Source organism: Silene latifolia, chromosome 1, assembly GCF_048544455.1.
Source record: "Silene latifolia isolate original U9 population chromosome 1, ASM4854445v1, whole genome shotgun sequence".
Classification (NCBI taxonomy): domain Eukaryota; kingdom Viridiplantae; phylum Streptophyta; class Magnoliopsida; order Caryophyllales; family Caryophyllaceae; genus Silene; species Silene latifolia.
Window position 1 is genome coordinate 145,396,277 of NC_133526.1, and position 72,089 is coordinate 145,468,365.

Sequence of the window (72,089 nt, forward strand, 5' to 3'; positions counted from 1 at the left end):
ATCTTAGTTAATATATTTGTTTATGGTAAAAGATATTCTTGTTTTAGGAAATCTTATCATAATCTTAGAATTTATAGTAAAGATAATATTTGGAAATATTATATTCTATCTTTTAGAATATTCTTTATTATCTTTTATGGCTTTTAGGTAAGAGATAATAAGAAGAGATAATTTGTAATTATATCTTATTTCGGCTATTAGGGTTCTTATAGAAACCGTGTAGCCTTCCTCTTCCTTGTCTATAAATACTTTGTTATTTACAACATCTAAAATAGAGACCTTAAGCATAAAAAAAATTGTTTTCATATTTTAGAGAGTAAACCGTGTGTTTTTAACGAAAACCGATTTGCATATTTTGAAAGGTCGCGTATCACAAAACTCGCATACTTGTTCTTCATTTATCGTTATAAGATAATAGTGCTTAGTTGATTTCTTAACTTGTTCATTAACGTGAACCTTTGTTACAATCATTAGTGCTTTCTTATTAGCGTAAGTTAGTCACTCGAGTATTTAACGGTACTCATTGAGTTACAGCTAGAGTTAGTTGTACGAGTTGGGTTAGTAAATTTGTAATTCGTAGAAAGGTACTAAATTTATTAATCGAGAATAGTGGACGTAGGTTTCGACTTGTGAAACTGAACCACTTCAAAAATCCGTGTGTCTCTTCTTGTTTCGTTTTTTCATTTACTTTGCTTACAATCGTTAGTTGATTAGTTAAAGTTTAATCAATAAACTTTAAATAATCAATTGCACACACACAATCGAAAAAGTTTTAAAAAGTTTTAAATCCTCAATTCACCCCCCCCCCTCCTCTTGAGTATTTTGGATCAATAGACTCTTCAGTTACTCTTTGGATGATATTAAGGGCATCAGCCCTGATATTTGTATGCACAGGATAGAGCTGGAGGAAGGTCACAAGCCTTACAGACAGGGTCAACGCAAGTTGAACCCGAAGATGCAGGAAGTTGTTATGGCCGAGATGATGAAACTACTCGATGCAGGTATTATTTATACAGTTGGCAACTCCGAGTGGGTTAGCCCAGTTCAGGTAGTTCCGAAGAAAGGAGGGACTACCGTCGTTAAAAATGAGAAAAATGAATTAATACCAACGCGAGTTGTGACAGGGTGGCGGATGTGCCTTGATTATAGACAGTTGAATGCCGCCACCAAGAAAGACCATTTCCCCCTCCCTTTTGTTGACCAAATGACTGAAAGACTTGCTTCTAACAAATTTTTCTGTTTTCTAGACGGATATTCGTGGTTCTTTCGTATCCCTATTCATCCTGGATGATCGAGTAAGACCACTTTTACCTCGTCCACGGGTGTTTTTGCATACCGCAGAATGCCTTTCGGATTGTGTAACGCCCCAGCTACCTTTCAAAGGTGCATGATGGGGATTTTTTCTGATTATATAGAGAACATTATGGAGGTATTTATGGATGATTTCTCAGTTTATGGTAATGACTTTGATCGTTGTTTAGCTAATCTTGATAAAGTCATGCAGCGTTGTATTGATGTTAATCTTGTTTTAAACTGGGAAAAATGTCAGTTTATGGTCAATGAGGGAGTTGTGTTAGGGCTTCTGATTTCTAATAAGGGTATACATGTTGATAAAGCAAAAGTTCAGGTGATTGAGCAATTGCCTCCTCCCGTGAATGTTAAAGGAGTGAGGAGTTTCCTTGGTCACGCTGGTTTTTATCGGCGTTTCATTAAGGATTTTTCAAAAATTGCTAAACCACTTACACAATTACTCCTTAAGGATGTTGTCTTTGAGTTTACTGATGAGTGCCTTTTAGCTTTTAACAGGTTAAAGGAGGCTCTAGTTTCGCGCAATCATTCAAATTACGCTTTGATTGGGATCTCCCATTCGAGATTATGTGTGATGCTAGCGATTATGCGATTGGTGCAGTTTTGGGACAGCGGAAAAATAAAGTTTTGAATGCCATATATTATGCGAGCCAAACTCTGGATGAGGCTCAAGTCAATTATTACACCACTGAGAAGGATTTTCTAGCTGTAGTTTTTGCCTTAGATAAATTTCGGTCTTATTTGTTAGGTTCTAAGGTTATTGTTTATACTGACCATGCAGCGCTGAAGACTCTCTTTCTTAAGAAGGATGCGAAGCCGAGGCTTTTGAGGTGGATACTCCTTTTGCAGGAGTTTGATTTGGAGATCAAAGATAAGAAAGGTGCGAGAAATGTGGTGGTGACCATTTATCTCGTCTGCGGTGACGAAAGGGAGGATTCGTTACCCATTAATGATTCTTTTCCCGATGAGAGTCTGTTAGCTATTACTAATTCGAGGTCTTATCCACCTCCGTGGTTTGCTTGATTATGCTAATTTTGTTTGTGACAGGTAAGATACCACCCGAGCTTTCATGGCGTTGAAGAAGAAGCGGTTCGCTTATGATGCTAGACAATACTTTTGGGATGATCCTTATGTTTTCAAGGAATGCGCAGACGGTCTTATCCGGAGATGTGTGCCTCAATGGGAGGTGAAGGATATCCTAGAAGCTTGCCACTCTTCGCGCCTATGGTGGTCACCATGGTCCGTCCCGACCGTGGCTAAGGTACTCCAATCTGGTTTCTATTGGCCAACTTTGCATACAGATAGTCGCAATTTTGTTGCTGAGTGCGATGCTTGTCAAAGATCGGGGAATATTTCGAAGAGACATGAGATGCCACAGGTAGGCATTTTAGAGGTTGAGATTTTTGATGTCTGGGGCATTGATTATCAAGGACCTTTTCCGAGCAGTCAAGGTAATAAATATATCCTCGTAGCTGTAGATTTTGTGTCCAAATGGGTAGAAGCTATCGCTACTCCCCATTGCGATGCAAAAGCCGTGATTAAGCTATTTAAAAAGATTATTTTCCCTCGTTTTGGTGTCCCTAGGGTTGTCATTAGCGATGGTGGAATGCATTTTAAAGAGAAACAACTTAGTGCTTTATTGACTAAATTCGGTGTCCAATATCGTAGAGGTTTGGGGTATCATCCCCAAACTAGTGGTCAGGTTGAGATTTCTAACCGAGAATTGAAAGAAGTTTTAGCTAAAGTTGTTTCTAAATCACGGAAAGATTGGAGTCTTAAGTTAGATGATGTCTTATGGGCTTATAGGACCACGTTTAAAACGCCAATTGGGATGTCACCATACCGATTGATTTACGGTAAGACATGTCATTTACCTGTTGAGTTGGAGCGTAAGTGTAATACTCCGTATTTATGAGTCTTTGGGTACTCTATCGAGTAAGGGTGAGTTGCGTTTTAAAATAGTTTCTGACCTGTTGGGTACTCGATCGAGTAACTAGGATACTCGATCGAGTAAGGGGGTACTCGATCGAGTACCTTAGGTACTCGATCGAGTAGCCGGTTTACGGGGAGTTTTTCTCGGGTTTTGTTAATTATGCGATTAAGATATATAACCTTTTCCGTCATCATTCTAAACACTTTTGCAAAACCTAATTTACTGTCAAAGAGAGAAAGCAAGTACGTTCATCATCTTAATCGCATTGTTAGCAAATCCCGGAGTTTGGAAGGTCGGTTTTCATCGTTGGTTATACCGTTGAGATCCTTGCGTCGAGGGTAAGATCTATGTACCCTTTTTACTGTTTTTCCTTTAAGTTGGTTAAACCCTAATATGGGGATTTGGGGGTTTTGTGTAGATTGTGATTTGGTAGTGTTTATGTGTTTGTATGATAGGAGGAGGTTTTGTAGAAGAGGCTTTTTTGATACAGCTGTTGATACCGTCTGACTGTTGTGCTTTCCAGGTAGGATTTCCTACTCAGTATTAGTCCCATAATGGGATGATTGTTGATGTGTTGAGATTGATTGTTTGCTATAGTAATTGTATTATGACGGCTGTGATTGTGATTGTGATTGGTTGTCTATGTTTCTCGAGGCGTGTCCTCGGCTGAGTGGGGTCACTTGCGGGAGTGGCTTCACGCCCTAGTTTCTCCTTCTGTGAAACCCGCCACAGAAGGGATGTGCACATTAATGGACAGGGTTATCGCTCATTATGAGGAGCGGGGATTTGGTGGGTACGGCTGCGGTCCCTCATCGCGGCCGGTCCAAAGGGACGATCGGTGATTGAGATTGTTGGGATTGGCGTGATTGTGTGTGTGTGGCGGTTAAGCTGTATGTTTATCTTATTGTTGATATATTGAGTTGTGTGATTAGTACTGACCCCGTTTAAATGTTTTAAAAACTGTGGTGAGCAGTTATTGAGCAGGTATGATATGACGCGTATGGGATAGCTGGGATGAGTCATCACGTGGCAGTTAGAAGTCTTCCTCTGTGTCAGACGATGTTTTGTAGCTTTGATAGTTTTAGCAGTAGACCGTCTGAGAATCTTGTATCTCTTTTTATCAGTTTGGAATTGCTATGTAATCACTTTAAACTTTATTTACTTTTAAAGTTGTTTCATTATTGTCTTATGAATATCATGCCTCGGGTAACCGAGATGGTGGCATCCTTATACCTGAGTGGTCCTGGTAAGGCACTTGGAGTATGGGGGTGTTACAAATGGTATCAGAGCGACGATCCTGAAACCTGTAACCAATGAATCTAATGAATATAGGGAGTCAATTAAAATGAAACTGGGGTAAAGGTTGTAGGAGCTAATGCAAAGGCTTGGGAGACGTCCTAAAGTCGCGAACTTGCCCAACAATTTTGAACCGGTCACCATGGGATATGAGTCGGGATCGCTATGTGTTTATCTTGTGAATTGTGCACCTATATGGTGATGTGTGGCATGAATCAGTGGATGTATGTATGTGGAGAATGGGAATGTGTAGAAAAGATGGTAATGATTGAAGGAAATGTAGATTCATATACATACTAACATACTCATATATGTCGAAATTAATTTGTCATAAAATTAAATGTGGATTTTATGCATGCAAACAATATGAAAAATAGAGGAGAAATCATGTCCTTACATTGATGATTTCGGTTTAATGGGCACAAGAGAGATCACCTTTCTCTCTTGTTCTTGAGCTTTCCCTTATGGATGAACCAAGATCCAAGTGTAGGATCTCTCCCTAAGCTTTATACCCAAGGCTTTCGCTTAATTCAAATTAATATTATAAGTACTAGTATAATATTAATCTAGTAGAAAATTGAACCAAAATATTTATAAAACACTTAAATATTTTCGGTTTTGATGAGAGAAGAAGAGGAGGATTTTATTCTCTCTAGAATTGTATTTTTGGATGATAGAATGAATAATGAATACACTAAAAATTAATGTAGTGTATTAGGAGAATATATGGAAAAACCCTTTTGTTTTTCCTTTGTGAAAAACCGGGCAAGGAAGAGGAGGGAAGAAAAATTAGAGCCAATGCATGCATTAGTTTGCCTTCACAAGGTTTATATGGTTGCATGGCTACTCTTCCTTTTCAATCATTATGTTTACCACTTAATTATAAACACAATATTAAGCCTAATACTCCTCCAATTTTTCGGCACATTGTGTAATATGGATTCCATATTATTTTTGTCAATTGTCAATATGTCACATGTCACATGTCACATAAATTTGCTATGTATTTTTAACATATTAAAAATCAACGTATTATCAAAAATACGTCACATACAAAATCGACTTAGTAATATCATAATTACTTGTACCAAAAATTTTACCAATTTATAAATCACAACAGTTTGTATTTATAACAATTCATTCAAATTTAATTGTTACATTAAACAATTATTTCATCCGAGTAATGATACAATTCAATTACTCAGACCGTATCACATTTAATCATATTTCAATTTGATACGTAAATTTTACTTCCAAAAATCGTCCGTCAATTTTCAAGTAATTTAATTAACTCGTAACATTATACGATTAATTAAATAATCAATTAAGAGTGTTGCCCTATAGGTATGACCTAGGGGGTCAACTGATCACCACCGTCGCACGACAGTAATGTCAAACTCTAGTCAGCCAATCATTACCGATATATGTTGACCAGTTGACAGTAACAATATTACTTCCCAATTGTATTCTTTAAAATGAGATTTAAACATGTGATCATCATGATCAATAGTCGTGATCGCATTATTGTCGGAGGACACATATTCCAACAATCTCCCACTTGTCCTCGACAAGTGTGCGTCACCAATTCTCTTGTCCTATTACTATCTCCCACTCAATCCAAGGTGTCTTTCAGGTCGTACTTGCAAGTGATCATATCGAGAGTGGTTTCCTCGATCTGGAGAATAACTGATTGACCGGACTTATCTATCATAGATACTTTCCGAGCGTGGCCACGCATTTCTAGTTCATTACTCCTCGAGTGGCCCTGAGATATTGGTATAACCCTGACTAGGGGTGGACAATTCCTATCGCACTCATTCCCTTCGACTAGCCACAGCCATCATAACCCAAAATATGCCCATTTGACCCCATTTACGAAGGTCGTAGTAACACAAATCAAAGTTAATCTGAAACTGTGCCATCTTAGGCGAATAGTCTTTAGTCAAAAGAATCGACTCATTAGAATACTATAGTAGCTCTCGCCACGACCAGGCTATATAAATTTGCCAGAACTCTATAAGCGGTCATTAGGCCCGACAAAATGTTCCTAACAGTCTGCCTATGTGATCGACTAGTCATCTCACATGACTTTATGGCACTTGAACTTGCCATCAATCGCATCACACTCTAGTCACTTCGAGACGTCACCTCATACAAGTAACTATGGGCAAAAACAATGTTAATCCATGTTCACTTTAACGGGGTTCAATTGTCTCTACAACCCGTTTGGATATAACAATGTACAAGGTGAGTTAATAATAACTCAAACGACAAATGTCGACATCACACTCGGGTAGTCAATATCATATTACAACCTTGTGATGTACATCATAAGTGTAAACACTTATTGATTGCAATAGAAGTTTTAACATGCCATGTGTCCATGTGTTCAAACCTCTTACACTTGCAATTTCCTTTATATTCATGTTCTCTCTCATAGCATGAATCTTACCAAGTACACATCAAGGTTCCCAACCTTGGTTTTGGTTCTTTAACTTGAAAGAACTTTCTTATCGATTATCACATAACGAACGAATTTGTGATGAATGATATAACTTGTACTGATCAAGTATTCCATCCACACACAATGCACTAGGTATATGTTTTGTAGATTCTTGTAACAATTTGTCAAGATTATTAGCCTAGCACTTCTCATAAGTCCTAGCTTAACTGGAAAGATTAGTTTTGAATAATCTCTTATTCAACTAAGCATCTTTCCAAAACTTCTTATTTCTCTTTCTAGGCTTGAAAGATCTGGGATTCTCATAAATCCTCATATGTGCTCGGATTTTCTACAATATGTGCAACCTCTTAACACACAATGGAACATTCCGTCAAATACCGAAATCGCTCATCGGATTCTACTTGAGAATTCATGACGTTTCTATTATGGCTCACCAATCAATCATCATGCTCTTATGCATATGATTCATAATTGGACATGTGCATGATTATTCTAATGGCGGAAACATTAGTAACTAATAATCATGAGATCAACCGTTCATAGATTCAATGAACGACCATGACTACTAATGGCAATTTCATTTTCATCTATATGAATAACCTATGTGAATGTTGATACGATGTGTATCTCTTAATACTAATCCAACATCTCTTGATGTAATTGGATTCATCATGGTCCATTTTCATCCAGAATTGAAAAACTCAAATGCTTCTTTATGAAGGAAGGCATTAGCTCGTCATTCTTTAATGAGTGATGAGTCATAAATATTCAAAGGATGATAGCTCCCACTAAATTCCATGTCTTCACATGAGAATTTCCTAACTCCCACTCAATTTTACATATTTCGAAATTGACTTCTCAATCGAAATTTATTCAAGAATTGAAATATAAATTGCATTTGCCAAGTTATTAGGATAAAACCATATATGTTCCCATCATATCCTTTCAAAATACCTATTTTGAAGTGGTCTCATCTTAACCTTACGTAAAGAGATTTTAAATCTCCAATACACTTATGTCATAATGATGTGTAGCAATGTCATTATTCAAATATAAATAATATTTAGAATACGTCCTTCGCAAATACCCTTTTGGAAGGAGGTTTAACCATTTCATAGTGAGGTTAAGCAATGACATTTGCGTGGTTAAAACTTTGGCCATTGAAGATATCGATAAATCAATCTTTGCAACTCGATCATAACTAGTATGTTACTATGATTCATTTAGGCTCTTAAGTAAATCTCAAGGTTGAAACTATTGGTCAAATGTTTCATAAACTTAGTCAAAAACTTGTTAAGACTTTACATTAGTCATTTTTCTTCCAAAACTTTCTTTTAGTCTCCTCGTGTAGTTATGTTGAGAATATTCTCTTATGTTTACTACACTTGGTCTCTTTAGTCATATAGAACTAACTTGAGACCATAGATCTCATCTATTCGGCATACTATGTAAATAAATATACCTTCATTCAAATCATTCTCTCTTGCGTAGATCTTCATATACACAAGTACACAATTTTATCTTGCCTTGTGTGTTGTGTCCTCATATTTCTCCCACTCTATCTTTAGAATAAATACACTATAGATTCAAAGATAGCACATGAGACACAAATTAATGATGTTGAAGTATAAGGAGAACTATCTCATAGATAGACTAATAGTTATTGATTTCTTATGTGTACTTGGTGATTGACATTCCTTTATGAGAGTTCATAGACTCAAAATCGCTTTATAAATGATCATACACAAGCCTTAAGCATGTGGACATATAATGAAACCCGTCATTATATTTGTCTATTAGATCACTTTAAGTGACTAATCTTATGTTTCAAAGTGCAAGCATTTAAAGATGAATTTTAGAACATAAAAGGATAAATGATAAAACGGGTGACTTGGGTTGCAAACCAAGTCACCATCATCCAAAATACAAACCATTATCCAAAATACCTTTCCATGTCGAACACGGAAACTTAAAGTTCTAAAGATTCAAAACATAAATTAAAGTAAGACAATGAAAAGCAAAGCTCCATAAAAGCTATCCTTAGCTTCTCCATGGTTTCTTATGCTTGCTTTTCCTTTCCCTTGTCTTTGCTTGGTGGAGGCCCTATTTACAATAAAAGGGAGATACATTATCACAACTTTGCATCATAATACCATAGTTGAATTAGAAACATAAAAGAAGGATAGTCATTTACCTACTGGAGTAATCTTTCCAGCTTTGATATCACCAAGTTATTTGGAACAATTTCTTTTCCAATGTCCCATGCCATTACAATAATGGCATTTATCAAGAGGACACTTCTTGACTTTTGAGGTGCTAGCTTCACAAGACTTAGCTTTGGTGAATGTGGGAGCTTGCTTCTTGCCCTTTCTCCCATTCTTCTTGAACTTCCCCTTACTTTTAGTGCTTATGTTAAGCACATCCTTGGGAGGGTTCACATTTAACCCCATGTCCCTCTCGGCTTGCACAAGTAACTTGTGCAACTCCTCAAGAGACACATCCTTGTCTTGCATGTTGAAATTCACCCGGAATTGCACATATGCCTTGACTTTGGACAAGGAGTGTAGAATCCTATCTACGATGAGTTCTTTGGGGATTTCAACCTTTTGAATTTTCAAGGTCTCGACAAGCTCCATGAGTTTGAGCACATGAGGGCTAACCTTTTGGCCCTCTTTAAAGTCGAGATCAAAGAATGCCGCGGCCGCCTCATATTGGACGATCCGCGGAGTTTGTGAAAACATGGTCACAAGTTTGGAGTAAATCTCATTAGCATTGCCCATTTTAAAGGCTCTCCTTTGGAGGTCCGCCTCCATCGCAAATATTAAGACATTTTTAATTGCGGCGGACTCCTTTTGGTAAGCCTCATATGCTTCCCTAGTGGCCGCGGTGGACCTAGTGGAGGGTTCGGGTGGAGAGGCCTCGGTAAGGTAACGAAGCTTGTCGTCACCTTCGGCGGCTAATTTGAGTTGGGCATACCATTCGGAGAAATTTGACCCATTCTTTTCAAGTTTACATCGATCCATAAAGGATCGGAGCCAAGACAAACTAGCGAGAGGTGTAGCATTAGGAGTTGGTGTTGGTGTTGCCATTTGTTATGAAAAAGAAGTGGTCTACAAAACAAAATATAAGGAGTAAAACAATTGTCATTTTAATAATACTCGTAAAAATGTATGATTTAAACAAGTTTTATGCATTTTTCTAGTGACCTCTACCCAACTAGATAAATAATTCCAAGACCCAAATTCATATCGACTTAGGCACGGTGGGGCCGATACATCCTTTATCAATATAACTCGGTGGATTAACGTTTAATCGATTCTACTTTTAGAACTCTTGGTCGATAATATTACATTAACAATTATCTTTAGCCCAAAACACATTCGACAAGGGCACGGTGGGGCCGATACATCCCTTATCAAAAACTTTTGTTGAGTTCAATCCAAATTTCGAATAAATGTGTCCATGATCCAAACCCATATTAACTTGGGCACGGTGTGGCCGATACATCCCTTATCAACATGAATTCGGTGGATTAACATTCATCACCCACTTCCCCTACGTAACAAGGTTTGTACCCCGGTGGGGCCGAGTGCACTCCCTCGCGAAATAGGTTTTCATGGTTTCTACTATTTGGTAAGGCTATGTCTCAAATGTTTGTTTTAGCGAGAGGTCATGTCAATTTATTATCTATCACGTTTTAAGTGAACTAAAGCGGTGACCTACGATAATTCGAATTGACACGGTCGATAAACTCGATAAAATAAGGATGCATGTTTTAGTTATGGCGATTTAGCGATGCATGTGACATAAAATAAAATGCAAGCATAAAGATAAATAAATCCTAGTATGGCCTTTCCTAAAATAGAAAAACTATTTAACTATTACATATTCGGAAACCAACTCCATTGGTCCCTTGAACTTCGGTTGTGGCACGCATCTCGAGGTAACACCGTCTTTATGTATCGCCATTCTTGAAGAAATCCGTCTTTGGGAACTCCGGAATGAATAAAATTACATAATAAATTACATAATTTCCTATTATACATTTGTAACTAAAATAAAATAAATCTATTAAATTACAAAACGGTGATACGAGATCACAATAAAATTACAACCGAATCGATATTCCCATACATTTCGGGAAATACAAATTAAAATCTAAGGCCATACTAAGTAAAACTACATAATTCAAAATTACATAAATAAAAAATATGACAATCATAAAGAAAAATGCAGCATTATAATATGTATGAACATGCTCAATTTTATGCTAAATCGCCTTTAATTAGCCAATATCGTATATTACTCGGTTTTACGGATTTGCGTGATTTCAACATTTTTATAATCACAAAAATATATAAACTCATATTTATGCATAAGTTAATTACCCTAACCTCTTAGGACTCAAAATTTAGTCTTCACTAATAATTTGACCATAATTAACCCATATTTTATAAAATTGTTCATAAATGGATCAAAAATTACAAAAATAAGCTATTAAACTTCAAATAAGTCACAAAATTTCAAATAAATTCAAAATTTGAAATTTAAATTCATGAACATTCTGGAAAAATACCATGACACTCATAATGTTCAAAAAATCTTAGGTTAAAAATTTCGAAATTTTCCCGGAAAAACAATGTTGCGGTTTATCGATTTTTAATAAAATAATCATAAAAACATGGAAAAATTATTATCACTAACTTTTCAATTTTAGATCTGAAAAAGATAATAAAATGCAACATTAGACATTTTTCCTAAGTCATAGATTATGTTTTATTAATTTTCCACTAATAATGTCACTATTTATGCTATTTTTCTTCAAAAATCCATAAATCATGCAAAAAGACTTCTTTATAGCCAATTATTTTACACACATCTTGTAAAATTTAATGTGACAACATATTAATTTTCTATGACCAAATTCGAAATTTAAGTCATATTAACCTATTTTTCACCTAAATCCGAATTTAATAATGAAAAATTCATTTTTCGAGCATAACAAGTCCAAAAATTATGAAAATCTACAGGTTATCTCAAAATAATATATGTGACAACATATCCAAAAATCAATGGAAAATTCGAAGTATAGCTAATTTTAGACCAAAAATGACATTTTTACTCATAAAATCACATTTAAATACCATTATTGTAAATTATGAACAATAAAAATCCGAAAAAATAACCAAAATATCCTAAAAAATTTTAGGACCAGAAATATTAACATGCATGGATTAATTTCGTGATATCTCATAATAACACAAATTTTACAAGTTTTATTTGTTATTCTTATAACTCGGAAAAACTTTTAACCGATTTGCATGCAAACAACCGTGGCTCATGATACCGATTGAAGGAAATGTAGATTCATATACATACTAACATACTCATATATGTCGAAATTAATTTGTCATAAAATTAAATGTGGATTTTATGCATGCAAACAATATGAAAAATAGAGGAGAAATCATGTCCTTACATTGTATTTCGGTTTAATGGGCACAAGAGAGATCACCTTTCTCTCTTGTTCTTGAGCTTTCCCTTATGGATGAACCAAGATCCAAGTGTAGGATCTCTCCCTAAGCTTTATACCCAAGGCTTTCTCTTAATTCAAATTAATATTATAAGTACTAGTATAATATTAATCTAGTAGAAAATTGAACCAAAATATTTATAAAACACTTAAATATTTTCGGTTTTGATGAGAGAAGAAGAGGAGGATTTTATTCTCTCTAGAATTGTATTTTTGGATGATAGAATGAATAATGAATACACTAAAAATTAATGTAGTGTATTAGGAGAATATATGGAAAAACCCTTTTGTTTCTCCTTTGTGAAAAACCGGGCAAGGAAGAGGAGGGAAGAAAAATTAGAGCCAATGCATGCATTAGTTTGCCTTCACAAGGTTTATAGGGTTGCATGGCTACTCTTCCTTTTCAATCATTATGTTTACCACTTAATTATAAACACAATATTAAGCCTAATACTCCTCCAATTTTTCTAAGACATTGTGTAATATGGATTCCATATTATTTTTGTCAATTGTCAATATGTCACATGTCACATGTCACATAAATTTGCTATGTATTTTTAACATATTAAAAATCAACGTATTATCAAAAATACGTCACATACAAAATCGACTTAGTAATATCATAATTACTTGTACCAAAAATTTTACCAATTTATAAATCACAACAGTTTGTATTTATAACAATTCATTCAAATTTAATTGTTACATTAAACAATTATTTCATCCGAGTAATGATACAATTCAATTACTCAGACCGTATCACATTTAATCACATTTCAATTTGATACGTAAATTTTACTTCCAAAAATCGTCCGTCAATTTTCAAGTAATTTAATTAACTCGTAACATTATACGATTAATTAAATAATCAATTAAGAGTGTTGCCCTATAGGTATGACCTAGGGGGTCAACTGATCACCACCGTCGCACGACAGTAATGTCAAACTCTAGTCAGCCAATCATTACCGATATATGTTGACCAGTTGACAGTAATAATATTACTTCCCAATTGTATTCTTTATAAGGAGATTTAAACATGTGATCATCATGATCAATAGTCGTGATCGCATTATTGTCGGAGGACACATATTCCAACAATGATATGATTTCGTAAGTTATTGATTGAAAGCATGATAGTTGTTTTACGATATGGCATTACAGAGATACGAGAGGAAAATTTGTTTGATTTGAGTTATACATAGAGTTATGTATACATATATGTTGTTGGTAGTGTTGTACGAGTTTATATAGCCGAAAGTTTGAGTAAGAGCATGAATAATTGGTGGAAAAAGATGATAAGTGTTGCATGATAATATGATTTTTTTTTTTTAAGCATGTTGTATGATGGAAGAGATGTTATAATTTTGTTATGCTAGTAACATGTGAATATGATACTTAATGTCATATAATTGTAATTTTGTTTACGTAAAGTTATATAATAAAAACTTGTGGGTAATATGTGATTGGTAAGTTGAATGATATATGTGCATCGAGTTATTTGTTGCTTGGCTTTTGAAGATAGTAACATATGACTAGGAATACTGGTTTTATGAGTTTTGGATTGGTTTTGTTTGCTTGGTTGTTGTCTAAGTTGTTTGGAAGTAAAAATCAAATAGTTTTTTCGTCTGATTACAGCAAAGTTGTCTTTAAACTGTTATAACTTGAGATGCATAAATGATTTTAATGTGATTCCAATTGGAGGTGATAGCTTGTCCTTTTACGATTCTAACGATAGGTCACACGCCCAAATCGACCAAGAAACGAGTGAGTTATGACTGTTTTACGAAACCTGGACAATGCTGAGAATTGCGTAGGGTACTCGATCGAGTAGCCTTGGAACTCGATCGAGTAGTAGGGCACTCGATCGAGTACCTCAGTTACTCGATCGAGTTGCACTGGTGATTTGTTTTACGTGCTTCTGATCTTCACCTACTCGATCGAGTAAGTCACTTACTCGATCGAGTGGCCTGTACTCGATCTAGTGACCCCTGTTTTGGGTCATATGCTTATCTTTTGACATTCGTACATATTATGTTTAATTCAAAGTTGTTATTTTACTTCTTATTGCATTATTTTACATGTAAGTTGGTCTTGATTCGTAAGTTACTCAATCTTATGGGGTGGTGAGTGGCACCTTATGGTGAGTATGAGTTTGGTGGGAGGAGATGAGCTATATGTGGTTGTGCTGAGAAGTGGAAAAAGAAAAAGAATATTGATGAGCTGATTAAGGCATGGTACAAGTTTTGGTGAGACGTGGTGAGTGATTTATTCGCGAAATTGAGTGATGTAAAAGTAAGTGAAAGTGGGTAAGGGATGATGTGGGTCTAAGGAACGTGAGAATGAAAAGATTGAAAGGAAGGTTTGAATAGTGGCAACTTGAGATGTGTAAAGAATTATGGAGTGAGATGGTTAGGAGTCGTGTGGGTTAAGAATATACACAGTGAAAGTTCGTTTTAAAAGGGTTGAGAAGAGTAGTATATAGTGAACTTTATGGAGACATGTTACGAGGTGGATTTGTAGACAGTGAGTGAGTTTGGAAGATTTGGTTTATTAAGAGGTGAAACTACGTGTGATTTCTTTGGGCATTTAACGGCATGAAATGAAGTTGTTTAAACAGTGAACGTTGATTTTATGGATAGGTTAGTGACAAGTGTGAGTGATAGCATAATAAGAGAAGATCCATGGTAAGAAAGAGTGAGATGATATCGACATGAAATAATGGGATTTGAGCTTTGGCGGAATGAGAAGGTAACCGGAGCATTAAAGAATTAGATAGAAGTAATAAGGAGTTGAGCTATTAAATGATATTGTTGAATGTGAAGAGAAAAGAAGAGTAAAAAGTAAGCTAAGGAAAATTTTCACCGGAGTTATGTGATATAAAGGTAAGGAATCATCGAAATGTGTGATATTAACATGAGGATGTTAGTTAATGGTTATATGGGAGTTTCAGGACAACATGATTAATAATGAGTTTCGAGGAATTAAGGGAGTAAGAGTTGGTGGAGTATTTACACGATATGAGATTTTTGGTGGAAAGTTAGATGACAATACAATTAAGATAGTATTGGGAATAATGTTGAGGTAATTTTGTTGATGGGTTTGATGTTCTTTATTTGGGGATGTTAACCAAAGATAAGAGAAAAACCGTGTTGTTTTGATATGAGTGTATGAGGTTTGATATACGAGCAGTGGTGGTATTGTGGTGTTGTCACTAGTGGTTAAGGGTGATGATAGATAAGAAAGACAGCAGTCCTAGAGAGGTTGATTTTACAAAGGCCGGATTGATATGTATGGTTATAAGGGAGTATAAGATGTGGTTATATGAGGCGAACGCTAGTGGTTGAATATTAATGGTATGGCATGAGGTGATGGTTATGCGAATGAGAAAATATGTTATGAGGGCCATATGAGTTAAGCTCGGGCGACAGGTAACCTTTATCGAGTGGTAACTTACGTGATCAGGATTGACTAGTTGGATGTGATTATGGGTCTATGATGTGTATAAATGTTTGTGTGAGGTTCTGACCTCACGAGAAGCGGTATGGTGTGATAGTTATAAAGATGTTATATGAATGTTTGTGATATATGTAGAGTACGCCAATCTGATGGAATGAGGCTAAAAAGGTAATAATTTGATTGATTTGGTATGGCTAGTTATAATTTTATGTGTATTGATAACACATGCGTATTACGTGAAATGGTAGAGATGATGTTCATGAGGTGCTTATCTGTTTATCCATATACTATGTTGCGTTGTGATTTAATAAAGTGGATTTGAGTAAGTTTTCTTGCCTGAGAAGTTATGCTGAGTCAGTGTTTATGGGTTTGAGTAAGTTGTGATGTCTATCGGTGCGGTTGTGGTGCCTCGGGTGGTGATCCGGGCACGGTACTTCGTGTTGTGATGCGGGTATTTTCGCACTGCGGTGCGGTTGTTGGTGACGGTGTTGTGATGCCGTCACCGGTTGTGGTGGAGTAGGCGGGATGATTATGATACGAGTTTTTCGAAAGTGCATACCAGTTATACATAGATTGTTGTTTTGTTTGTTGTCGTTCTTTGTGAGTTTTGGTTGAACATGTAGACTGTTGTTTTGTTTGTTGATGTTTCTTACCAGTTTCAACTTGGGTGTGAGGGTAGAGTATGATATGGTAGAACGTTGTGTATGTTTTGTTGTTGTGATGGTATAGTGATTTTCTGTTGATAGGGCACAGTTGTAAGAGGTTGTACAGAACTTTTGACCTTGTTGTAGATGAAACATCGGTGCACATAGTCATGGCAAGTGATTCGTAGAACATGTGTGGTAATGATCTGAAAGTTGCAGGTGGTTTTAATCTTTCGTTGGGCCAGTGAGGGAAGGGTGTTTGGATTTAGTGTCTTGTTAAGTCATGTATGAGTTTTGCAGTGATGAAAGAAAAAGAACTTGAGGATCTAGTGTGAGTGTACGTAACGAGTGTAGATCGTGAGTTATGCTATTGGGAGATAGGTGCCTTACATAGAGAGGTATGTTGTTTTGCAGTAAGAATGGAGAGTTAGTATGGTGTTTTTGCCACGCGTTTTATGGTATAGATTAGGTGGTGTGCCGTATGAGTTGAAGTATGAGAACTGTTTAAGTAAGAAAGCCATGAAAATAGGAACGGTTATAGAAATGAGGTTCTAGGCGTTTATCTTTGACATGTGGTGGTGATGAGGATGATGAGATGATTTAACTAAGGATTTAGTATTAGTGAGTTACGAGGACGTAACATTTGTCTTAAGAGGAGTAGCATGCGATAAAAGTGAGTTTCATGGTTGAGCATGTTGTAAAATAATTGGAAGTAGAGTGTTAGCATAGCGTAAAGGAGGGATTTGTTTTGTGGTTGATGTTGTTAAAAGGCCATGGCCGTGCTTGTAGTAGTGTGATGTTTAGGAGTTCGAGAGTTTTGATAGTGGCATGATGATGTTTATGAGTGTAAGTAAACTTCGAGGACGAAGTTCCTTTTAAGGGTGGTAGAATGTAACATTCCGTTTGATGTTAGGGGTATTTTGATATTGGATTGGCTCTGAATGATGTATTACGGAACTAGTTGGTAGTGGATGGAGTTAGTATTGAGAGAGATATAATGGAGTCGATACGATATCGTGAGCCATGTTGTGGAGGTAGGAATAGTTAGTGGGGTTGGTGTTACGAGTTCATGTTTGGGTGGGAGTTTTGTTTTGAGTTCTTAGTCACGTTGTTGTGTCTTGATCGAGTTAGTATGTTTGTTTTTGAGTATGGGTTGAACTTCGGGGACGAAGTTCTTTTTAAGGAGGGAAGATTGTAATACTCCGTATTTATGAGTCTTTGGGTACTCTATCGAGTAAGCCTTACTCTGTCGAGTAAGGGTGAGTTGCGTTTTAAAATAGTTTCTGACCTGTTGGGTACTCGATCGAGTAACTAGGATACTCGATCGAGTAAGGGGGTACTCGATCGAGTACCTTAGGTACTCGATCGAGTAGCGGTTTGACGGGAGTTTTTCTCGGGTTTTGTTAATTATGCGATTAAGATATATAACCTTTTCCGTCATCATTCTAAACACTTTTGCAAAACCTAATTTATCACAAAGAGAGAAAGCAAGTACGTTCATCATCTTAATCACATTGTTAGCAAATCCCGGAGTTTGGAAGGTCGGTTTTCATCGTTGGTTATACCGTTGAGATCCTTGCGTCGAGGGTAAGATCTATGTACCCTTTTTACTGTTTTTCCTTTAAGTTGGTTAAACCCTAATATGGGGATTTGGGGGTTTTGTGTAGATTGTGATTTGGTAGTGTTTATGTGTTTGTATGATAGGAGGAGGTTTTGTAGAAGAGGCTTTTTTGATACAAATTGCTGATACCGTCTCGATCATCATTTGTTGTTTCCAGTAGGATTTCCTACCCAAAGTATTAGTCCCATAATGGGATGATTGTTGATGTGTTGAGATTGATTGTTTGCTATAGTAATTGTATTATGACTACTGTGATTGTGATTGTGATTGGTTGTCTATGTTTCTCGAGGCGTGTCCTCCGGGAGTGGGGTCACTTGCGGGAGTGGCTTCACGCCCTAGTTTCTCCTTCTGTGGAACCCGCCACCGAAGGGATGTGCACATTAATGGACAGGGTTATCGCTCATTATGAGGAGCGGGGATTTGGTGGGTACGGCCGCGGTCCCCCATCGCGGCGGCTGGTCCAAAGGACGATCGGTGATTGAGATTGTTGGTATTGGCGTGATTGTGTGTGTGTGGCGGTTAAGTCATGTCTTTATCTTATTGTTGATATATTGAGTTGTGTGATTAGTACTGACCCGTTTAAATGTTTTAAAAACTGTGGTGATCCATTCGGGGTGGTGAGCGATTATTGAGCGGTATGATATGACGCGTATGGGATAAGCCGGGATGAGTCATCACGTGGCGCTTAGAAGTCTTCCGCCGTGTCGACGATGTTTTGTAGCTTTGATAGTTTTAGCGAGACCGTCCGAGAATCTTGTATTTCTTTTTATCGGTTTGGAATTGCTATGTAATCACTTTAAACTTTATTTACTTTTAAAGTTGTTTCGTTATTGTCTTATGAATATCATGCCTCGGGTAACCGAGATGGTGGCATCCTTATACCTGAGTGGTCCTGGTAAGGCACTTGGAGTATGAGGGTGTTACAGTAAGTCTTGGTGGGCTATTTGTGATTTGAATTTGGATCCTAACCTCTCTCGTGAGCAACGTATGACACAAAATGCTAAATGAGTGGAGGAATTTAGGTCACGGCCTATGATAATGCTAGGATCTACAAAGAGAAAACGGCTTACTGGCACGACAAGAGAATCATTAAGCGCGAGTTCCATATTGGCGATAAGGTACTTCTTTTTAATGCTCGTATCCGTTTATTTCCCGGTAAGCTGAAATCCGGTGGACCGCCCTTATACGGTCACAAAGAATCACAAAATTCGGATCGATTGAATTGGAGACCTCATTTGGAGACCGATTCAAAGTGAATGGTCAATACGTGAAACACTATCACGGTGCGATTTAATTTGTTGGGCAGGTCGGCATCATCTGTACTTTGACCCAATTTTAGAAGCTGCAAATTGAGGTAAGAAGGTCGTGCGGGACCTCTTAAACCAGCGCTAACCGGGAGGCAACCCGGCTTGTAATTTTTTTGTAATTAGGAACTTTACATCTTTATTTCATTTAATTTGCATTAGGAGCTTTAGTTATTTCATTTTAATTAGCATTCACTTTTATGGATAGACGTGCGCCTTTGAGAATTTTTGCAGGTGATTATTTTATGCAAAGTGCGTAGGGTGATTTACTGAATGTTTATGAGAGAAAAAGCGGGAAATTGAAGTGGCAAAATAAATTTTTGACGTATTTGAGATTAATTGCCAGCATATGCAGTCGATCGACCAAGTTCACCAGTCGATCGACTGAGGAGAAAAAGGCAGAAGCTGTTTTCCTAGGGAGATTGGTCGATCGACTGGGTCAGATAGTCGATCGACCACCATGCGACATCAGAGAGCTGTATAAGGGAGGAATGGTCGATCGACTGGGCCTGATAGTCGATCGACCACCGCGCGAAACCAGTGAGCAATTTAATAGGGAAGTTATAATTCTTCTTTCATTCATTCATTATATTCATTTGATCAAAAATCAGAGAAACCCTAGCTTTCTTCCCCTTTTCGCGATTCTTGCTACTCTACCCTTAATCTCGATTTTTCTTGCTCAAATTCCCGAGTTCTCATCAAAGGTATGTTTCTAATCCTATTTTCGTCCCTTGAATTCAATTCTCGCTGAACTTTTATGCCCAAATTTCAAGCATTGTTACCTTGTTTCGGAAAAAACGATTTGGGGAAAATTGATTTGGGGTTGATTTCTTGTCAAATTTGTTCTTTAATTGCATTTTGCTATCCTTTTCCCCCGATTTTCGAGACATCTTAGCAACTAGTAGATGCTTAAATCCATTTCCCCCAAATTTTCGAAACGCTAATTTCGTTTGCAATTTCTGATTTTGTTTGGGGTTTCATAAATTGTCATTGTTAAGGGTTAAGGGAAGCTAGTTGTTGATTTGTTCATTTTGTAGGAAGCAACAATGACGAAAGGAAAGCAGTCGATGTTCAGTGGGCAGTCCAGTCAAGGAGCAGCTAAACGGCCGCGGGGTCCGCCGTTAATGATCGAGGACACTACGGATAGTCTACCTGACTATTCGCAGGTTACTTTCTCTTCCTCAACTCAGCGGGCTAAATTCATTACCTTTGTCGAAAAGATAAAAGTTCAGGCCACTCGTTTTCTTCATAGGCCTACTTTAGAGAAACTGGGGTGTCTTGAATCTGTCGTGTCTCTGCTAAATGGAACAGGGATGTCGGGACTGGTGGACATGGCTGAGTTCACCTACTACACTCTTACCCTTGAGTTTTTCTCATTTTTTGCTTTCGACCAGACCACCTTTGAAGCCAATAGGAGTAGTTCTTGTATTTCTTTTCGGCTATTCAATGTCACCTACTCCTTGACATTGGCCGAATTTGCTGGCTATTTGGGTCTTTGTTTCGAGGGTAACACCTCGGAACCTTCTGATGTACATAGGGTAATATGGTTGTGTATCTCTGACTTGAACGACCCTAAGAGGACGGGAACTTCCGTCCACCTACCCCCTTTTCGTTATTTTTTCCGGCTGATGGGTAATACCATTTTCGGCCGCAAGGAGTCAAATAATGTTAATACTATTGAATTGTCTATCTTGGCGGGCTATCTGAACATTGAAAGTCGGGTAGCCCGTATTTATAACATAGCTTATTTGACCGCCTCTCACTTTCACACTATAAGTGAGGGCACTTTGGCCACTATTGGATGTGGTGGGTTGGTGACTCGTATCGCCAACCGTCTGGTTCTTGTTTTCCCTCGAGAGGAGGCCCCTCTTGACCCTGCCGCACGCTTCATGGACCTTGAGTACGCCAGGTCTGTGAAGTGGGTTGATTCACGGGATCGGTGGAAGATTGATTCTTCCATTTGTGATTCCATCCCTGTCCTTGGCCTCCCTCCCATTTTGCCCCTTACCACTGTTTTGGGGGCGACTCGCCCGCCCTTGCCTAGCTACAGGCTCCCTATTAGGGCGGCACCGCTACTGCTAGCACCTCGAGGCGCGCTCGTGCCTCCTCTTCACAGGCCCCCTCCTCCTCCACACCTGCTCCCACGGGTTTCCCGGCCACTTTTCGTCCCCCTACACATATTGTTATCCCTGCGGTGATGGACCAAAGGGCGATGTCACGTGTGTTGGGTGACTTGTGCAGGACCTTTGATCAGCACAGGATAGACATGGCACTGGCCATGTACCCAGTTTACGAGGAGTACGCTCGGACGGGGATGCTCCCACGAGGTCCCTGGACTCATCCGTCCTTCTTTGTTCCCCCGGTGGGCGGATACCCTCCGCCTGCTACGAGGTCTACTCCCACGACTACTACTGCCACTGCTGCTGAGGCGGAAGAGGAGGACGACTTGGAGTCCGAGGAGGAGAGTGGTTCTGAGTATGACGGTGGTGACTAGACGCATTCTGACCTCCCCCATTTTTGGCTGGTTTGGGGAGGTCGTCTTTTGTGAGTTTCCTATCCTTTTTTGTTAGTTTCCTTTTCTTTTGTTATTGCTTATATTCTTCCCATTATTGCTGTTGATGCTGGTGATTTGCTGCTGAGCACAATGAGGACATTGTGCGTTTTGGTTTGGGGAGGGTATATGCATATGTCTTTTGCATCTGCATTTGTTTTTTTATTGCATTTCAGTCACACGTTTACTGCATTTCAGCTTGCATTTGTTTTCAGTTCGGAAAAAAAAAAATTTGAAAAACCACCAAAAATTCAAAAAAAAATCACGTTTACTTTCGCATTTAGGTCGAGTCGGAACGGAAGGATTTCAATGATGAGTTTGCATTACATACTGTCTCATTGCCCTTTCCTTGCACTTTGAACATTTTCAAGTTTGTCACTTGCATAGTCTACGAGTTTTTGTTGGAATTTTGCTAAACGAATAGACTTGACTCAATATTGGCAAGCTACTTAAATTTCTAAGGATAGAGGTTAATAAATCGGTGATATTCATGACCGATTTCATGTAGGAATGAGAGTAGTTTCTCCTTATAAGGCATGTCACATCAATTTGCATAAGCATGAGTCTAGTCTACTTGATACCTATATGCATTCGGGTCCGTGGTTTGTTGAAACATGTGGTAGAGGTTCCCCTTTCTCATTTTACCCATAAACCTCACATAGCCAAATAGCTTATTTTGTCCCATTTAGCTACATACTATACTTAGCCTACCTTATCTGAGCTAGTAATGTTAGTATTTTGGGAATTTCGTGAATGTCTTTTGGCTATTTTGTTCTTCATGAGAAGTTGGAGGTGAAATGGTGGGAAGGAAAGAAAATAAAAATGAGGAAAGAAATAGAAAAAAAAAACCTCAGAAAAATGAAAAAAAAAAAAAAAAAAAAAAAAAAAAAAGGAAGTCAATCAGAGAGCACTCACCAAGGGGTGGTCGATCGATCGGCTCGTTGTTGATCGATCGATCGCCATCCGTAAAATTGAAAAGAAAAAAAAAAAGGAAGTCAGAAAAGAAAAGAAAGAAAGTGAAGAAAAAAAGAGAGAAAGATCACATGTTTAAATTGATTTTCGGATGGTGATTTCTTAATTCCCATGTGCTATTCATATTATTTTGGGGAATTTTTATTTTTGGTAAGTGGAAGTAAGAAGTGGATTTGCTTATAATTTGGTTTAGTGGTTATTAGCTCGGCTTAACCCCTCTTTCCCAAATTCATTTTAGCCTCTTTTTACCTCTAGCCTCACAATCCCAAATCGCCTCGGCATGTGTCATGGTCATTAAATGGTTGGAATGCATATGTACGGTTGTAGAGACTTTATTCATGTTAGATTGCAGGCATGTTCTTATGGGTCGTAGATAAGTGAGAGTCTTATTTTTATCACTCTTCTGTCTTGCACAATATATCTTACCTTGTACTTAAATGAGCGAATGAGCGACCCGTGAGAGTCCAATATATACGAGTCTTGCAAGGTCGAAGGTTTAGCAAATTCTTTAACATGTTCAACTCGTTTGCATTTGACAAGATACTTGGATGTTAATAGCTGCATTAAATTGTTTGGGTATGATGGTTTGTATTAGCTCTGAGCATGAAATCCGTTCCATTAGAGGTTTTTAGTCAGGTCATAGTGCTTGCTTGGGGACAAGCAAGATTTGGTTTGGGGAGATTTGATACGTGCATATTCTATACACTTTATTTGCAGTTTTGGCACGTATTTCTATACGTATTTGTTAGCTTAAAGCTACTATTTCTCCCGAAATGGTTTACTTTGGAATTTCTATGATTTATTGTAGGAATGAGTAGAAGTAAGCTAAATCAAGCTTAAATCGTCCTCCGGAATCAACTTTATGGAAACTTGGAAGATGGGAGTTCGGACTTGTTCACCTCGGGATGCGTGCATGGAGTGAAGAGGCTGATTTGAAGAGAAAAGAATGTTACTACACAGCGTAGTTGGTCGATCGACTATCTTACTCAGTCGATCGACCGTGGAAGTTGAGCAGAATAGTCAGCACTATATTGGCTGGTCAATCGACCGTGCCACTTGGTCGATCGACCAGGTTTCGCAGCTGGGATTTATTTTACGTGTTAGACTTTTGAAAGCCCACTTGTAATTAACTTCTGAAAGAACGTTTATCAGTGGTACGCAGCAATAATTTAGGTTATGCTTTTCATTATTCAACAACTGAAGTTTTTAGATCTAGTTTTGGGAACAAGAAAGTGTAGACTACGGATTTCAATTAAATTGCTTTGTTCTTCAATTATTTAGTAAGCTTTAATTTAATTTCAATCTTCCTTTATTCTTGTCCTTTTAATTCTTGTTGTTACCAATTTATTTTCAAGTAATTCAGTTTTAATCTTCTATTTAATTATCAATTCAATCATGTCAATTTCATTGTATGTCTTTAAGTTTGCAATTGTTATAGTTTTAATCATGCATAGCTAATTATCTTGATTGGGAACTAGGTGAGCCATGGCATAAATTAGGGTCGATTTTATTAGTATGATTTCTTCCGTATTGGTCTTATTTCCTTTTGATAAACCCGTCTTGCTAGATTGAAAGATTAGTAGGTTAGGTTTTCATTAGTTTTGGAATTTCCTTTGAGCGAAAGCTTTGAGAAATTCTAGGGAATTAGAAGACCGTAAGGTTAATTTTGAGCATTGACCGAAAGACTTGCTCATATTTCCTGAGACCGTACTACAGGACCTCTGCTATCCTTTTGACCTGACCTTAGCCATAGTGAACCGAAGTTCCTGATCTCCTTTTTATCTTATTTGAGTAATTTCTTATTTTGCCAATTAGTCTTTAAAATCAAACAAATTCAAAACCCCCATTTAATTGTTACTTCAATAGATTAAAAAATAGCAAATAGAATTGATCTTGTCTCTCTGTGGTTCGACCCTTACTATCACTAGCTATAGTTTTAGTTCGGATTTATAAATTTAATTTTGATACAAAACAACGGTATCAGACTTACTACTAGTTTTTGGTTGACTAGAGGACAAATTCACAACTTGTGTCTGAGCCTTTCATTTCGTTTTTTTTCGTGGGTGGTTGACTTGTACATATTGCTTGACTACGAGTAGTCCTTCTCTGAGAACCAGTGCTCTTTGATGGAGATGTATCAGGGGATTTGGATGGAGACGGCCCCGTGGAATTTGATGTTGACGGGTGAGTAGACTTTGACAGAGGTGCGGATTTGATTTTTAACTTCATTTCAGTTGTACTGTCGGGAAAATAAACATCAGGCTCATTTTCAATGATGAATAGATATTCAATTGTACTTTTACATAATGACGGCAGAATGAGAGTAGGGTAACAGCAGAATAACAGCACACTAACAATTAGTCAAACTAATATTTGCACAGAATAACAGTAGATTAACAGTAGGGTTAAAAAACCTACCAGTGACAGGACGCACTTAAAATGACTAGAATAACAGTAGAGGTAGACCAATTATATAAAAATGTAGGAACATATGCCTAGGATAATAATAGAACCGTCATAATACGGCAGTAACAACACAATAACAAGAACAGGAGAGCGTTCAGAAAAACACAAAGAGAAACAAAGGAAAGCCTCTTACAATAAGGTTTCGGAGACAGTTTCAAATTATATACAGACTACAGAAGCCTTGGTAAAACAAAATAACGTACTACATTACAAGCGAAGACAGTTTCAAATTAGATAATAGCCAAAATACAGAAACTAACAAAAAACAACAAGCCATGGGAAGTACCGAGCTATATGTAATGATGAATTAACTTCGACTAAGATCATTACATTCTTTCCAAAAAGGAGCCAAAATGTGATTCATAAATACATGACATAACGTAAAGTCACTCATGGTCAACAACATCGACTGACTTATAATATAAATCGTAAGCAAGATCATAAGAACAACTATGGTTCCTGAGTGTATCAAAGTAATACTCCATTAGCCTGATCCGATCAGTTGTAGGTGTGTAAAGGATCGACTCACGATCATGTAGAAATTGGCAAACATGCAACATCCTCTTTCCTGTCTCATTTGCAATCATGTAGCACTTGCATCGTTTGGAAACTATTCCCCTTAAAACAGTCTTAAAACCTTCACTATGACTTGTTGTTAAAAGTTTCATATATTGGTCGTTAACACCGGGGGCACTTTTATGAAAAAGGAACATTTGTGACCATTTCTTACAAACAAGACACATATTGCTCTTGTCCAAAGTATTCTCTACATGTTGGAATACTCTTTCCATTAGGTCCTGGCTATTCAAAACTTGAGATATTGATTGATTACGATGAACTCCTACATTAACTTTAAAGGACTTATCAGTGTTACCGTCCAATAACCAACCCATTTTTTTTCTTTTCAGTAGCAAAATCTATAGCAAATAACAGTCTATCTTCATTCTCTATATTTATTGCCCATCCCTGATAAACTAAATCCATTTGTGATGCTGAAACCTACAAACAAACAAACCCTAACAAGTGACAGCAACACCAGAATAATAGAAACAGTAAAGCATAAAGAAAACAGGAAAAACACTACAATGACAGGAAGAGTAAGGCTGTGATGCCGCCATAGGACCAGAGTAACAGCGGAATAACAGAAATACTGAAGCGTAAAGAAAACACAAACAGACAGAAAACCCTAGGAAAGAACAGAAGCAATTAAAACATGAAAAATAACTTGACAACAAACTAAGCGCAAGAATAACAGTAGAATAACACAAAAGTAAAGTGTGAAGAGAGCAAAAAACGATAGAACACTGGAGAAATGACTAGAACATGCAAATCACTTCAGAAAGATCGGAAGCTTTAAAATGCAGAATAATATTACAATGAAAGGAACTGCGGAAACGAAATAAAGACATTAAAGTACTGGAGTAAGTAAAAACTAGGGATAATTAAACTGGAAAAACGGAAGTGAAAGCATCGAAAGCTTGAAATAAAAGTGAATAACAGAATAAGAGGGGAAAATGTCATGAAATTACCTTCAATCGGAAGATAGATGATGAATGGCGAAGAGAAAAAATGAGAAAATATACACTTAGATGAAGAATAACACCAGAATAGTAGAAGAGAGAGAAACATTTGTCGTTAGATTGAGGAGAGGGAGAGAGAAACAGTTAGGAGAGTGAAAGTTTGACGGACGAAGAGAGAGAAAGAAAATATAGAAAATAAGTAAATGACAGTGCTTTTATATGACAGGTAAAATTAGATCTTGGCCATTGATCTCTAATATAATCCAATGGATGAGATTTGTAAGCACAAACTCGCCATAAGAAACAAAACTTATAAAGGCCTAACTCTCTCTCTCTCTCTCTCTCTCTCTCTCTCTCTCTCTCTCTCTCTCTCTCTCTCTCTCTCTATATATATATATATATATATATATATATATATATATATATAGATTTAGGATCCGGTGAGAACGAACACTCAGTGAGAACGGTGAGAACGAATATTAACTATGGGATTAAAAAGTAATCCACGGTCCAAAGTCAACCTCACACAAACATATTCATAACTTACCCAGACAAAAACATAACTCTTCTTCATTAATCTCCCATTAAAACCAACAGCTACTAACCTGCCAACCATCCACCACCGCAAAGTACGAGCGGCACATCTCCTACTCCGCCACCACCTGGCATTGCTCCATCGCTGACAGTGGCGTTTTCATCTCTATGCGACATCTTCGATATCTCAGCCATTGTTATCTTACCGATCATCATCCCCTTATCCGCCAGTCACTGAAGCATCGCCACCACAGTCGTCGGTGCCGTCTGAGGTGTCGGTGATGTCGCCAGAGTTAGGACAACGATGACGAAGGTGTGGTGGTTGTTGGTGGCACATAATGTGGTGATTGAGGTGTCATATAAATGTACATGCAAAATGGATGCTGACATTGGAGGTGATCGACGCCGGAAATTCGCCGACATCAGATCGTTTCCTCAGTTCAATCAAGATGAAATGATGAATCGTGGAGTTTGATTTCTAGAAATGACATCAGAGGTTCACTAATTTATTGATTAAAATTTGCAGAAACCTACTATAATTTTTGATGTGTATACACTACTCTTTGATGTATCTAGCAACTATTTTAATGTATCTTAACATAGATACACACAATTAGTTACTAGGTACATCAAAATTGGTTTGACATACATCAATGTATAAAGCAGATGCACTAATTTCGATTGGCTCCGATAGTAATGGATTTGATGATGGTTGGACGGAGATAGCAAATGCAATAGTGATGTGACGTGTTCTGACGCCGCTGCGATTCGGTTGAACACCACGGTGACAGTCGAGCAGAAATAACGGAGGTTAACTCGTGTAGTTCCGTTAGATATTACGTCACCGGAGTTCTTGCTAATGATGATCTTGAGTGCGGTGAATCGTTGTCGGAGCTCGAAATGAGTTTTCTTTTAGCAGTACCGACATTGAATTATGGTTTGATGAACTAATCAATTTATTATCATTATAATTTTTTTGCCGGATGATCTACAATTTTAAGGTGCAATTGTAATTATAATTAATCAATTTATCAATTACATAATCAATTGAAGGTGATGGATGATCTGAAGTTTGCTAGCCAGATTAGCTATCATAATGAATGTAATTTGATTACTTGATTGTGATTTGTTCGAAATACGGTTGTTTGAAAATGATTTATATGAAAGAAGCTAGCTTTTGAGGAGAAGAGTGAGATGAAGTGGTCAAAGTTACTAATTACGCAGTACTATATAGTAAGAACGAGGGGTTATTACTTCACCGAGTACTCGTTCTCACCGGATCTTGACTCTCTCTCTCTCTCTCTCTTTCTCTCTCTCTCTCTCTCTCTATCTCTCTATCTCTCTCTCTCTCTCTGAGAGAGAGAGACAGAGAGGAGTTCTAATGAGTCCAACATGTGTCATTGAGTCCATAAGTCCTTCTAAAGGCCATTGGATGGACTCAATGGATGGTTGAGATGAATTTGATTAAGGGCCATTAAAAAGAAAAGGACAAAAATGTGGATGGTTGGATTGAGATGGGTGGTTGAGATTGAAAATAACCAAAAAAAATTACCACTAATCAAATTTCTATACACTAATTAATTTTTCTTTCTCTCTCTAGCCCCTAATTAATCAGTTTTGTGTTTCAGATTTCAGAAGTGTAAATGTAATGTTGTATGGGTTTTACAAGTGTAAATCTAACATTTTACGAGTGTAAATGTAACATTTTAAGAGTGTAAATTTGATTTTTTGTGACGGAAATTTTGAATTTATATAATTTTAACATTTTACAAGTGTAAATTTGATGTTTTACGAGTGTAAATGTAACATTTTAAGAGTGTAAATTTGATTTTTTGTGACGGAAATTTTAAATTTATATAATTTTAACATTTTACAAGTGTAAATTTGATGTTTTACGAGTGTAAATGTAACATTTTAAGAGTGTAAATTTGATTTTTTGTGACGGAAATTTTGAATTTTTATAATTTTAGCATTTTACAAGTGTAAATTTGATGTTTTAAGAGTGTAAATGTAAGATTTTAAGATTGTAAATTTGATTTTTTGTGACGGAAATTTTGAATTTATATAATTTTAACATTTTACAAGTGTAAATTTGATGTTTTACGAGTGTAAATGTAATGTTTTAAGAGTGTAAATTTGATTTTTTGTGATGGAAATTTTGAATTTATATAATTTTAACATTTCACAAGTGTAAATTTGATGTTTTGCGAGTGTAAATGTAATAGTTTTAGAGTGTAAATTTGATTTTTTGTGACGGAAATTTTGAATTTATATAATTTTAACATTTTACGAGTGTAAATGTGATGTTTTACGAGTGTAAATGTAGTATTTTAAGTGTAAATTTGAAAGTTTTAGAGTGTAAATTTGGTTCTTTGAGTGTGACTTTGGTCCTTTATAAGTGTAACTTTGGTCCTTTACGAGTAAAACTTTAGTCCGACTACCAACAAACACCACCAACGCCGTCCTCTACCACCAACTCATATCCACAAAAATTATATGAGTGCAAATATATATAAATTTAACGAGTGTAAATGTACAGATATACGAGTGTAAATGTAAAAATTATGAGTGTAAATGTAAAGAAATACGAGTGTAATTGTAAAGAAATATGAGTGTAAATCTGAAAAATGCGTGTAAATGTAAAGAAATATGAGTGTAAATGTGAGAAAATACAAGTGTAAATTTAAAGAAATATGAGTGTAAATGTGAGGATATACAAGTGTAAATTTAAATAAAAACGAGTGTAAATGTGAGGAAATATAAGTGTAAATTTAAAGAATTATGAGTGTAAATATCCACAAAAATTTTATTTTTGAGGCAATTCATATCCACCACAATGTAGTACAACTTTGGTAAAGAAATACAAGTGTAAATGGAAAGAAATACGAGTGTAAATGTTAAGAAATACGACTGTAAATGTTAAGAAATATGAGTGTAAATTTAAAGAAATACGAGTGTAAATGTGAGGAGATATAAGTGTAAATTTAAATAAAAACGAGTGTAAATGTTAAATTTACAAGTGTAAATTTAAAGAATTATGAGTGTAAATCTGACAAAAATGTATAGAATACGAGTGTAAATCTGAAAATAAATATATTTATTAGATCTAATAATAAAAATCATGACAATATGATTATTTTTCAATAATCTAATATATATTTTTTTAGATCTAAGAATAAAATATGGTAATTGTCTTTAAACACAAATAAGAAAACAAACAAAAAAATATATAAAAAAAAACGACTTGTTAGATTTAAAAAAAAAAAGATCTTAAAAAAACAAAATAGAAAAACACAAATACACCAACTCTTAAAACAAAAATACACCAACAAAACAGAAAAACAAAAGGAAAACGAGAAAGAGAGAAAAGAGGAAGCGTTGAAAATAGAACGATGAACTCCGGCCAGATTCGTGTTTATTTGAACAAATCTAAACAAAATAGAATGATGGTGAAGGCGTCGCCTGAACTACGGCCAGAACTCCGGCCAGGTTCGTTTTTTTTGGGTTAGTTATTCTCAGATCTCGTTTTTTTTAAGGTAATGATGTTGTCGGCGGTGGTGGTGCGGCAGAGGTGGGGTGGAAGGTGTTGTTGTTGACGGGGTTGGTGGTGGTGTCGTGGGTTGGTAAGTGAGGAAGAGGGTGATGGTGTTGGAGCGTTAGTAGCGGCGCGATGTTGATTGTTGGTGGCTGTGAATGTGGGCGTCCGTGGTGGTTGGTGGATGTGGATGTGGGAGTGCGTGGTGGTTGGCGTCTTTTAAGATCTGACTTTTTTTTTGTTTTTGGCCATGGCTAGATGCTGGTGGTTGGTGGCTGTGGATGTGGGGCCACGGTGGACAGTAGGGGTGGTCGTGGGTGAATGTGGGTGTGCGTGGTGGTGGCTGTGGGGTGGGTGGTGGTGGTTGTGGGGTAGGGTTGGTTAAAGGTGTATTGTTGTTGGTGGTGGTGGTTTTTTTATGGCGGTGTTGGAGGAGACGAGAAGGGTGGCTGGTGGTGTTGTGGTGGCCGGCAGGAGAGGTGCCTCGTGGTGGTAGTGGCGGGTGTGTGAGTGGTGGGTGGTGTATGGTGATGACTGATGAGGATAATGAGGGGGAAATTTTTTTTTTGATTTTTTTGAATTATTTGGTTTTTGATTTTTGTTGGATTGTTGAGAGGAATTGAGTTATTTTGATTTTTAGAGAGATGAGAGGAATGATAATTGTGTGAGATGAGAGAGAATTGAGTGAAAAATAAATGATACTTCCTCTCATCCACTCCAAAGGTAACATGGGCCCACTTTTCCTCTCACAAAAAGTGGGTCCATGTTACCTTTGGAGTGGATGAGAGGGAGTATATAGTAAAATTAGTGGTTGATTAGTGAAGGTAGTGAGGGAAAGTATTTAATTAGCATTGATCCCCTAATTTTTGCTCTAATCCTCCCTTTTTCTCTTTCAATCTCAGCCCTCTATCCCATCTTTTTAAGGGTCCTTAAGAGGACTTATGGACTCAATGAAAAGAGGTGGACTCATTAGATCTCATATATATATGTATATATATATATATGTATATATATATATATGTATATATATATATATGTATATATATATATATATATATATATATATATATATATATATATATATATATATATATATATATATATATATATATATATATATATAGAGAGAGAGAGAGAGAGAGAGAGAGTTAGGTTCTTGTAAGTTTTGTTTCTTATGGTGAGTTTGTGCTTGGAAATCTCAGCCACTAGATTATATTAGAGATGAATGGCCAAGATCTAATCTTACGTGTCATATAAAATCACTATCGTTTACTTATTTTCTCATTTTTCTAGTGTTACTCTTTTTTTTTTACTTTAAATTTTTTTATCTCCTTTTTGTTTTTTTACCTCGTGTTATTATGATGTTATTGTGCTTTTTTTTTACGACTTTGATTTTTTTTTTCTCTTATGTTTTTCTCTAATTTTCTCATTATGTTACCTTTTTTTCTTTTTCTTTTTGTACCAGATTTTTTTTACTTTAATTTTTTTCTCTTTTTTTACCTCGTGTTATTATGCGGTTATTGTGCTTTTTTTTTCTTTGATTTTTTTTACGACTTAGATTTTTTTCTCTTTTTTTTACCACGTGTTATTGTGCTGTTATTCTGCTGTTATTGTTATTCTGGTGTTATTGTGATGTTATTCCGGTGTCACTTTGATTTTTTTTACTACTTTTGATTTTTTTACTTTTTTCTACCACATGTTATTGTGCTGTTATTCTGGTGTTATTGTTATTCTAGTGTTATTGTGATGTTATTCCGGTGTCACTTTGATTTTTTTAACTACTTTGACTTTTTACTCTTTTTTTACCATGTTTTATTGTGCTGTTATTCTGCTGTTATTGTTACTCTGGTGTTATTGTGATGTTATTCCGGTGTCACTTAGATTTTTTTTACTACTTTGATTTTTTTTCCTCACATGTTATTTTGTTGTTATTCTGGTGTTATTGTGATGTTATTCCGGTGTCACTTTGATTTTTTTTACTACTTTGATTTTTTTACTCTTTTTTACCACGTGTCATTGTGCTGTTATTCTGGTGTTATTGTTATTCTGGTGTTATTGTGATGTTATTCCGGTGTCCCTTTGATTTTTTATACTCCTTTTATTTTTTTTACTTTTTTTCTCGTGTTATTGTGTTGTTATTGTAGTGTTATTGTGGTAATATTGTACTGTTAATTTTTTATCTACTTGAGAAAAGCGAACAAAGATGCATCACAATGCATTGACCAAAAGCTTTTTATCTACTTGTAGATACCTCATTTCTGCACCTCTCGCAAACCACCTGGTGATGATTGGGCCGCATGTTTGGTACGCGGAACGATTTGTGACAGTTCGTAAGTTTATCGTCAAGTGATTGCTCAAACACTGATGTCTACCTCTTAGTTGTCATCTACGCGCCGATACGGTCGTTTTGACAGTAATTAGAGTACATTTGGAGTCCGGGCCTAAAACCGTCTTCATTTTCTGATAACCGCTAAATCCCGAGTCAGAATGTTCTGGAATGTTCCGGATATTTCTATTCCATATTTCACAATCTTTTAATCTTTGGTAAAGGATTTCCCGTAATATTCATACAAAATATTAAGGAAAATAAAATTAATCTGTTATTCCATAAGTTAAACACGGAAATCTTTCTTCCGCGGGAGGAAACCACTTGGGAACAGACGCAGCAGGTGCTGCGCCTCTTCCAAAGGACGCAGTGACTGCTGCGCCTCTTCCCAGGTCCTTTTCTGCGTATTTTTCGTATCTTTTCATATCTTTTCGAGATTCACTTCCAAAGTTTCTCCGAAAACCCTAATTCCTTCACGTGATTAGTATAAATAGGAGCCTTTGCTCCTCATATTTCTCACGCTAGTGTCCGCCCTTCTCTTCTCCCTTTGCATTCTAGACCACGTTCTTACTTTTTGGCGTCTACGTGCTTGAACTTTCGACCACGTAAGCTCGGATCCTTCTGAGTACCAGCCTCGTTTGCATGACCGACCAATTTGACCAACTCCACAACTAATCAACTTAATTAATCTTAATCGTTTTCCTCTTGCGAGGGCACTTTCGTTACATTCGAGTCGAGCATCACTAAAACATAAACTTAGTTCATCTCGTTTCGTCAAACATGTAAGTCTGAGGTTGTAAATCTCTCCTTTATTTATTTTTATTTACTTTTTGTAATCATCATGTAAGGTTTATGTCGAAAATACAATTAAAACCGATTTCTAAAGCCATGTTTAAAACTCTTTTTTACGGATTATCAGAAGACAACCGTCGAGAAAGGACGCAGCAACTGCTGCGCCTCTTTGAAGGAGCGCAGTGCCTGCTGCGCCTCTTCGTGAGGCTGCCGCAGTTCCTGCTTCCTTTCTTCTTCCTTCGTCCTCTGTCAATTCGTTATTTTTTATTTGTTTTCGTTTGTTCTTCAATTCTTTGACATAATAGCATAATAATTTCACATGTATATTGTTCATCGTCATTAACGCATGTAATTCGTCATTAAATCCCGACTTTAAATCCCTTATAACCAATATTTGCGGGTTTTTTCGTCATTAAGATCAATCCGGGTTGTAGAAATTCGATTCGTTCATATTGGGTGTAATACTACGGATTTTTATAAGCTAAGTACTCGACCGAGTAGAGCCTACTCGGCCGAGTAGTGTCAAGAGTGTAATCTGTTTGGGTTCTGCCGAGGAATACTCGGCCGAGTATAGTGAATACTCGACCGAGTAGAGGATACTCGGCCGAGTATACACTTTACTCGACCGAGTATCCGGTCTAGCGAGTAATATTTCAGCGGTTTGATGCGGGAGTGTTTGGGGTTGTTTTATATTCAAAGTCAGTTTCTAAAACGTCATTTCAACCCTAATCATTTTACGATCACTATAATCACTCTCTAATCACTCCCTAATCATTCTATAATCTCTTTGTGTGTGCAATTGTCGTAATCCTTGCGTGTAATCTCTCATCCTACTGTTGGTAAGTTTCATTCCCCATGTCATTTATGTTCTTTTAGGGTTACTGTATATATGGAATTGGGGGAAAAAGGGGATTGTGCAATGTGTAATTGTATTATGTGATTATTGTTGTAGGTGACGATGTGGTATTTGTTATACATTTGCATGGTTGATTGCAGCGTAAGCGGATTGCGAAAAGGTAGGGTTTCTCCTACTCAGTACTGTTAAATTGATTGAGATTGCATATGTTTTATAATTGTTGTTATCCGCTGATCATCGGAGGTTGGGTGTTGTGGTGACGGTATTGGTGTGGTTGTGCTGTGACGGTTGTAGTGTTGTGACAGCTGTGATGCTGTGTGTGTGATTGTGGTGGTGTCACTTGCGGGAGTGGCTTCACACCCTAGTTCGCCCTCCGTGGAACCCGTCACGGGAGGGGATGTGCACATTAAGGGACAGGGATTGTTTGTCGCTCGTTGATGAGCTGGACTAGGTGGGGATGGGTCTGCGGTCACCCATCGGCGGCGAGATTACCTTGTTGCGATGGGTAATCTGGCGGGGCTACACACTTCGGTGTGTAGTCGATTCTCGTGTGAGATCGATGATCAGCTGGTGGTAATGTTTGTTGTCTTATATTGATTGAGTAGTACTGACCCCGTGTTGTTGTTTTGTAAAACCTGCGGTGATCCATTCGGGGATGGTGAGTAGATTGTGACAGGTGATACATTTATTGAGCTTGGGGCAGTCATGGGAGAGTCACCACGCTGGATTAGATGACACCATCACGAGCCTTAGTTATTGTGTTGGTAGTTGTTGCCATTTGGATAATTCGTTTATTAGATTTTGGAGACTATGTAACTTTTATAATTACCGTACATTTATTAAATGTGTTTGGACTGTTGCTTTTGATATATACTAACCTCGGGCAACCGAGATGGTAACAACCTTTCATGCTGGGGTAGTCCTGGTAAGGTACCTTGGTATGAGGGGGTGTTACAAAGTGGTATCAGAGCCGACGATTTCGGCACCTAAAACAAATGAACCCAATGAACTTAGGGAGTCTAAATAAAATGAACCCGGGGAGAGTTGTTTGGAGCTGCCGCAAAGACTTGGGAGACGTCCCGGAGTCGCATCAAGGCCCTTACGATCTCAAGCCGGTCACATGGGGGGAAATTGTTGTATGTTGAGTCATGTGAGTTTGATATCTATAGTTTGAATCTTGTGCATGGTTGGATGAAATGATGAAAGAAGTGGATTGTGATAGTTGTTGAAAGATGCATCAAGGATTGTGATGTTAAACTTTGAGCAGGAATATGTTGGCATGTTAAGTGTTGGAACATGGTAAAATAGGAAAAGTGAATTGTGAATCTGTATCTGATTGATATTGAGTATGAAGAATGTGATCATGTTATCTGTTTAATACAATGTTGAGCATGAAGTATGGTAGTGGTACATGTGCATATGAACATGATGATTTTAATGCTTGATTGTTGGTAGTAACATATGGTTACGGGCAGGTGTTTATATACATGAACATATGATAAGAGTTCACTTGTGTACTGGTTTCTTGAAGTATTGAGTTGTTGTTGCCTTATGCATGTTCAAATTGTTTTGGTTTAGGAAATTTGATTTGTATGATGATCGATTTTGGAAGGGTTGTCTTAAAACTGTCATAAGTCGAGTTCTGAAAATGATATTGCTGTGATTCCAGGTTGAGGTGATAGCTTGTCCTCTTACGATTCTAACGATAGGTCACACGCCCAAAATGACCAAGTAACGAGTGAGATATGACTATTTTACGAAACCTGGACGGTGCTGAGAACTGCGCCGATACTCGACCGAGTAGTCCCTACTCGGCCGAGTATCTTTTATACTCGACCGAGTATTCCATATTCGGCCGAGTAATCCCTCTGTGATAATACTGTTTAGCGTCTGGAGTCGTGAACTCGGCCGAGTAGTCTCATACTCGACCGAGTAAGGTCTACTCAGTCGAGTATTCCCAATACTCGACCGAGTAATCCTTCTGCGACAATTGAGTTTGCTTCTGGAGTCGAAAACTCGACCGAGTAATATAGTACTCGACCGAGTGACTTGTACTCGACCTAGTATGTTATGTACTTGACCGAGTACCTCATTGTGCGGCCACTTTGAGTCGGTGGCTATGTTCTTACTTTTGTTTTGAGCCGGTGGCTATGTTTTTACATTGTTTTGAGTTGTAGGGTATATACACAGGTATGTTTTGAGTCTTAACGCATTCTTTTATATGTGAGACGGTCTTGATACGTAAGTTACCGGAAGTTATGACATGGAGAATGACGGCTTATGAGGGACATGTGTTGGGTAAGGAAGACATGTGTTAATGTGGTTGTGAAGGATAGTGGAAAAAGAAAAGGGAAGAATGATGAGCTAATCGAGGTAAAGAGCATGTTTTGTGAGATATGATGAGTGATATAGTCGTGTGTTGAGTAGTATAAAAGTAAGTGTATATGGGCAAGGGTGATGTAAGTGTAAAGAAGCATGAGAATGAAAGATTGAGATAAAGGATACGAATAGTGACATATTTGGATGTGTAAGGATTTATGGAGGAAGACAGCTAGGATAGAGTTGCTTAAGGATATATGTAATGGAAGGTTGTTGTAAGAAGATAGGAAAGAGAGGTATATAGTGAACTTAAAGGAAGTTATGTCGCGATGTGGATTTGTAGATAGTGGCTAAGTTTGGGAAGTTGGAATATCAGGGGGTGAGCTTAGTGTGAAATTCTTTGGACAAACGGTATGAAGTGAATTTTGGTTTCTAGAGATGCGAAAGGGAGATACGACTAATTGAAGAGTAGTTGTTAGTGCGTGGACTTAATGAGGGTGAGTGTGAAGCAAGATGAGAGATGATAAATGATAAGAAGAATGATAAGATATTGATATGAATTAATGGAATTAGAGTTGTGGAGCTATGGAAAATAAACAAATGACTAAAGAGTTAGGTAGAAAGAGAAAGGAGATGACTTATTAATTGACATTATTGAGTAAAAGGAGGGAAAGAAGGATGGAAGTAAGTTGAGAGAACGTTGACCGGAGTTAAGGAGCATGAAGGTAGGAAATTATGAAATGTACGATATCCCCACTAGAGGGTGTGAGTTAATGGTTATATAGGAGAGCAGGACGACGTGTTAGCCGTGAGTTTCGAGGTATTAAGGGAATAAGGAGCTTGTAGAGTGTTTGCACGATCTGAGATTTTGGTGGAGAGTTAGGTAACGATATGATAAAGGATAGAATTGGGAATAATGTTGAGGTAAATCTTGTTGATGGATTGGATGTTCGTTATTTGGGATGATAACCAAAGAGAGAAAACGGATTGTGATATTAAGAAGTGATAGTAAGAGAGTAGTCACATGAAGGATGTTGCTGCCATAGTATTGTCACTAGTGGTTGAGGATGATGTTGCTTTAGGGAAGCTAGTTGTTCTAATGAGGTTGATTTTGTAGAGACCAGATAGATATGTATGGTTGTGAGAGAGTATAAGATGTGGTTATATGAGGCGGTTGTTAGTAGTTGAGTATTAATGGTATGGTTACATTTGGCAGGGGGTGATGGTTATGCGAATGGGAGAATATGATATGAGGGGTGTACGAGTTAAGCTCGGGTGAGAGGTAACTTTTAACAGGTGCTAACTTAAGTGAGCAGGATTGACTAGTTGGATGTGATTATGGGTCTATGATATGTGTAAATATTTGTGTGAGGTTCTGACCTCACAAGAAGTGGTATGGTGTAATAATTATAAAGTTGTTATATGAATGTTTTGTAATTTATGTTGTGTATGGTATACTAATGGAATGAGGTTCAAAAGGTAATAATTTGATTAATCTGGCATGGATAGTTAAAATTTGATGTGTATTGATGATACATGTTTATTCCGTGAAAAGGTATGGATGATAGGCATAAGATTCTTGTATGTTTATTCCGTATAAAATGTTGTGTTATGGTCGAGTAAAGCAGTTTTGAGTAAATTTTCTTATCCGAAGAGTTATACTGAGTCAGTGTTTATGGGAATTATATGTGGGCGTGATGTTTATCGATGTGGTTGTTGTGCCTTGGGTGGTGATCCGGGCACGGTACTTCGTGTGGTGATGCGGGCATTTTCGCGCTGCGGTGCGGCTGTTGGTGGCGGTGTTGCGATGCCGTCACCGGTTGTGGTGGAGTAGGTGAGATGATTATGATACGAGTTTTTGAAAGTGCATACCAGTTAAACATAGATTGTTGTTTTGTTTGATGTTGTTCCTTGTGAGTTTTGGTTGAACATATAAACTGTTGTTTTGTTTGTTGATGTTTCTCACTAGTTTCAGTTTGGGAATGAGGGTAGAGTATGATCTGAAAGGGAGTTGTATATGTTTTCGTTGTTGTCATGGTATAGTGATATTCTGTTGATGGGACACAGTTGTGAGAAGTTGTTACAGTAATTTTGATCTTGTTTTAAGATGAGGCATCGGTAGTCATAGTCATGGCAAGAGATTCGTGGAATATGTGTTGTAATGATCTGAAAGCGGCAGGTGGTCCATAATCTTTTGTTGAAATAGTGAGTGCAGGATATTGAGAATTGGTGTCATGTTAAGTTATGTATGAGTTTTGCTGTAATGAAAGAAAAGAACTTAAGGATCTAGTGTGAGTGTACGTAACAAGTGTGGAGTGTGAGTTATGCTTTTGGTGACATGAGTTTTATATAGTTTATATAGAGAGGTGTATCATGTTGCGGTAATGTGGAAGAGTTGAGGTTTTGGGTTAAGTTATGGATTTTGAGGTATAGGTTAGGGGGTGTGACGAGTGAATTGAAGGATGAGAGTTGTTTAAGTAAGAGAGCCTAAGATATATGCATGGCGACAGTTCAGATTATGAGTGGTTATCTTTGACATGCGGTGGTGATGGGGATAATGAGAATATATAGCTAGGATTTAGTATTAGTGAGTTACGAGGACGTAACATTTATCTTAAGAGGAGTAGGATGCGATAAAAGAGATTTTGATGGTTGTGCATATGGTAGTATAATTGGAAGTAGAGTGTTGGTGTAGCATAAAGGTCGGATATTTGTTTTGATTGATTTTATTAAAGGTCATGATCGTGCTTGTATTAGTTCGATGTTTAGCAATGAGAGAATATTTCAGCAGTGTTGACCGTTGAATGATAATGATTGTGAGTCCGATAGTTTTACAGTTGGAAGATGATGTTTATGTGTTTGAGTAAACTTCGAGGACGAAGTTCGTTTTAAGGATGGTAGAATGTAACATTCCGTTTGATGATTGATCTTCTTTTGTGGATTGAGTGCTATTGAGTGTTATGGAAGTGAGACAAGGTTGGCAACATTATATTGTGGTTATTTGGTAATGTTATGGAGTCAGTATTGGGGAGCCTATGCTATAGTTGAGACGATATCGTGAGCCATGTTGTGAAAGGAAGAGTGGTTTGTGGAGTTAGTGTTAAGTGTGCATGTTTTATAGGTTGGGTTGGAACTTCGAGGACGAAGTTCTTTTTAAGGGGGGAAGATTGTAATACTACGGATTTTTATAAGCTAAGTACTCGACCGAGTAGAGCCTACTCGGTCGAGTAGTGTCAAGAGTGTAATCTGTTTGGGTTCTGCCGAGGAATACTCGGCCGAGTATAGTGAATACTCGACCGAGTAGAGGATACTCGGCCGAGTATACACCCAACCTCCGATGATCAGCGGATAACAACAATTATAAAACATATGCAATCTCAATCAATTTAACAGTACTGAGTAGGAGAAACCCTACCTTTTCGCAATCCGCTTACGCTGCAATCAACCATACAAATGTATAACAAATACCACATCGTCACCTACAACAATAATCACATAATACAATTACACATTGCACAATCCCCTTTTTCCCCCAATTCCATATATACAGTAACCCTAAAAGAACATAAATGACATGGGGAATGAAACTTACCAACAGTAGGATGAGAGATTACACGCAAGGATTACGACAATTGCACACACAAAGAGATTATAGAATGATTAGGGAGTGATTAGAGAGTGATTATAGTGATCGTAAAATGATTAGGGTTGAAATGACGCTTTAGAAACTGACTTTGAATATAAAACAACCCCAAACACTCCCGCATCAAACCGCTGAAATATTACTCGCTAGACCGGATACTCGGTCGAGTAAAGTGTATACTCGGCCGAGTATCCTCTACTCGGTCGAGTATCCGGTCTAGCGAGTAATATTTCAGCGGTTTGATGCGGGAGTGTTTGGGGTTGTTTTATATTCAAAGTCAGTTTCTAAAACGTCATTTCAACCCTAATCATTTTACGATCACTATAATCACTCTCTAATCACTCCCTAATCATTCTATAATCTCTTTGTGTGTGCAATTGTCGTAATCCTTGCGTGTAATCTCTCATCCTACTGTTGGTAAGTTTCATTCCCCATGTCATTTATGTTCTTTTAGGGTTACTGTATATATGGAATTGGGGGAAAAAGGGGATTGTGCAATGTGTAATTGTATTATGTGATTATTGTTGTAGGTGACAATGTGGTATTTGTTATACATTTGTATGGTTGATTGCAGCGTAAGCGGATTGCGAAAAGGTAGGGTTTCTCCTACTCAGTACTGTTAAATTGATTGAGATTGCATATGTTTTATAATTGTTGTTATCCGCTGATCATCGGAGGTTGGGTGTTGTGGTGACGGTATTGGTGTGGTTGTGCTGTGACGGTTGTAGTGTTGTGACAGCTGTGATGCTGTGTGTGTGATTGTGGTGGTGTCACTTGCGGGAGTGGCTTCACACCCTAGTTCGCCCTCCGTGGAACCCGTCACGGGAGGGGATGTGCACATTAAGGGACAGGGATTGTTTGTCGCTCGTTGATGAGCTGGACTAGGTGGGGATGGGCTGCGGTCACCCACTGGCGGCGAGGATTACCTGTTGCGATGGGTAATCTGGCAGGGCTACACACTTCGGTGTGTAGTCGGTTACTGTGTGAGATCGATGATCAGCTGGTGGTAATGTTTGTTGTCTTATATTGATTGAGTAGTACTGACCCCGTGTTGTTGTTTTGTAAAACCTGCGGTGATCCATTCGGGGATGGTGAGTAGATTGTGACAGGTGATACATTTATTGAGCTTGGGGCAGTCATGGGAGAGTCACCACGCTGGATTAGATGACACCATCACGAGCCTTAGTTATTGTGTTGGTAGTTGTTGCCATTTGGATAATTCGTTTATTAGATTTTGGAGACTATGTAACTTTTATAATTACCGTACATTTATTAAATATGTTTGGACTGTTGCTTTTGATATATACTAACCTCGGGCAACCGAGATGGTAACAACCTTTCATGCTGGGGTAGTCCTGGTAAGGTACCTTGGTATGAGGGGGTGTTACATTGGGTTTCTGGAATTCGATCTTTGATATATTCCCATCTGTCTATTGTCATATTCATCATTAATTCTTCATTAATTCATTATATTTAACCTATTTAGTTCACCCATGTCACTAATCAACCTTTCATTCATGTAATTAATTCGTTTGCATTCGTTTCATCCATGTTTTATCGTTCTTATGACTCATTCACATGTAATTAATGTATTAAATCACTTTCATCCGAGTCGAATATCATAATCAATCCTTAAAATCACCAACGAATATTAACGATTTGCAGTTCCGGCTTCACAACCAGAACTCACCCTTGGAACAGACGCAGCAACTGCTGCGCCTCTTCCAGAGGGCGCAGCTCTGCTGCGCCTCTTCCAGGTTGACTTCTGCCTCTGAATCTCTGTTCTGCTTTGATCTAGTTTAATTAGTTTACGTATGTAATTAATTATTAACCGTATTATCGCCTAATTCCTGTTTGTTAATTTATTTATTTATTCTTTCCAAATCATCCGTTTTAAATGTATTTTCGACATAAATCATTGAATCCGATGTAATTATTGTAATTTTTCATTATTGCGTTATTGTATTTCCTTTATTGTATCACTTGTATGTTTTCACATGTAATTGAACCTTAAATTTCTACTTCGACTCAATTGCATGTTTAATTACGTGTTTCACCGACTTAGTTAATTCTCACATGCTAGGATTAAAACGTTGGATGTTGCATTGCATGCATATAATCGACAATATATTGAGTATAGACAATTTCCCTAATCATTAGTAGAGGCCGCTATCGAGGCGGGCGGGATTAGGTGTTCGATCAAAAGAGCTTCCTAATACGTACCCTCACCCCTTACTCCAGATCTCTGTGAACATCCGTGTTCATTGGCATTCACGAGAGTCATTCTAGACATAGAATGCTAAGGGTAACGAGTTCTTGGTGTTCATGTCATTACTTTGTGTCTTGACATGGCACGAGGTATTCGAACGGTTTCCAATTTTCCACAATAAATTGGTGGCGACTCCACAAATGCAAACGCTTGTTCTCTTCTTCCCAAGCGCCCATGTGGGCCCGCGTCCGCAGTTTGGCGACTCCGCTGGGGATAATACACTTACGTGTAGCCAAGGGTGAAACTTGAACAAGGTTAGGGAATAGTTTGTACAAGACAATTGTCGGTTTTCATAACTCGATCTTCCTAGATCGTTTATTCGGCCTTCCTAGGCCCAACCCAACCCATTCGACCAATCGTCCCGTCTAAACGGTCCTAATTCTTATTTGGGTCTAAGAATGGATAGCGATTGACGTCATCCAAACCATGATGCTTACTCTTGTTTGTATCAAGGACCTTCACTACTTGAGGAAATGGACTAGGAATCGGCCTTACTCTTGTTTTGTACGAGCCTCTCCACAGACTTTGGGTTTGATTGTTCGGTATGGCAACTGATGTGAACGAGGTCGTCACTCATCCAATCAAACACATTTATAATACTCAACAAACAACTAGTTAGCGGTAAGTTGAGGTCGATCCATGGGACGGTGTGCTTTGGGTTCTAAGTCTATCTATATCAATTTATGCTAGTGTCACAATTTGGTTGGGTTTGTAGTTGTGTCTAAACTAATGCATGCAATATAGTAAAACAAGCAATAAAAGGAAGGATGTAAACAAATGATTAAGAGTGCTAGGATATGATGGGGTCATAGGGGATTCATGGTGTTGATCATACAAACATGTTCACAAGGTTGCAAGCAATTAATGTTGTGGAGGAACCGAGTTGGGTTATATCTTACGGTTCATAGGAAGAGTTGGGTCCTGGAGCCGAATCGATTAGATTGTACAACACCTACAAGTCGACTTACTTTCCTCCTATTCAACTTCTATGCATGGTCTAACAAGACTCGAGTTGGTTTATATCTTACAAGTCAAGTTGAAAAGATAAGAGATGGTAAAAATGCAAGGATTCATAGGCTTAGCATTTCATCAAACATAACATGTGCATAAAGTTGACATCACAACAAGCAAGCAATTTGATTATGAAAACACATTAGATTAAGCATGAATCAATCCCATGTTGGTTTCCCCTAATTACCCATTAATCCTAGCTAAAGAAACTACTCACTCATTATCATGGAAAACATGTCATTAATGGTGTCAATCATCACAACAAGTATAAACATGATAATAGAATGAAGAAATAAACAATAAAGAGTGGGTAAAAGAATTATACCAACTTGAGATGATCCAAATAATAAAGTAAAGAATAATAGAAGAAACTTGATTGATTGATGGAAGGTTGTCAATCTCCCAATAATAACCCAATAATCTTCAATTACCCAATAATAAACTTGAATAATAAACTTGAATAATAATTAAGGAGAGATTAATGTGTAATTTGTGGAAAGATTAAAGAGTAATCTATTCTAATCTACTCCTAATCTAATCTAAAGAAGGATTTTCTACCCAAAAACAACATGCTTGATTAATTACAAAGATGGGGTATTTATAGTGGAAATTAGGTGGGATGCATTAGGTTAACTAAGGGCTAAACTAGTAATTACACTTTTTTAAGTTGGGCAAGGAGACTCCGGTATTTCTTGAGGGAAGGGCGTCTTTCTTTGAGGCTTGAAGAAGACGAAAATGCGCTGGGTTCGAATCCGGGCGGATTAAGGTGAATCCGGGCGGATTCTGAAAATGCAATCCGGGCGGATTTGGGAGAATCCGGGCGGATTTGGGAGATGCAATCCGGGCGGATTTGGGAGAATCCGCTCAGATTGTGGTTCACGTAGCAAGGGAAAGTTTCCTGTCCAGGAATCCGCTCGTCCCGAGTGAAATATGGGCGTCCTGGGCTTCAACCCGAGCGGGTTGAATTTGACCCGAGCGGGTTGAGCTGTATCTTGAGCTCGGATTGTAAAACGGACGTTATTTCCTCATCCGGACTCCTATTGGAGTGATTCAAAAGCCTAGATCACTTGATTTTTCGACACCGTTTCATCTAGCATACTTTCAGAGACAAAGGAGCAACCCTTGGTTTGGTTTTCGAGCGATTTCTTCATGCAATGCCTTCCTTCTCGTCAGCCTTGCTTTTAACCCTTTGATCCTTCTATATACACTTTATTCCTACATACTTGGCCATCATTCTTGCCTCCTCTTCATACTAGTCCATCTAATATCATCAATAAGCTTCCAAATATGCACGAAAGACGGGAATTTCCGCCTTATTATCTCCTTTTCTACAAAACATATGAAATGCGATAGAAAAGCAAATAGGAAGGTTTTGACGGATAAAATGGCCATAGAATGTTATAAAAGTATGCAAAATAGGTTCAATTAGGGGACTAAATGTGCGCAAATAATGTTCACATCAAATATCCCCAAACCGAACCTTTACTCGTCCCGAGTAAAGAGGTGACAAAAACTAGACCTTTATTTAAACTATCCTAATAATATAGCCGATATGAGACAATTAGCGGGTCTCACTCCGCCCCTTCAACTCACAATAAGACAACCATGAGGTAGGATGCCTTCTTGCAAGGCAAGGTGGGTCTTGCCAAAATGGCGACACATCCAAGCATTAAAGCACAACAAAATCAAGTAATGGATGCATCTACAAAAAGAATAGCCACTTTCCTCATCTAAGTGGCGGAAATTATCTACAAGGGAAGCAATTCAAGGGTACACACTCCTTCATAGATGCAATTTCTTCAAACTACTAAGCCTAGAAGGATACCAATAAATCACCTCCAAGTTGTGTCAAGATAGGGTACCTTTGTCCTCAATCGTTAAATGCTTTTGTCAAGAATAGACTCCCTATGGTGTTAGAAACACTGGAGGATCGCAGAATTCCCCCTCTTGCCTAGACAAGAAGAAGGGTCGTCCCCTCTCTACCATGCACAAAAATAGATACGATGGATAAAGGGATCGATAGACATTTGAGTTTCACTTTGGGAGTTTGCTTTTGTTGTTGTTTTTCCCCACAATTTCATGTGGCATATAACATTTGAGAACACTTTCTTTTGCCATTTCTTTTTGATTTTTGGCATTTCAACACTTGACAACTTTCAACTTTTCTTTGCATTTCTTTTGAACATTTTCAAAGTCACCCCATATGTAGTGAGGGTGCCTTATATTTGAAACTTTAGGAGTTCTATTTTTGCTCCTCTTTTCATTTGATGCATTTTTGCAAACTTTCTTTCACTTTTCATTTCTTTGAACTCAAATCAATTTGTTTTTGTGCCCATTCCCTTTGATGACAAAAAATGTGGTAGAACATGGATGATGGATGGATGCATGGTTTCAAGGGTCACCTTGGAATAAACGGTAGCCAAGGAGTTATCACACCACAAGGTACTCTTGACTAGGCCTTAATCCATGGGTCAAAGGATACTAGCATGACACATCCTAGGGTGTTTTACAAGTATTCTAACAAGCAAAGTCTTAAGAAGAAAAAGCATCTACTAGGGCCTATATACACTTGTCAAGCTTCCCAAGTAGACGGTTTCGCAAAATTTTCTAACATGCAAACTACATGCCATGATGCAACTAACATATATACATCCTAATGCATATGATTCTACCAACTAGTATGTCATATAAACTAAATGCAACTCCTAACAACACATAGATACACAAACCACAACAACAAATTACACCACATCCTCCTTGACATGTAAGCCTATCCTCCTCATATGAATAATGAAAAAGAAACGGAAGGGAAATAAAGATTAGAACGATCATACCAAGCGGTCTTCATTTTCCCTTGCTAATGCCTCAAATGTAGTGTTGTATCTATGTGATAAGAGAACAAAAGCACAAGTATATACAATTCTACACTACTAAATTAAAGAACATGTTTTTGGTTTTTGAAATTTTCAAATTTTTATGGGTTTTTGTTTTATGAAATTAAAAGACATAATTTTGTGATTTTTCGAAATTTTTCAATTTTTATGCATTTTTGGAATATAAATTCTCATCCCCCACTTTATTTTGGACATTGTCCTCAATGTACATGTAGGAGTAGGAATAAAAAGGAAAACATGTTTTTGGATTTTTGATTTTATGGAAATTGAAGTACAAATGCAATATGATATGAATGAATGCATGCTCTAACTAAATGCAATTCTATATGACATATATAACAAATGAATGCAATCTAAACTATACTATATGATGCATGCTAAATGCTTAAGTCACCTATGATCAAACCTCCCCAAACCGATTTAAACACTATTTCTAGTGTAGAAATGAATAGGTTTGGCCATTAGTGACTATGCATGAATTCTAGTCTATATGCAACTATCTACATGAATCATGTGAGATATATTACAATGCAAACTATACATATGAACTAGCTAATGCAAATGAAATATGAAATATAATACAAATGCAAGCTAAATGTATACGTATATAACTAAATGCAAGTGTAAATGTAATGCAAAGACAAAGAAAAGGGTATCTTACAAATGGTGGTTTGAGGGAGGACTCCACCAAACTCATTCCGTCTTGCCATGATTATTGATGTTGTCCATGTTGCTTAATGCTCTCAACAACCAGTCAAAGGCTTTTGAATGGGCTTCATGTAGGCATAAATAGGAGATTGGTGATGTCAAAACGTAGTTTACCCATCTTTGCTTGGAATAGATCTTGCCAAACACTCTCCCGTTTGTTTTGCCCTTGGCACTTGGCTTCTTCCAATGCTTCAAACCAACAAGCCCATGATTCTTGTCAATACAAGGTATGAAATATTGCCCATATTCATCCGGAGGCTTCCACTCTTTACCATCTCTTTTAAATTCTATGATGATAGAGCATTGATTCATCAATCCTTCAATAGTAGAAGGAGAGTTCTCATCCTTTGATGAGGGGATAGTTGAAGAATAAGATGTGGAGGAGTCAACTTCTCACCATTGAGGTCATTCATGCTTTCGTTGTCTTTACTTTCTTCTTGACCCTCCTTAAAACTTGAACCATTTCCAAAGAAAAGAGCTTCAATTTCTTCCAAACTATGATCAAAGATGCCAACATCATAGTTTTCCTCTTGGCCTCTCAATTCCCCAAAGATTGCAAGTTCAAATTCATCAACCTCTTCTTTCAAAGTTTTACCTCCATTCCCATAAGTGTCAAGGGAACACACTTCCTCTACATGGGTCATAGAGGGAAATTGTGGTGGGAGGTCTTCCTCATCATCATCATCATCATAGGTGTCCCAAATTGGAGAAGCAAGGCTAGTGTGGGAGCTAGATACATGAGGCAATTTAGACAAAGTGCTTGTCTCATAATTGGCCTCCAATTCATATTCACCATTGCTCTCCTCTCCAACTTCATCATGCTTCAATTCATCATCCACTCTTGGTCCATAATCAATCAAGCACTCCCCTTCCTCAAAAGTAACATCTTCATATTCACATCTATCATGAATGTTTGTAAAGTTGGGTACAAGTTGGAATATGGGGTGTTCAATACTTATGAATTTAGGAGGTGGTGGGGGATTCACAAGAGTAGCTTCATAATGCCATCCAAATTCTTCTTCACCCTCATTATCTTCCCCTTCTTCTTCATTTAGCATTTGGGTGGCCTCCATTTGGGCAATTTGATTTGCCAACTTCTCACCATTAGTAACAATGTTTTTGAGAACATTGTCCCTAGCTTGGCTCTCTTCTAGCATTTTCATGAAGAGATTTTGTTGGCACCTTAACATTTGGAGAACCACACTTTGCATGTCAAGATTATGCTCATTCTCTTGTTGTGGGTACATGGGAATTTGGTGGTATGGGTGTTCATTGTAGGATGACATTTGGCATTGATTGTAAAGTGGGTTTTGGGAGGGTGGTTGTTGTGGATGTAGGATGTGGGGGCTTTGGTAAAAAAAGTTGGGGTAGTGGTTAGGACTTTCATTGTATGAGTTGTAAGGTAGGTTTGTTTTAACTTGCTCCAAAAACTCCCCATACCCATGGTAGTCATACTCAAAAGATTCACCACATACTCCATGTGCCAAGCCTTCGGTCATCATCATAACTAGCACAAAGATATAACTACAAACAAGGAAACTACAAGAAAACGGTAAAAACAATCCTTGAGGAACAAGTTCCTCAAGGTTAAAGCAAAATCAAAATAGACAAACAAGTAAGAACTTAATCACATAGCACCATCCCCGGCAACGGCGCCATTTTGATGTGGGTGATGTCGTCGGGTCTCCCAATCAAACACATTTATAATACTCAACAAACAACTAGTTAGCGGTAAGTCGAGGTCGATCCATGGGACGGTGTGCTTTGGGTTCTAAGTCTATCTATATCAATTTATGCTAGTGTCACAATTTGGTTGGGTTTGTAGTTGTGTCTAAACTAATGCATGCAATATAGTAAAACAAGCAATAAAAGGAAGGATGTAAACAAATGATTAAGAGTGCTAGGATATCATGGGGTCATAGGGGATTCATGGTGTTGATCATACAAACATGTTCACATGGTTGCAAGCAATTAATGTTGTGGAGGAACCGAGTTGGGTTATATCTTACGGTTCATAGGAAGAGTTGGGTCCCGGAGCCGAATCGATTAGATTGTACAACACCTACAAGTCGACTTACTTTCCTCCTATTCAACTTCTATGCATGGTCTAACAAGACTCGAGTTGGTTTATATCTTACAAGTCAAGTTGAAAAGATAAGAGATGGTAAAAATGCAAGGATTCATAGGCTTAGCATTTCATCAAACATAACATGTGCATAAAGTTGACATCACAACAAGCAAGCAACTTGATTATGAAAACACATTAGATTAAGCATGAATCAATCCCATGTTGGTTTCCCCTAATTACCCATTAATCCTAGCTAAAGAAACTACTCACTCATTATCATGGGAAACATGTCATTAATGGTGTCAATCATCACAACAAGTATAAACATGATAATAGAATGAAGAAATAAACAATAAAGAGTAAAAGGGTAAAAGAATTATACCAACTTGAGATGATCCAAATAATAAAGTAAAGAATAATAGAAGAAACTTGATTGATTGATGGAAGGTTGTCAATCTCCCAATAATAACCCAATAATCTTCAATTACCCAATAATAAACTTGAATAATAAACTTGAATAATAATTAAGGAGAGATTAATGTGTAATTTGTGGAAAGATTAAAGAGTAATCTATTCTAATCTACTCCTAATCTAATCTAAAGAAGGATTTTCTACCCAAAAACAACATGCTTGATTAATTACAAAGATGGGGTATTTATAGTGGAAATTAGGTGGGATGCATTAGGTTAACTAAGGGCTAAACTAGTAATTACACTTTTTTAAGTTGGGCAAGGAGACTCCGGTATTTCTTGAGGGAAGGGCGTCTTTCTTTGAGGCTTGAAGAAGACGAAAATGCGCTGGGTTCGAATCCGGGCGGATTAAGGTGAATCCGGGCGGATTCTGAAAATGCAATCCGGGCGGATTTGGGAGAATCCGGGCGGATTTGGGAGATGCAATCCGGGCGGATTTGGGAGAATCCGCTCGGATTGTGGTTCACGTAGCAAGGGAAAGTTTCCTGTCCAGGAATCCGCTCGTCCCGAGCGAAATATGGGCGTCCTGGGCTTCAACCCGAGCGGGTTGAATTTGACCCGAGCGGGTTGAATTTGACCCGAGCGGGTTGAGCTGTATCTTGAGCTCGGATTGTAAAACGGACGTTATTTCCTCATCCGGACTCCTATTGGAGTGATTCAAAAGCCTAGATCACTTGATTTTTCGACACCGTTTCATCTAGCATACTTTCAGAGACAAAGGAGCAACCCTTGGTTTGGTTTTCGAGCGATTTCTTCATGCAATGCCTTCCTTCTCGTCATCCTTGCTTTTAACCCTTTGATCCTTCTATATACACTTTATTCCTACATACTTGGCCATCATTCTTGCCTCCTCTTCATACTAGTCCATCTAATATCATCAATAAGCTTCCAAATATGCACGAAAGACGGGAATTTCCGCCTTATTATCTCCTTTTCTACAAAACATATGAAATGCGATAGAAAAGCAAATAGGAAGGTTTTGACGGATAAAATAGCCATAGAATGTTATAAAAGTATGCAAAATAGGTTCAATTAGGGGACTAAATGTGCGCAAATAATGTTCACATCAGCAACCCACCCTTTAAACCAAAACATTTTAAATGCGCTCAGCATCCCGTTATAATGCTTGTATAAATGTTTGTACTTTACGTGATCACCATTTCTAAACGAAACCATGACGATTTTTGTAAAATCAAAATCCCTTTTAAAATGTAAATTTCGAGAAGGCCAATGATTAGCGCAAAACCGAGTTAAAACTCTGTCCATTTGTCAAGTCAAAATTCGGGCCCATGCCCATTTCAAAACCTCACTTCGAGTCTACTCCTACAACTACACTATAGTTGACTAGGACACACATTTTCAAACTTTGTCATTTCTTCAAAGCTCACTGACACAAGTGGCACACACCCACTTCACAAGTCAAAACATTTCTTTTCTTAGTAAGTGTGTTAGAATGGTCGATCGTGTTTTGATTCATCGTCGATCTCTTATCCAGTTTCCAAGATGCCTGAAACAAGCGACGTGAACTTCAATCAACTCCAAGATGGTAATGATAGAATCCTAACCTCGCTAGCTCAACTCCAAGTTACCCAAGATCAAGTGTATGATCGCCTTGACACCATCGAGGGCCGGATCTATACCGTAGAAACGAGGTTGCCGCCTTGAGAAAGTGAAATTGTTGATGACTTCGTGAATGACTTCAGGGACGAAAACCCTCCCATGGGTATGACTGCAGCTGAGAAACGACTCCAATACTTAGAGGACCAATTGATGTATCTTAAAGGGGATGATATTTATAGGGAGAATAATCGCAAGTATGAGGCCGTGAGTTCCAAGTTGCCAACCAACTTCAACATGACGGATATCCCTAAATTCAAGGGGCATGAAAACCCTTTGAACCATATTCGTGCCTTCAAGGATTACATGTCTATCAAAGGCATCAAACCCGAGATGTTTTTAAGGATCTTTCCTTCATCTCTTGACACCATCCCAAAGCAATGGTTCTACTCTCTAGAACATAAGAAGATCGCTACTTGGGAGGACGCCGCGATTGAGTTTGCTAAGCAATATGCGGATAATGCTGAGATCCAAGTTAACATGCGCACTTTAGAGGTTCTTACCCAAAATGACAAAGAAGGTTTCACCGACTTCCTAAGTAGGTGGAGGAAGACTAGTACCCAACTAGTTGAACGTCCGGATGAGGTTACCCTTGTGGAGAAATTCGTGGAGAATCTAAAACCCATCTATGCCAATCATTTGAGGTACCAAAACATCAAAACTTTCAAAGACTTAACCGTACTAGTAACGAGGATCGAAGATGACATCCGTAAAGTGCTCTTGTCCAAAACGGTAGGCCGAGGATATCAAGGCTCAACAAGTCGTTCTTACGGCTCCACTAGCAAGACCGATGAAGTTAACCTCCTCGAGCCATCCAAGAAAAGTACCCCACCAAGGAAATTTACAAATCTTGGGGACACTTACTCCAATGCTCTAAAAAAAGGTTAATGAAACAAGGCAAACTCCAACCCATAGGACCTACGCCCGAACCAGAAAAGAAATCCAAGTTCTGGGACGAGAACTCATACTGCGAATATCATAGGGGTAAGGGGCATGACACAGAAAAATGCTATAAATTGAAGAATGTGCTTCAAGACATGATTGAGGATGGTCGACTACCAATACCGCGAGGAGGTAAGCCCAACAACACTCAGAATCCTCTTGGAATTCTAGTAATCACAAGTGAAGAATCTACCTTAGATTGTTCACACCTCATTTCTCCAATCGAAGATGAAATCCACGCGATCGAGAATGAATGGTTCTACTCTACCATTTCCCCTACCATTGCCGAATTCATCGCATGGGCAAGGAGTGTGGATAGGCAAGTTTCGGAATTGGAAAACGTGGTGACAACTTTACATGACCCCAATGCAACACCTAAATAAAATGCGCCACAAATTTTCTCCCAAGATGCTACTATGCAAGAAATAGTCGCCGTGGTTGATAAACTAATCGACCAAATTACACAATTAGAAGACGAGATCATGAGAATGAGGGAGCTAGCTACAGTCAATGGAGTATGGGCCGATGATGATGAAGACGAGTATCTCATTGAACACTCCCTAATCAAGGAAATAGTCCAAAATGGTGAAGACCAAGATGTGGACCACCTAACTCGTTCGGGGCGTCCATATCAAAGCACTACTCAAAATGGTCCAACCAACGTTATCACACCAAATGATAACGAAGATGACTCTACTGATCATTTGTTAAAGCAATTACAGAAGACAAAGGCTGATCTTTCAGTCTGGCAACTAGTAGCAAGCTCATTCCCACATCGCCAAGCTTTACTGCAAGCTTTGGCCAAACTAAATGTAGCACATAACTCCACACCCGACGATGTAGTCAACTTGGTCTTCCAAGAATCACTGAAGCTAAGTAATCCTATTACGTTCTCAGACGAAGATTTGCCACCCTTTGGCGCCAGTCATAACTTGGCTCTTTACATCACTGTCATTTGCTTAAAGAAGAATGTGCCAATGACCTTGGTGGATGATGGCTCCGCGGTCAACGTCATACCCCTCAAAACGGCATATAAACTAGGCATGAAAGAGTCGGATTGGACCCCTACCAATCAAGGTGTTCGCGCATATGATGGTATACGACGAAAGGTGGTAGGACTCATTAACATAACCATAGCCACAGGGCCAATTGAGCGAAAGGTTAACTTCCAAATAGTGGACATTGAAGCTTCCTTCAACATACTTCTGGGAAGACCTTGGATTCACGCTTCCAAAGCGGTAACATCCACCCTTCACCAAAAGATCAAAATCCCACTAAATGGCAAAGTGGTGACGATCACTTCGTCACCCATCAAGGCGATAATCGAAAAGAAGTCAAATAATCAAGTCCTTGCGGATCCAGTATATGAACTTGGGGGCTTTCAAAGCATAAGTGTCATAGAAAGTGAGTTGGCACCCCTATACTACGATCCCTACTCCAACTTGGTGGTCAACCACATACTCAAAACCCAGGGATATTTCCCGGGAATGCCTTTGAACCCTGTCCGAAGAAACACCTTCGCACCCTACAAGGAAGGCAACTCAAAAATAATACCACTTGGACTAGGATACAAACCCACTAAAGAGGAAGTTCTCGAAATGCTCGCTCAAGTTCAAAGCCGTAAGCACGTAGGAGTCCAAATGCGATCATATTTCCCTACCCTAAATGGATACTTTGTTAGGGAAGGAAGTCAAGAACTCTTTCACGAATTTCCCGAACCTTGGCACTACCTCGGAAGGAAGCTAGCCGGAATTGAGATCTTTCACGATTTCTACTTCATTCCTCCAGAAACGGTTCCTACCGTCAAATTCCGTCAAGCACCTTGCTTAGACGGACAAGCTGTTAGTCTACTATTTGGAGAAGACCGATTTGTTAGAGATGCGCAGGATGAGATCATTACCATGATACTTCAAGACAACCACTTCAACCCTACCGCGTTAATCACAGAAACAAACGCGAACCTGCAGAAATGATGGAGAAAATCAATCAAATGGACCAACAATCAAGAAAGACTCTTCAAGCTCACCACTGGAGAAGGAGAGATGTTCAAAGGAGAACCAGAAGACGATGAATTCGAGTCAGAGTCGGAGTCGGAGTCTAGAGAAGTCACTAAGGAGTCTCCTCCTGTCGTCATCCTCATTCCCTTTGTTTCTCCTATCTTAGCCTCAAATAGTAACAGTAGTTCGGGAAATGTCCCAACAACTGTCCCTTTGCCGCCGCTGACCACAGATCAGACGGCTTCTTTGTTTCAACTTTTCTCAAACTTTAATATGAATAAATCAGGTTCTGCTTACTCTTTGTGTTATCTTGAATGCAATTACATTTACGATATCGAGGATGACCCGGACCCAGACTCAATTGAGATACCTCCCTACATAAACAAGGAAATACTACAAGAGGGGGAAGGGGGACCAGTAATAGAGAACACCGAACCCATCAATGTAGGAACCGGGCGAAAACCCCAAGAACTTAGGATAGGGACTACCTTGAGCTCTACCGAAAGGGCCGATTTCATAGACCTCCTACACGAGTTCAAAGACGTTTTCGCTTGGTCCTACAAAGACATGGCAGGGATCGACAGGGATATCGCCGAGCATAGAATCCCAATTAAGCCAGGTTTCAAGCCCGTGAAACAAAAGCTTCACCGAATGAGAACAGAATGGGCTCTCAAGATTAAAGAAGAAGTCGATAAGCAATTCAAAGCCGGGTTCATCAAAGTTTCCGAGTACTCTGACTGGGTAGCCAACATAGTACCCGTACCCAAAAAGGATGGGAGAATCCGTGTTTGTGTTGATTTTAGAGACTTAAACAAAGCAAGTCCTAAAGATGACTTTTCTCTACCACATATCGACATATTGGTGGACAATACCGCAGATCACGCGTTACTGTCCTTCATGGATGGGTACGCGGGTTACAACCAAATCAAGATAGCCATAGAAGATATGCATAAGACCGCCTTTGTCACTCAATGGGGAACCTATTGTTATACGGTCATGTAGTTTGGGTTAATCAACGTCGGAGCTACATATCAACGCACCGCAACTACACTCCTACATGACATGATGCACAAAGAAGTTGAGGTAAACGTAGACGACATGATTGTCAAGTCCAAGGATAGAGAGGGGCACATTGCGAACCTTCGCAAATTCTTCTCAAGGCTACGAAAGTACAACATGAGGCTTAATCCTCATAAGTGCGCATTCGGAGTAACATCTGGCAAACTCCTGGGTTACGTCGTCAGCCAACGAGGTATAGAAATAGACCCTTCCAAGATCAAAGCTCTGATCGAAATGCCACAACCTCAAACGGAAAAAGAAGTCAGGGGATTCCTGGGAAAAGTGCAATATATAAGTTGATTCATATCGAAACTCACCATGATCTGTGAACCTATCTTCAAAAAGCTCAAGAAAACAGATCACACCATGTGGGATGATGACTGTCAAAAGGCATTCGACCGAATCAAGGAGGTATTAGCTAAACCACACGTGCTCATGCCACCTCAACGAGATCAACCTCTTGGTTTATATCTCATAGTAACCGAAACAGCCATAGGCGCCATGCTAGCTCAAACCGTAGGAAAGGAAGAAAGGGCTATCTACTACCTTAGTAAGAAGTTCTTGGAGTACGAGTGCAAATATATTCACAACTCAAAAAGACATGCCTCGCTCTTGTGTGGGCAACGAAGAAGCTACGTCATTACATGCTTAGCTAATCCATCAAAATATACTCCAAAATGGATCCAGTCAAATACCTCTTCGAGAAACCCGTCCTCAACGGACGCCTAGCAAGATGGACTTTGATGCTCTCAGAGTTCGATCTCAAATACATGCCTCTGAAAGATATAAAAGGGCGCGCCGTTGCCGAATTCTTTTCAGAAAATCCCATCAATGATGCACAAACAATCGATACTTGGTCATTTCTAGACGAGGATATACTCCAAACCGATGTACACTCCTGGGACCCTTACTTTGATGGAGCATCAAACTTAAGAGGATTTGGAATAGGAGTGTTGCTCATTTCTCCTGAAGGCGAGCATACACCGATCTCTGTCAAACTCGACTTCGAGGTAACGAACAATGCTACAGAATACGAAGCTTGTCTTATTGGACTACAAGCGGCAGTGAGCTTAGGCATTAAAAACCTCCGGGTGCATGGGGATTCGTCCCTGATCATCAATCAAGTTACGGGATCTTGGAAAATTCGAAGCGAAAGCCTAGCACCTTATCAAGCCAGAATAGACCAGGTTGCCCAATTCTTTGATCACGTGACCTATCTACACCTACCTCGGGAAGAAAATCAATTTGCAGATGCTCTTGCAAAACTTGCATCTTTGATTAATATTCCAGATGACATGGTGGAAATGCCTTTATGTATCGAACGACGATCAGAGCCAGCTTATGTCCACCAAATCACCGATGAAGAGGAAACCGCAGAGGAACCTTGGTTCCAAGCAATCCTAAATTTCAAGCTCAACGGTACCTATCCACCGGATATGGACAAAAGGGGACAACGTGCTATACGCCTACTAGCTTCCCAATACGTTCTCATGCAAGGAGAGTTATACAAAAGGATACCTCTTGGTGTAATCCTACGTTGCCTTGATCATTCACAGGCGCGGAAAGTGATGGAAGAAGTCCATGATGGAGAATGCGGTCCTCACATGACTGGGCCCATGATGGCAAAGAAAATCACACGTTTGGGGTATTATTGGACCACAATGGAATCCGATTGCATCAAATATGTAAGACATTGCCACAACTACCAAATCTTCGAAAATGTACAGCATGTCCCTCCTTCATTGCTCTATACGATGACATCTCCTTGGCCATTTTCTGCCTGGGGAATTGATATAATCGGGAAGATAACTCCAGCCGGAACAGGAGGTCACTGTTTCATCCTTGTGGCAATCGACTATTTCACCAAATGGGTAGAAGTGGCTTCCTACACTAGCCTCACGGCTAAAAACGTAGCAAAGTTCATACAAAACAACATCATTTGTCGATACGGTTGCCCACATGAGATCATTAGTGATAATGGATCACATTTCCAAGCTGAGACTGAGCAATTTCTAGCCAAATACAAAATTAGGCATCACCACTCTTCGCCATATAGACCACAGACTAATGGCGCGGTAGAGGCGGCAAACAAGAACGTTGTCACAATTCTCAAGAAAATGATTGACAACTATCGAGATTGGCCAAGCAAGATACCCTTTGCTTTGTGGGGATATCGCACATCTATTAGGACGCCCACTGGGGCCACCCCTTTCTATTTCACCTACGGCATGGAAGCTGTACAGCCAGTCGAGTTAGAAATACCATCATGTATCTTACTCGAAAGTCAAATCCCGGAAGCCGATTGGAAGAGGGATAGATATGAAGAACTCATCCTCCTGGATGAACGTAGGCTACGCGCATTACATAATGTCCAAACATATCAAGCACGTATCAAACGAGCCTTCAACAAAAGGGTCAAGCCAAGGAACATCAAGGAAGGAGACTTAGTACTCAAGTCGGTTAGAGCTCTTTTACCTGTCTATCCACGGGGAAAATTCAAACCTAATTGGGCTGGGCCATTTCTAGTCAAGTCCATACTTCCAGGGGGTGCGGTTAGAATCACAGACCTATATGGGAATGAATTTGCCAACCCGACAAACCTTGACCAACTAAAGCGGTATTATGCCTAGAATAGGAACAAAAACGCGCCTCGCGTAACCTCACGTGTCGCTCTTGTGGCACTAAATAAACGGCCCTTAGCCAAGCTGAAATAAGCTAATGTCACTCCGCTCTTGCATTTTGACGATTTGTCATCCTCATATCATCAAATAAACTAAATTGCACCTTAAGAGTAAGTAAAAAGCTCATGCTTATCTTCTAAGTTCATTACAAGCTCCTGCTTAGAACAATTATTCTTTTACATTTACTCGAACTACGCGCAAGGGTTTGATTTCATTTTCTTAATGAATACGTAGGCAATCCTTCACAGGATACAACCTATTTCAAAATGTAAATAGAAGGACATTTGCAGTTGCATTTGGAATTTGATAAGAATAATAAATAGAAAATCACAACGGTTTCATAACCAATTAACCTCTTTTATTTCATTCATTTCTAATAATAATAATAATACGTTACATAATAATAATAATGCTAAAAATAAATAAATAACAATAAAAAATAGGCTAGGATTCTAAAAACCCCACCTTTTTATTACAATAATAATAATAATAAATAATAATAAAGACTTGGGCTATTCCTCCATCTTCCCTTTGCCCTTGTCATTTTTTTCATATTTCTTCTCCCGACCTCGAGCCGGACGCTCTTGCGCCACTTCGGACCTAATCACCAAAAGGTCTTTCTCGCGGTCTAGACTTCCCATTCTTGTCAATTACCTTGTCTACGGCAGGAGAGGTCTTCGGTTTCTTCGAAGGATGAACAACTCGAAACCCGGCTTCTTCCTCTCCCTCAGTCGGATGCTTCTCTTTCTCCTTTTCCACCTCACGCACCTTGTAGTCAACGGGCTTGCGCTTCCTCAATCTCTCGCGCTCCTCCAGAGTAGTAGCTTTCCTCCATCACAGATAGGAGTCCGACACCCACAAGGCACTAACAGAAGAGTTCAAGAACCATACGTTTCTTTGAGCCCATTTAATGACCCACTCTCTTCGACTCTCAGTAGTAAGCGCCACGGCAGTCTGCGGGACAGTGTCAAGCTTCGGGATTGTCTGCTTCAGTCCAACCTGTCTCATCGGCTCTCCGGAAGATGCATACCATGAATTCCAAGCCAGGAATGCGCACAGATCGAGTAGGATCCAAGGAAGATACTCCAGTGACAGATTTGAGATGCCACCATGGTACAACCCATCTAATCAAGGGGCCATCATCACTCTTCAATTTGTTCTCCCAATAATTGCAGACCCGAGTGAAGTCCACCATGTAAAGCCTGGTCCTCATTGCAATCGAGCGAGCATGATAAGAAGGAACTTGAACTGGGGGCTCGATCAGTCGAAGACGCTCCATAAGCCAGACCTACCAAAAGCGGGTATTAGACAAAACAAAACAAAAAAACAAAAAAAAAAGAAAAAAAAAACGAAAAAAAAAGATTAAAGAAAAAGTGTTCTTTTACCTGCAAAATAATGAGACTTCCCAAGTAAGGTAGGTCGCGATTGGCTTTCCTGTTATCCAAACCCAATAGGATCTCTCCTAAACATAAACAGGCTGGGCTCTTGCGCAGTTCCATTTGCTCAACTAGGCCCAGGAGACGGGGATCACCTCTCAAATCTTCATCAACATGCCCTTGAAGGACATATACATGTAACAAGCAAAATCCGAATGCCCTTCGCCTAGCAGCATAAGAGATGGTAGGGTCGGCCTTCACTACTACAAATTTAGGCAACTACAACGCCCCTTTAACAACGATTATTCACGAAAATCACAATAGACGTTGTAGAATGTATGGCGCGAATTTTACTAAAATAAATTACAACGGGTATGGTTATAAAACCGTTGTTATTAGTTTTAACAACGGGTCACACATGCACAACCGTTGTTAATAATTTGGCGCAAAATTGGCGCAAAGTTAGTGAAAAGTAATCACAACGGTTACTTTTGAAACCCGTTGTTAAAACTTATTTAACAACGGGTGTTTTCTACAACCGTTGTTAAAACATATTTCACAACGGTTGTTGTTTAATAACCGTTGTCAATACCTTCCATACTGTATAAACCACACAAACAGTCTGCTGCGACCACAAAAACACAACCCTTAATACACAAACACAAACACAGCAGACAAACAAACACAAAACACACACTCTCTTTCTCTCTTTCTCTCTTTCTCTCTTTCTCTCTTTCTCTCTTTCTCACTTTCTCATCGTCGCTTCTTCTCGCCGTCACATCGTTGATTTCATCGTCTATTACGTTCGTATTTATCGGTAAATCTCGCCACACTTTTTAGTTTCATCGTCATTATTTTCTTTTTCTATTTATTTCTTTTGCATATATGTGTTTTTATCGACCATTATGTTATTTGTTTAAGTATTGTTCGCATAATTAGTTACTAAAACAATGAAGAAGCAAGATGCATGAAGAAGTAAGATAAACATAATTAATATATATATATATATATTTATAAATACATAAATTAAAAAAAAAAAAAAAAATTACATATGTAAAAATGCAATTCTTATATTTTCATGGAGGATCTTATTGTGCTCTATCGTATCCATCCTCTCCTCCTTGGCTATTTGGAGGTTCCGTTCAGCGATTGCTATATCGTCATATAGCCGCAATCTGCTTTTTCCCGTCAAGCCATCTTCTTTGGCGTGCTTGATGCGGTTCGAGCTTCCGCAAGGTAGCTCCTGAAACTTTCCTCAATATGGAGGAACCGGCGGATGAAGTTGTTGTTGTTCTCGATCATGGTAAGAGTCTTTAGGATGAAATCATTCATTTTGTTAGAGTTTTTTGAGTTTGATTTGAAAGATTAAGTAGAGTTTGTTTTAACAGTTAGAGTTTGGAGATGAATATATGAGATAATAATGGAAATGTTAGTTGAGATATGCAATGTATTTATACTAAGCAATGTGTGTGGGTTGAGTTAATTGCTTTTTAATTAATAAATATGTTAGGAAGTTGTGCCATAATCATCATCATATCTCTCAATAATGCTCCTTCAAATCCGTTTACTAACCCTTCTAATTCCATATTATCCGTTCATATGTACAGTGATGTCAGTAATAATGCATGCATTGGAATTCTAACAGGCCGTAATTATCATGCATCTAGTAATATTTAATTTAATTTTTTTTTTATTTTTTAAGAACAAACAACAACGGTTATTTTATAACAACCCGTTGTCTTTAGTTATAACAACGGTTTTGTATATTAAAACCCGTTGTTATAACTTTCCCCCCAAAATTGTGTCACACTTTCCACAACGGGTTTTTATACATAAAACCGTGGTTAATAGTTTTAACAACGGTTTCCTTAAGTAAGCCAACCGTTGTTAAAACCTTCTACAACGGACGCATTAACAACGTCCGCTTTTTTATATAACAACGGTTTTTGACCGTTGTTATAGCCTGTATCTGTAGTAGTGCTTGTTAATGAATCGATCAATAAAATCCAACATTCGCACTCTTTTTGAGGTCACTAGACGGTCCACCTCAATTCTTGTCAATCCAAGCAAGTCCCTAAACTTGTTTTTATACCTTTGTGAAGTAGAAGGAATAGCAGGCAAGTGTTCTGGGTCCCACACACCAATCGCAGCAATTTCTTCAGGAAATGGGCAAATGTCACCTCCGGGGAAAGCAAAAACATGATAATTCGGGTCCCAATAATCAAGACAAGCATCTAGGAATGGTTTGACCACCTTAATAAGGTTCAAACTCAACAACGATCCAAGGTTATAAGCACCCATATCATGTTTCTCCACGTTGGAAAACTCATTCGTCCACTCTTTTAGACGAATCTCTAAAGTATTCATGATGAATGATGATTTTGAGGATTTTATGTAATAAGACGAAGGAAGAGACGGAAGAATTGTGTGAATAAAACCTCTATCGACGTTTCTATTTATACTAAAATCTGTTTCCTAAAATCCGCCAGGACGGACACACCGGGGAACAGGCGCAGCACCTGCTGCGCCTCTTCAAAGGGACGCAGCTCCTGCTGCGCCTCTTCCTCAGCAACGTTTCTGTGATTTTCCGCGTTGGATCTTTCCTCAATTCCTTAGCGAATAATTTTCTATTCATACGGGTTATTGTTTTGGTAAATACGTCAAAATTGCCATAGTTCGTGTTTCCTAATTCCGCGGGCACGCATTTCGAGGCAATATCAGCATTTTCGTCATTTTAGCACACTTATATATTTCTTTCTATTTTCTTCTTTTTTAGGAAATCATTTTTTTAATGTAATTCATTTCAAACTTATATATTCTTTTATTATTTCTTTCTTAATCATTCCACTCCCGTCCTACATTACATTTCTAACTTATAGATTTCTATTTTTTTCATTTTTTTGGGGGTAACCCTCCCTACCATCCGGTCATTTCCAGCAAATTTTTTGCATTTTTTTTTGCACTTTTGAATCATTCGTTTTGTGCTAATTTAGGGCATACATCATCAAATGTATGTTTACGTGAATTTCTATGTAAATTTCGGCAGCATGACGGCGTAAACCGTCATCTACCAAACTTGCTCAAAGCTAACCTGCAGGTACAAACAACGCAACCCAACAGCAAAGGCACTCAGGCCATCATATATACAGCCAAAAGAGGGATATGTACACCAAACTGGGGGCTCGAGCCCCAAGCAAAATCCAAACGGCCAAAATGTAGGTCCTAAAATGTACAAATGTGCAAGATACAGCCAACAACAAACAAACAACAACAAAACTACTGTCGGTCGCCGCCTAACTCCGCAACTCTCGCCTCGAGAGCAGCAACCTCGGCGTCGCGAACCTCGATCTCTCTCAGAAGACGAGCTGTCTCCTCCTGAGATTGGGCCAGCTCTCGCTCCAGCTCCGCTCCCTCTGTAAACAACAAAATTGGCTCATGTCAATCATTTCAAGCAATCATAAGAAAAGTTAGAAAACTCGAAAATAAAGTAGACGAAATGTTCATACCTGACGACCTTGACCGCCAACAAGTGCCTCGACGGCAGTAGCTCGCAGCCGGTTGGCTACCCTCCATAACGCCACAAACCGAGACGGCGCAACCTGCATTTTCAAAAAGAAGTTCTCAATAATTGGATAAGTTCAATCAAATGTGTTCTTACACGAAAATCATGCAAATTAGAGGCTCACCCTCCGAATCAGATGCTGCCAATCGTCCAGGCCAGCATCCGTCACAGCCACGTCAATGTCAAGCAGCTCAGAGATTGTCGTCCTCCCGGTCGCGTCAGTGTACTCGAGGGCCTCAGGGTACTCGGAGGGCTCGATGCCCGCCGCTTCGACCTCCTGCAAAGTCAAATGATTTTCATTAATCGTTGATCTTTCATCGTATTCTTAAAAATCAAAAATAAAGAAGAGTCAATGCTCACCACAACCGGCCAGTATGCCAGCCTCCGGTAGAGGAACGCCGAGTAGTCCTCACCAAGAAGTAGAAGGGCGTCACCTCCAACACCAGCGAAGTCAGCCTCCCGCTAAGCCTCAGAAGGCTCCCTAAACATCGTCCTAGGAGGATCGATGGGAACCGTCAAGACATCCTGAGAGCACTGACGAGCCAAGCGCTCGCCCAAGTACCACACAGGACCCATCGACGTCCTCAACAGCAACCGGCTCGAGCTCCTAGGTCGAAGGACCTCAGCCACAAAAGGAGGCGCGCTAGCGTACTCCGCCCAAGGCCTGGGCACCCACTGGGAAAAGACAAGCAAGGAATCATTCTTATGATCAGTCAAAAGCAATAAAGAAGTAAAACGAATATAGGTGAGATGCTCATGTTGTCCAGCTGAAGAGCGTTCACGTCCCGCCGGTAGACACCGTGAGAGGAACGCTTGCTCCTCGTGCGACACATCCCCCAATCCCTCACAACGGGATAGGCCTTCTCCAGCGGCTCCGTCCTCTTGGGCGAGAGGCTCGGAAAGTAGGAGTACACCCACGCCTGTGAAGCAAGATAGTCAATAACGATCTTTCGTAATTCAATAAGGAAAGGAAGTGATTTTAGTTTAAATGAAGGTTCATACCTCCAACAGTAGTCCAGGGCCGACAGCACCAGGAGAAGTCCCCTTCTCCATCAACTCCGGACGAACCATGGCCCTCATGAAGCGGATGAGGACCGCAAAACCAGCAGTGACCTAGTCCCAACGTCCTAGGGAGCTCAGGTCATAAAGAAATGGAAGGAGCTTCGTTGACAGCCTCTCTCCCTTGTCTCCGAGGTAGATCGAATACAAGAACCACCAAAGCCACAAGCGGGCCCTCTGCTCAGCTGTACAAGAAGGAGGAGCCGTCTCTCTCCCGTCAATCACCACCCGCGCCGGGGTCTTCCCCGCAAAGTAGTCTCGGACATAAGAACTAGGCACCAAACCAGGCACTGTAGCAGCCTTCGGCGCCAAGTTCCAGCCGATCAACCTCCTAGCCTCGGCCGAGTCCACCCTCATGGCAGTCTCCGGCCACTCCACCGCCTCGGTCCCCACACGGCACCCGGAGATCATGCCGTAGTCCTCCAACGTGACTCCCACCTCACCAAAAGGCATGTGAAAAGTGGAAGTCGTATCCCAGAATCGGTCCAAGAAAGCGCGGACCAGGCTAAGGTTAGCCCGTAGCTTCCTCTTCGCGATATCCCTCCAAGCCTGCACTAGGGCGCCAAATGCTCCCCGCTCGATCATGGCTCGCTCCTCCGCCGACAGCCTCTCGTAGCACTCCATCGCCGTCGTGTAGCCTGAGAACGATCTGATGTTACCGGCCTCTTATTGTGATTTGAAACAAAAGCTATCTTTAGTTTTAATGAAATTGGAAAAGATATGAGCAAATGAAATGAAAGAAGATGAGCGATGAGTAATGAATTCAAGGTTACCAAGCTCTTCACCGTCCTATAGGACAGGTGACCCTCCGCAGCCCAAAGCAAGTGCCTGTTGTCCCAGGTCTCAGCCCACGCAGGTTCTCCCCTCAGCTGACGACCGCGTCGCCCAACGTTGGCCCGTCTCGGGGCCTCCTCCTCCTCCTGGACCTCGTCCTCAGCAACCTCACCAGTTGCCCTAACAGCAGTAAAAGCCTCCTCGAGAGCACGAGAAGCGTCAACAACAGTGTCTATGTCCATGGGAGCTCTCCCAGACGTAGAAGCCTCGTCACCTGCAACGTTAAAGTAATTTTAGGCCGCGTCAAGTGACGACGAACCTTGATTAGGGGATTTCCGAGTTTCAGAAGCCCCGAAGTCGCTCTTTTCTCGCCATCTTTGGTAATTTTCCCACAAACCCGATCACTCATGTGGTAATTTGGGTTAAGTCAAGCCTAAGTTGAAGCCTAGTCATGGGTTCGAGCCAAAATTTCGACAGCATTTCGTTATAACGACGATTATGCCCTAGAAAAGTGTCCTAAAAAAGCCGTCACAAACCAAAATTCCGAGATGGTAGGAAGTTTACCCATCATCCAAGGATTCCAAATATCAAGTTTCATCGCAAATGGGCAATCCTAAGGCCATTTTTTGAAGCAATTTACGGTTTAGCTGTGAAACCGTCTCAATTTCACTCAAATGCCCAAAACTCAACGAAAATTCAAAACAAATACATGGATATGATACTTATATTACGAATTAGCCATTTACCAGGCCAATTTTACAAGGCAAAATCATTTGGGGGAAAAGCCCCAAATTTTCGACATTTTAGGGTTGAAAACCCTAAATGTTGTCAATCTAATTCGTCCATTATAGAAGATTAATGCAAGAATGATATACATACCTCGATTAGTCATGGCGGATGCAAGCTTTTGGATCAAATTTTGGCGGAAATGGTTAAGATTTGAGAGAGAAATTGGTGATTTATGTTTCGAAAATAATGAAATTAAACCCCCTGTTTCATCGCGTTTTTACGTAGGAAAGACACCTCCAGGAATAGACGCAGCAGGCGCTGCGCCTCTTCCAAGAGACGCAGCTCTTGCTGCGCCTCTTCCTTAGCTTCCTTTCATACGAATTTTCAAAAATTCGTTATGATTTCGTTATTTGTGGGCCCATCTTTGGTGCGCCTCTTCCCCGACGCCATTTTACCCTTTTTGGTCCGTTTGACGGTTATTCTTCGTTTAGACCCGCATTTCTAAGCCAACGGCAGACTACCGTATATTATTTACTACTTCCAAGACTTTGCTTGTCACAACGAGTAGGTATTCTTTGACAGGTGTTTCGACACGCCTTCATTATATTCCCCCAGCGAGAGTAAGCGGATAGACAATCCCTCTCGAGACATGGAGATAAGCTCCTGACAAGGTTTCCCCAAAGAAAGTTCACGACATACAATCGTTCTTCTCGAGTGCTTCTGAAGTTTGTTTGAAGACGACCCAAGCATATTTCTCCCAGCAGTTCCCGCCTGTGTCCTGCTACTCACAATACTTCTTGTTTCCCCACGGAGTGCGATAAAGGTGTCGTTCTCCAGAAGTTCCCAAACCCGCAGAGTTCTTACACTCGAGCCTTACTTACTCCTTAGTTTGAAATTATATTCGGGCCTCCTTCCCATTGATGCTTTCCTTTAGGGTCCCACACCCTAGCACAATCCTTATATATCTTTTAGGTCTTATCCTTAGCTCCTACGCTTACCCTTAGCTCCTACGCAACTCCGGAAGCATCTCTCGAGAAGAAGTCTCAGGTATGATCTCTTCTATTGGCTGGCGAGCCTCCTTACGTAGTCTAATGGACTTTAAACGACCCTTCCCGATAGTCGACAGACTCTAAAATGTTCCCGACGACAGGTCCTTGGTTCAGACCCCTTGAGCCGCCTCGCGTCGCCATAGTCGTCAGGTTGTAATCTTTGATTGACCTGATGGCTATACTTTGACTTTCGCCTTGTCCAAGCCTCAGTCAAAGTGGGGACTCTGTAGATACCTCATTTCTGCACCTCTCGCAAACCACCCGGTGATGATTGGGCCGCATGTTTGGTACGCGGAACGATTTGTGACAGTTCGTAAGTTTATCGTCAAGTGATTGCTCAAACACTAATGTCTACCTCTTAGTTGTCATCTACGCGCCGATACGGTCGTTTTGATAGTAATTAGAGTACATTTGGAGTCCGGGCCTAAAACCGTCTTCATTTTCTGATAACCGCTAAATCCCGAGTCAGAATGTTCTGGAATGTTCCGGATATTTCTATTCCATATTTCACAATCTTTTAATCTTTGGTAAAGGATTTCCCGTAATATTCATACAAAATATTAAGGAAAATAAAATTAATCCGTTATTCCATAAGTTAAACACAGAAATCTTTCTTCCGCAGGAGGAAACCACTTGGGAACAGACGCAGCAGGTGCTGCGCCTCTTCCAAGGGACGCAGTGACTGCTGCGCCTCTTCCCAGGTCCTTTTCTGCGTATTTTTCGTATCTTTTCATATCTTTTCGAGATTCACTTCCAAAGTTTCTCCGAAAATCCTAATTCCTTCACGTGATTAGTATAAATAGGAGCCTTTGCTCCTCATATTTCTCACGCGAGTGTCTACCCTTCTCTTCTCCCTTTGCATTCTAGACCACGTTCTTACTTTTTGGCGTCTACGTGCTTGAACTTTCGACTACGTAAGCTCGGATCCTTCTGAGTACCAGCCTCGTTTGCATGACCGACCAATTTGACCAACTCCACAACTAATCAACTTAATTAATTTTAATCGTTTTCCTCTTACGAGGGCACTTTCGTTACATTCGAGTCGAGCATCACTAAAACATAAACTTAGTTCATCTCGTTTCGTCAAACATGTAAGTCTGAGGTTATAAATCTCTCCTTTATTTATTGTTATTTACTTTTTGTAATCATCATGTAAGGTTTATGTCGAAAATACAATTAAAATCGATTTCTAAAGCCATGTTTAAAACTCTTTTTACGGATTATCAGAAGACAACCGTCGAGAAAGGACCGCAGCAACTGCTGCGCCTCTTCGTGCGGCTGCCGCAGTTCCTGCTTCCTTTCTTCTTCCTTCGTCCTCTGTCAATTCGTTATTTTTTATTTATTTTCGTTTGTTCTTCAATTCTTTGACATAATAGCATAATAATTTCACATGTATATTGTTCATCGTCATTAACGCATGTAATTCGTCATTAAATCCCGACTTTAAATCCCTTATAACCAATATTTGCGGGTTTTTTCATCATTAAAATCAATCCGGGTTGTAGAAATTCGATTCGTTCATATTGGGTTTCTGGAATTCGATCTTTGATATATTCCCATCTGTCTATTGTCATATTCATCATTAATTCTTCATTAATTCTTCATTAATTCATTATATTTAACCTATTTAGTTCACCCATGTCACTAATCAACCTTTCATTCATGTAATTAATTCGTTTGCATTCGTTTCATCCATGTTTTATCGTTCTTATGACTCATTCACATGTAATTAATGTATTAAATCACTTTCATCCGAGTCGAATATCATAATCAATCCTTAAAATCACCAACGAATATTAACGATTTGCAGTTTCGGCTTCACAGCCAGAACTCACCCTTGGAACAGACGCAGCAACTGCTGCGCCTCTTCCAGAGGGCGCAGCTCTGGTGCGCCTGTTCCAGGTTGACTTCTGTCTCTGAATTTCCGTTCTGCTTTGACCTAGTTTAATTAGTTTACGTATGTAATTAATTACTAACCGTATTATCGCCTAATTCCTGTTTGTTAATTTATTTATTTATTCTTTCCAAATCATCCGTTTTAAATGTATTTTCGACATAAATCATTGAATCCGATGTAATTATTGTAATTTTTCATTATTGCATTATTGTATTTCCTTTATTGTATCACTTGTATGTTTTCACATGTAATTGAACCTTAAATTTCTACTTCGACTCAATTGCATGTTTAATTACGTGTTTCACCGACTTAGTTAATTCTCACATGCTAGGATTAAAACGTTGGATGTTGCATTGCATGCATATAATCGACAATATATTGAGTATAGACAATTTCCCTAATCATTAGTAGAGGCCGCTATCGAGGCGGCGGGATTAGGTGTTCGATCAAAAGAGCTTCCTAATACGTACCCTCACCCCTTACTCCAGATCTCTGTGAACATCCGTGTTCATTGGCATCCACGAGAGTCATTCTAGACATAGAATGCTAAGGGTAACGAGTTTTTGGTGTTCATGTCATTACTTTGTGTCTTGACATGGCACGAGGTATTCGAACGGTTTCCAATTTTCCACAATAAATTGGTGGCGACTCCACAAATGCAAACGCTTGTTCTCTTCCTCCCAAGCGCCCCCGTGGGCCCGCGTCCACACTACTTGAGAAAAACGAACAAAGACGCATCATAATTCATTTGATATTTGTCTAGTTCACTGAATGTTGTCGTAGAGACATTGTTATGTTGACCTCGACACATTTCAACCCATATTAGTGGTCCATAATCCAAATGACCAAATCCATTTCACTCCCCATAATTGATGAAAGCGAATAGAAATTGAGAAATTGATTGTTAATTGTTGGAATTGACAAGAAATTATTGCTGCTACAATATTTTTCCCCAAATTTTAGGGTTCGTATGATAGGAATTTTTGGCTGGAGTTTGTGGTTTGTAATTTTATTTTATGTTATTATGAGACGTGGAGGGAAAAAAAGGACGAATGCCGGGTTTTGTTTGATTTTTTTTATTTGATCTCAGCCGCTGATTTAACTCTATCTAATGGTCTAGATTTTAAAGCACAAACTCACCATAAGAACCAAACTCACGAGATCCCGCAAACTCACCAGATAAACTCACCACAAACTCACAAACCATAGGATTAAAATCAATCTAACGGTCCTTATTTAATAAAAATAAATTCCCATACCACTGAAAACACCCTCACAACTCAGATACTCATCCCCTCTCACATCTCACAACCACCGACATACTGACTTCCAGTGGCACCACCTCGACCATGCCGGCATCACCGGCGAACTGGCTATGTCACCGGCGATAACGTTTACCCCTCACAACAGTTTCCCATATCCTCTTGTACTCTCACTATTCTTTCCTTCGCCGACGAACTCTAATGGTGACTCTTACACACCATCGCCGGTGGTAACTCAGGCACACCGCCTTTATCTGAACTCATCTTCTTTGTTGTTACATTTCTATTTTAATGAATCTACACTAATATTTGATGCATCTAACCAGTATTTTAACGTATCTACCATTGATACACAAAATTAATTCGTAGATACAATAAAATAGTTAGTAGATACAATAAAAATGGTTTGAAATACATCAATTTAATTAGAAACCAAATATATATAGTAATTGGATTTCACTCAAACTTTGTACTAATTTATAAAGAAAATGAAAAGAAACCAAATAGACTCCAAATACCACTTCTGACAGGGGTCACCGGCACATAACTGACAACCAGGCAAGATGCTGGCGCAACTCCGTCGACGGAAGATTCCTCATAATCGTTGCTCGCCGACGTCATTCGTTATCGAGAAAATGAATTGTGTTTGTTATGAGTGGACCCAGATCTATCACCACGCATGCGTCATCGTTGTTGAGGAAACTCGCCAGAATCGTCTGAGTGGTCGGTAATGGCTCGACGCCCCACCTGAATCAAAGACATCCATGGTCGTTGTCACCTCGATGGACGAGAAAGGAGGAGGAGGCGGCATTTGCGCAAGGGTTGGGTGAGGGTGTTAATTTGATGTGCGCCGACAATGTGGCTCTGTGCTCCGGCGAGGTCGCCAACGACTGATTTGATTGAAATCGTTGAGAGTGTTAGTTTGCTGATGAAGGAGAACATATTAATAAATGATAAGAATAAGTGAGAAAAAAGGTAAGTTGGAGTTTGTTGTGTGCAGTTACACGCGATTTATTAGTGGAATTTATATGTTTAGTACGTGATCTCACCGTTCTCACCGAGTGTTCGTTCTTACTGGATCTTGACTCTCTATATATATAGGCTTTGGGCAAAACACATTCCGCATATCACTAAACATGATGATCCACTTCACATAATTTACGATATCCAGAAATAACTTTTGAAAACTTTAGCATAAACTTCCGTATACAAGAATAACAAATAGGTTATAGTTTTCAAAATTCATTAATAAATAATAACTAAATTACTTTTTGAGAATTTATACTTTCTAGAAAATACAGAGAATTAGTAAATCATGAGAAAAAGAATCAAGTCAAAAACTCATAAGGTAATTTATAATGCATTTTACAAATTATTTGGTCAAGACATAAATTTTACAGCAACTTGTTAGAAACTTAGGTCAACTTGTACATATTACTATAATTTGTCGAAAATTTATCTTGCAACATGGCTTATCAATTTAGAAACATATACGAGTCCTTTAAGTAGTGGAGTTAGAATTAGGCAAAAATATTAAATATGTATTAAATGAGAATTTTTATAAAATGATATGTCAAAAATGAACTGCACAG